This window comes from Talpa occidentalis, unplaced genomic scaffold, assembly GCF_014898055.3.
Source record: "Talpa occidentalis isolate TD23 unplaced genomic scaffold, MPIMG_talOcc4v2.1 talOcc4.16, whole genome shotgun sequence".
NCBI classification, from domain to species: Eukaryota; Metazoa; Chordata; class Mammalia; order Eulipotyphla; family Talpidae; genus Talpa; species Talpa occidentalis.
Window position 1 is genome coordinate 6,380,464 of NW_023601653.1, and position 69,341 is coordinate 6,449,804.

Genomic DNA, 69,341 nt, shown 5'->3' on the forward strand with positions numbered 1-69,341 from the left:
CCCAGCTCTTGTATGCATGGATAGATAAATCTTTTAAAAAAATAAATAAATGAAAGCTTTTCAGTCGAGTCAAGTAGCATCAGGATGAAGCAATATCATCTGGCGAGAAAGAACAGTGGTTCACCTGCCCTTACAGCCCAAGGGTGTCCTGTTAGGTGCCAACCTCAAGCCTCCCCTGGCTGAGGGGACGCTGGAGCAGAGGGACCCCATGCCCCAGATCTGCTCAGCCTGGTCCCAGGTTCCCAACCCCACTCCCAAGTGCACGCTCTGTCAGGAAGTGAGAACCCTGCGGACGTGAGCCTTGGTCTTCCACAGTCGCTGATATGATTCCACCCAGGCTGCCCCTAAACTCGAGGGGAATAAATGGATGTGGCAATTCAGGAATGTTTAGAGAACTGTCACTGTCTTCACAGCCGAAAATAAAAGCATCCATTTGATTTCTTCTCATTAGAGGCCCTCGTGGGGAGAAGCTGGTCTCCTGGGTTAGGGCCTCAAATCCCAGCTGAAAAGGCAGCTGGAGGGATGAGACAACAAGCAGAAAAAGAAGTGTTACTGAGGCAGTGATCAGGTAAATGCAGGTGCTAGGAGGGGTGGGGGGGGGAGGGAAAGGGAAGGAACCAAGGAGGGCTTCCTGTAAGTGGTGGCCCCCAGGCTGGGTCATGGAAGGTGAAGGGCCAGCAGATGGCCAGCAGGGTAAGAGGAGAAACCAGCATGAAAGCACATGGTACCAGGAGTGGCAAAGGGTTCTTGATGACTCCCCTCCCCCTTTAGTTCCTCCCTTTTCTTGTTTCTCTGAAAAGCGTTTGTCACTTTTCTAATACAATTTGTCCAAAGAAAGGTGGCGGCTCCTTCACATGAGAACAGGCGCAGTGTCTGTGTGGGATCCTGATCTCTGCGCGTCCAGCAGCCTCTCCCTGCCACTGGCGTTGCTTTGCTGGGGTTCCCAGAGCAGGGGCCACGGGTGGGGAGGGCGCTTAGAACTGTGTCTCCTCCCAGTTCTGGGGGCTCCCGTGGGCCTGTGCGTGGCTGTCCCCATGTCTCCAACGGTCCTTCTCTGCATGTCTGCGCCCTGCTTTCTGCTTGCAAGGACACCTGTCGTGCTGGCTTCCGGCCCAGCCCTAGTGACCTCATGTCCACTTAATCCCTCTGGACAGGCTCTCCAAATACAGTCGGATTCTGAGGGCCTGGATGTCAGGGCTTCAAAGTTGCATCTGGGGGGAGACACTCAGCCTGTACACTGGGGACAGACAAATGTGCATTTGTCTCCCCACTTCCCTAGGGGGAGTTGAGGGCATTAGTCCTCAACCTGATTTTGATGGTGATTCTGGACACTCGAGAGGACAGGTATTTGGCTAGAGGTCCTCAGCACCCCCACCCCGCCCCAGCCAAGCCAGTGCCTGCCAGACACCAGACACCCCCAGAGCCAGGTAAGAGCTCTCTGGGTGGGAGTCCCGTGAAAATACCTGGAAACTTATCAGCACCCCTGCACCCACACATGGGCACACTCAGACACACACGCTCCATTACACAATAGACACACACACACACACACACACACACACACACCCCTTCCAGTGCTCCAACTTTGTTAAAGGATGTGGCTGTCACTGCTGGGAGCGGGGAAGGGCTGGGTGGACGTGGAGAGAGGAATGGATGACAATGTGAGAAGCTGTTGCTTTATCATCTCGAACAGCCTTATCGATCCCAGCCGGCTCTGGACGGGTCGTCCCTCCCTGATGTCAGCAGCAGGCGTCTGGGCGCCAGGGATCTTAAAGATGCCGCGTCCAGTCTCTCCGCTTCTCCGCGCTCATGACCCTGCGCAGCCGGAGAAGGGGCAGCCCCAGAGATGCCCGTCACCCCATTCTACCCGCTCTTCCCATTTCCACAGCCATGAGCTTGGGGGGCCCTGTCCCCCTGTATAACTCTGAAGGGACCAAAGCCCCCCGGTGTCCTCTGAACACACTGAGACGGGGCGGACTTTCAAGGCAGGAATGTAAACTGAAGCAGACAAGAACACAATCTCCTCAGCGACACAGCCCTGCCCCACCCACTGTCCACCTAGCCCCCCACTCTCAGTGCCCCCACATTTCACACTCTGCAGGCTCCCCGTGTCCCTGTCACCTGTCACTCCTGACTTTCCCTGCAAGAACACTGAGTCCTGGTGGCAGAAACCTTTCCAGGAAGCCAGAGGTGGGCAGGGCCAGGCGCCTGTTCTCCACGTTTCTGTCCAGGAGGCCTGTCCAGGCCTCCCTCATTCAGGGCAGGGCAGGGTCAAGGGTAAGCTCCTCAAATGAAAAACACCCTGATCACCCCTTGTTAGGTGTTTGTACCCTGCAAACCCCTCACTCAGACGAGACCTCACATACTATTCACCAGGGCTTCCGCTGACTCCATTTTACAGATGAAAAAACTAAGGAGGGAGGCCAGGCCACTGGCTCAGGTCACAGGGTGGGCAGGGTCAGAGCCAGCCAGGGACCGGAGCTGTCGGCCAGCTGACCTTGCCACCCCAGACGCGTGCACCCTGGACCTCTCGCTCAGTGACAAGGTTGCCCTTAAACCCAGGGGAGGGGCAGAGGGGAACCGAGGCCACAGGCTCCAGCTTGGGCTCTCAGCAATGGGCCGAATTAAGACACATCACTCCCAGGGCTGACCTCATAAATATCATTAGCTCCTGCAGCGTCCACGCAGCCACCAGGGCCCTGGGCTGGGGAACTCTATCCTGTCCCCGGCCGCAGCAGGTGGAAATAGTGTGAACTAATGAAATAGCACCAGCGAAGCTAACAGCTGAGGGCTGTCTGCTGGCAGATGGCAGCCGGAGGCTGCTGACCGCACACCGGCTCCTCCCCTCCAGCAGCTGGGAGGCCAGCGGGGCTGAAGGCTGGAGGCTCTCGTCTGGGCTTGCTGTGTGACCCTGGGTGAGTACTTGACTTCTCTGAGCCTCAGTTTTTGTATCTGTAAAAAGGATAATTGGGATCCACTGGCGTTATGGTCATGTGGAATAGCTGGGCTGAAGGCCAGGCAGAGCAGTTAGACCCAGGGGCCAGAAGGGGGAGATCAGCATGGGGGTGTGGCATCCATCCATTGTTCAGAGGAAGAAACCCTGAAGTTAGGGGAAAGTCCTTGGGCATTTCTACCACTAAGCAGAGGTCCAGAGACCTTAAGAGGGACCGGCTGGGGGTCGTACATCACAAATCCAGGAAGGTCACTCTAGAGGGAATCATTCTCGAAAAATTTGCCGCATGCCACCGCCACACTCGGTCACAACTTAGGGCACATGCCTCCCTAGTGTCTGGCTCACTTGGGCACCCCCCAAAATTCCCCTCAATGAAGAGGTCATGTGCTTTGACCATCAAGCGACCCTCACCTCTCCATCCGGGAACAGTCTTGCTCCCCTGCTCTTCCGACGATTGACATTCCATTTCCCCAAAGCTTGAAAGTACCTTGTGACCAAGCCAGACCTGTGCTCCCTTCGCAGGGACAGTGACTGTTTCAGGGATGGTGTGTGACCAAATTGAGCTCATCAGAGTCCATGAAATTCAGCTTGGAGACTCTTGATTAAGTTTCTGGCAATTCCCTTTCCCCATGAGCCTGGGACCTGAAATTTGACAGCACTGCAGGGAACAGCCTCTTGTAACCCTCAGGGGTGGTCAGTCTGAGAAGGTGGCCAATGCAGCTCAAGGTGTGGCTGAGAAATAAGGAGGCTCGTTCAGTGTTTGAGGGCTCGATCAAGCCATACCTACCTGAACTCTCATTGACCTTTTAGTTGCATGAGTCAATAAATATCCCTCTTGTCTTCATCTGATCTGAGTCAGGCTTTCTGTCACTTACCATCAAAAAAGGCCTGGCTAATAAACTCATTTTCTGGCATTGAGGTCTTTGTAAAAACCAAATAAATAAAGTAATGATTGTTTGAATTAGCATAGATTCGGAGCAAAAGAATTAGGTAATGTTTCAGGATTGCCCTCTGTCCTACTCCACTACATGGTGGGTAGTGGGGGTACTTCAGAAGAGGAAAGACTTGAGTTTAAATCTCAGTTCTCTCATTTCCAGCTGTGTGGCCTGGGACAAGTCACCAAACATCTCCGGGACTTTCTTCAAACCTACAATGAAGGTAAAATGGAATAAAGCGCATATAAAGTGCACACCCCTGATCTGGTTCAACCCACCTAGATCTGCTTAGTTACAGGCACAAAAGATAATAGAGGGGGACAGAGAGGAAGGCCCTCCTGGTTCCCAATAAATCACTAGAAGTGGGCACTGCTCCCCAGCATGTCTTGTCAAGAAGCAGAGTACAGTAGAAAGGAGTCAGCACTTTAGAGTCAGGGAGGCCTGCGCTGTGACCTTAGGCAAGTCACACAACCTCTCTGAATCTTGTTCTCTCTTTAGTAATGTGGGGAAGGCAGTGCCTACCCACCAGGGGGTTTGAGGATGAAGGCATGATGCAGTGCACACTTCAGTGTTCAACACACGAGTGATTATTTGCCCAGGCATCTCCTTCAAGGCTGATCTTCAAGCGACCTCCCTGAGTTTGGTCACGCCCATGACATCAAGTCCTTGACCTCCCTGCTGGCCGCCGGAGCTCTGTGTCCTACCTGGAGACCTCTCTAGAGCTCAGACCTCCTAGGTATCTCTGCCAGAACTTCCCCAGGCAGTCCCAAGGTCCTGCTCCCAGTGATTCTCTATGTGATGTGGCCTTCACCATCTATAACACACATGAGCAGGTTGCAGTCAGCCACTGCAGATACCTTCCAGCCTCACACTCCACACCTGACACCTTCAACAATGGTGCCAGCGTTCTTCAACGAAATGACTTGGAAACTCAGAGTCAACCTGGGCTTCTCTACCTTGTTTATCTGTAGCCCCCAACACTGAGAATGTCTCCCCGCAAGATGCCGCCCTTCCTCTACATGTCTCCCTGTTGCCACCACCACATCCTAGTCCAGACCCCTACACTACACATTCAGGCTCTGCCCTGGTGTCTCCATCCCGTGCACCGCCCCACTTTCCACCTTCAGAGCCCACGGCCAGTGAGAGACAGTGCATCTTCCTTCCCAGCAGCCTCTGCATGGAGGCTGGACCTCCCATGATGTAAGACCTGGGCCCCCCTGGTGCCCTGGAGACTCTCCTTAATGTTGGGGATGAGGAGAGGAAGCTTACATGTTCATAGCAGAAACTCAATAAGTATTTTTGTTATTTTTTTTAAGATTTATTTATTTATTTATACAAGCACTGGGCACAGTCAGAAGCGCAGGAGGGTGAGAGAATTCACCAGAGTCAGAGGGGAGAGCAGAGCAGGCAGACTGACGAAGTACACCGCTGAGGGGAGCAGCGGGCAGCAGGAGAGGTCTGTGCACCATGTGGGACCCTCACCCAGTGGTCGGGGATTGAACCAGTGCTGCAGAGGCTGCGGGCAGCTTCACAACCCAGCGCTCAACCGCTGTGCCACTAGGGAGTCCCTCAATAAGTATTTTTGAATTCAATAATTCACCCATTCATTCATGCATGCATGCTTTCCCAAACACACCCCTTGCATGGTCATCTCCAGTCCAAGACAGATGGCAACAGTAATCCCTTTGTGAAGATCATGGAAATTAGGGGCTTTTACTTCACAAAAGCTCACCTGCACGTAACATTTTGCATATAATTTCAGGGACTTCATAGTCCCCCACAAAACCCATGGAGAGAGCAAAGTTTGCCCCATTTACAGGTGGAGACACTGAGGTACAAAACAGAAAGGGGCTTGTGAGGGGACAAGCAACGCATGTCTTCCTGCCAGGTCCTAGATCATTTTATGAAAGTTCTGGATTAGCCCCAGGGTCACGGCTTCAAGTAGGAAGTGACATAACAGCTAACATCTCTGCGCTGTCTTCTCATCTGTGCTGGCTGGCTCTGCCCCTCTGTGGTGAGAAGATGATGAGGGCCTAGGACCCTAGCTCACCCACGCCTGAAGACAGTTCTGGTTCCTGCCCTTGGCTTGCCTTTTCTTGCAGGATTCTGTAAGATGGAAATATTCCTGCCATTCAAAGTGGTCATGGAAGTCTTCCTGGAAGAGGAGAGACTTGCCTGAGCTTGAATTTTGGGTGCTAGAGGAAGGCAGGGGCCAAGGGTTATTAATAGGCCTGGCTTGATGGCCCTCAGTAGGTGAATGCGATACAGACACCCAGCACCACAGCTGGGGAGTATCTGACACCAGAGGGGGGGCCGGGGGCTGGAGGGAGCACCACCTCCCAAAATAGCCAGAGCAGCAGCCTATATAGGTGGCGATCCCACCAGCAGGCTCACTTCCCAACAGCACCTCCCACCAGCCCAGCCTCTCAGTGAAGGTTGCAGACCTCTACCCCAAGCCAAGGTGAGGAGCAGCTACTGAAGCTGGAGAAGGATGGAGGGATGCCGTGGGGAGGAGGCCAGCTGAGAGGGCCAGCCCCTTCTCCCTTCTCCCAGCAACACAAGGGCTGAAAGGTGGGGAACCCAGGGCAGAGAGCACAAACTCCTGGGTTCTCCATCCTGACTCCCGGTGGGGCCTGGGGCTGGGCCTTGGGTCCCCGCACCTGCAGAGGGAGGGGGCGGAGCCAGACATCTGTGAATGGTGATGTCATCAGGGGCCCCAGGAGGGAGAAGAGGGACATGGCGGGCTAAGCTGAAACTCTGGTGGGTAGACTCCGCCCCCAGAGCGTGTTAAATTGACAGGCGGCATCTGCAGCAGGAGAGATCGAGGATGGAGGGCAAAGGACAGGCCTCTGTGGAGGCTCCAGTCTTTGCAAGGGGTCAGAGTTTGTGGCTCTCCAGGAGCTAGCATGTGGCTGAAAAGTGTGGGACTTGATAAAGCCGGGTCCATTCGGGAAGTGGGAGGGTTACTGAACTCCAAGTTCTCTGCCACCGTCTCTCTGTGTATCCTTAGTCCATTTGCTGACTCCCTGGCCTCAGTTTCCCCACTGGTATAGCATATGGATTCTTCAGCTGGGAAAACAAACCAGGGCCTGGAGAGGACCCTCAGGCTGAAATAAGAGCATAGAAGGCCTGCACATCTGCATTAGCAGCTGGGTGGGGGCAGGGCAGCAGAGGCAGCGAAGGGGCCTGGGGAAGGTCTCCCGCCCAGAAGGATCAGCCCAGGAGCTGCAGCCTCCTCCGGTGCCTGGGAACCAAACTGGCGGGCCATGGCGCGAAGGCGCTGACTCACACAAAAGGGGGGCAGCCAGAGCCAGTGGTGTCCTAAGGTTTCCAGGAAGGGTAGCTGTCCAGGCCAAGCGAGGGAGACAGAGCTGACAGCCAGCACAGGAGAACTGCCGTCCCCAGCCCTCCCCTCACCAGGGCCGCCAGTCTCAGCCTCGGCCCACCTGCCTGCTCCTTGCATTGGGGTCTCAGGATCCTACCATATGGGGGGGACCACTAACACCATCAACACAGGGGAGGGGAACAGAGGGCCAAGGATGGGGCAGACCACAGGCCAAGGTCACACAGGGGCTCATGCAGCCCAGGACCTAGAACCCAGGCCTCCTGACTCCCTGTCCAGAAGTCTGCACCTGCAGCTGGTGGCAGCTGACCCCGGGAGACGGTGGGAAAAGAATGCACTGGGGTCTAGCTGCAGAAGGGTCCAGAAGTGTGACATTCTCCAGAGGGGACGTCCAGCCAGACCCATCTATGTTGCTTGGAAAGTGTGGTCTTGAAGGCGCCACCCTCCTCCTAACATACATTCAGCCTATCACCAAGTTGGGGTGGTGGGGGTGCCTAGAGAGTCCAAGCAGCCTCTCCCACCCGACCAGTCCCTGAAAGTTTGTGGGCACTGAAGGTGTGACCCCAGCACTGTTCTGTGGCCCAGAAGAACGGGGAGTTAGTCATCAGTGGGTATCTGACAAGGGTTCTTTGAAAGTCAGACTAGCAAAAAAAAAAAAACAAAAAGGAAGCAGGAGAAGAAAGAAAAGCTCAGATTTCAGAATGAGCATCCCTGGCCAGAGGCAGGATGGGATCCACAGAGGGTGAGCGGCACCGGCAGTCAGAGCTTCCGGTGGGTCAGGTTTCCAGACCTCAGCGCGCAGATTTCGCAGCATGAATTTGCATCCAGGACAGACAAGAGTCGAGGGTGAGGTAGGAGCAGCAGAGGGAGTGGGAGCGGGCCCGAGGGACTCCTGAGGGTGTGGGCCTGGCCCCAGAGTCCAGGACCTCCCTGCCCACCGCGGCAGGACATCCTTGGCGATGCCCGGGCCGAGACCTTGCGCGCGGCACCGGGGCCGGCGCGGGCTGTGCGCCCTTGGTGGCAGGTGAAGCCTCCAGACCCTGCCGAGGACGCGGAGGCCCCCTACATTCCAGGGGCCGTCCCTTCCCCCGCGCCCTGGCCGCAGCACTCCCGGCGGGGACAGTGCGGAGCCGCAGCCCTCGGAGCCCGGAGCCGCGCGCGCTCGGCCCGCGCAGCTCGGCGGCGCGGCTGGACTGAGCTGCTCTGGCTGCGCGCCCAGCCCCGCGCCCCCTGGCTCGGCGCCAGGTGGGGCGGGCGTGCGCCGGGCGCGCAGCACTGCAGCGCTGGTCATATGAGCAGAAATGATGAGAAAAGCACTTTTTAATCTTTTCGCACTTGCTCTGCCCGCTCAAACAGTTGCAGGATGTCGATGACAGACTTGCTCAGCGCTGAGGACATCAAGAAGGCTTTGGGGGCCTTTGCCGGTGAGCCCCTCGCTCCCCTCCTTATCCCTCTCCCCTCATCCACTCCCCTGGCCCCTGCACCCCTCAGGACCCAGCGACTGGAGGCGACTGGAGGTCTCTAGCTCTCTGCACCGGGTGCAGGTGGAGTTGGGTTGGGGGGGGAGGTCCTCAGTATTTCCCAAACTCCATCCAGGCGGGACTTGGCTCATGGAGCCCGGGCAGGCGGCGGGGGAGGCTGGGCACCCTGCCGGAGCAAACAAAACTTGCTGGTGCCAAAGGCCAGGTAGCCCGCAGCATGAACTAGGGTCCCACAACTGTGAGGACCCGGGTTGAAGGCAGGATCTCCGGGTCTCTGCGGGGGTGCTGGGAACTTCCCCTTTAAGGTGCAAGGAAGGGGCTGCAGGCATGCACCTTGCCTTGTTCCAAGGGATCCCTTTCTTTGACCTGCCGTGGTGACTGGGGCTGGCCCTCCCACAGTCCAAGCCCCTTTCTGGGCCCCCCTCCTCAGCAAACCATGAGGGGGGTGACCTTCCCCCAGCTGGCATTCTGTTCTCCCCAGCCCTGAGCCATCGTCCTCCTGCTTGCAACTTCCAGCCCCCTCGGGCAGCGGCCTGGCCTCTCCTAGCTGCCCTGGACGTGGGCACTTAACTGCCTATCTTCCTCCTCCCTCACATCGCCCGGATGGGGAAACTCAGGCTGGGAGAGAGCCAGAAACTTGCCCAAGGTCACGTAGGGTGGCAGAAGGGGGATGAGAACTGGGGTGGCCTTCGGGTCTTGGCCCCCATGCTAGTGTCAGAGGTGGACAAAAACTCCTTTTCCCTAGCCCAGGCGTGGGGTTTGGGGAGAGCATGACTCTCGACAGGGTCCCCACACAAGTTCCGGGGTCTAACATTGTACTCTTTCCCAGGTGTTCTTCAGAAAGGCCTCAGGACAAAATTGGGGGCTCCCATGTCCTTTTGGTCTGGTATCCACTCCCCTGGGTGTGAAGATGTTCCGTGAACCCCCCCCCACCCCCACCCCGGCTTCTGTGACACCCCCTCGCCCACTTCTCCTTGAGTCACCTTCTCCCTTGGAGAAGAAACTTCACTGGGAAATCCTGGGGAGCCTTCCAAAGGCTCCCCTCTCTCACTGAAACAGATTTCTACAACAAAGCCAAACTTTCTGGGGTCTCCCCTCTCCTCCCACACTGTGACCTTGAGAGAAACTTGTCCTCTGTGTCAAGATCCCCCCAACACACACACACCATGTTCACACCACCCCCAAGCCCAGCCCGCTCTCAAGGGGCCTTGTCCCAGAAGCTTCAAGCAAACCAGAAAGTCACCCCCTCCACGGGGGGATGGGGGGCCATGGAGGAGGGGCAAGCTTGGGAGGCAGAGAGGTTTGGGTGCGGGTCGACCCCTCCTCCAGCTGGGTGACCTTGGGCAGAGCCTCCTCTCCTACCCTGGACTCCCTCAGTCCTCCCAGGGAGGTGCAACCCCTAGTCCCCCCAGGACCACTCAGGAGTCCATCAGCCATGATGTCCCCTCCCCTCTTCCGCGCTGTTTTGTCCTCATGGTAACCTGCCCCTCCCCCACAGCTGTCGACTCCTTCGACCACAAAAAGTTCTTCCAAATGGTGGGCCTGAAGAAAAAGAGCGCGGACGACGTGAAGAAGGTGTTCCACATCCTGGATAAAGACAAGAGCGGCTTCATCGAGGAGGATGAGCTGGGGTAAACTGAGGCCCCGCCTGCTGGCCCTGCCTCAGGCTTGGGAGAGGGAGCGGGGCTGGGCCTCCTGCCTCCCCAGTTGCCGGCAGCTCTGCCCTCTCAGCACCCTTCACAGAAAGTACCCTGGCCTGGCCGCCCTTGCTTCCGGAAGAATAAAATCCGTGCAACTAACTAGGTTAAATTATAGCCACTTAATATTGCTAATGGAATGATGCTACTTAATAATTTAATACACATAAAGAGGCTGTTTTTCTCGCAGCCCCACACCACAGGCACGACAGAAAGAGCTCACTGGAGTATTTCATTGATTTTCAATTGTCTAGAAAGCACCTCCCACCTCCTGCGGACCCCCACCCTCCTGGGCTTCTGCAGCGAAAGTGGTTTCTGGAGGAGGCAGAGAGGCAGAGACAGCGGGAGCGGGAGTGGGGAGGAGTGTTCAGGAGTCCTGGGAATCAAGAGGAGGGGACCCAGGATAGGACTAGAAAAATGCAAACCTGCGTCAGCAAAAGGAACCTCTCTCCACACTCTCTGGGCCACCCCAGCGGGGCCTTGTGTCACTGGCTTAGAAGTTGGGACTTACCCATCCCCCAGATCGCCCCCAAAACCACTACAGGGTGCCCTTTGTCTGGAACCTTCTCCTTCCACCCACACATGCACATCCCCCTAACACACACACAGGCTGGCTTCTACCTGTCCTCCAGGCTTCATCTTCTCCGGGAAGCCTCCCCTGCCTCTGCCTCTCACCCCTGGAGAGAGGGATGCGTCCCGCACACACCCTTCTCTGCCCCTCCTCCATGGCCGCTGTCACACTTGGTGGTCTCTCTTGACCTCCTCATTTTTCCTGTGGGCTTCCTAAGACCGTCTCTGTGCTCCCAGTTTCCTGCATGACCCAGAGAGACACTGTTGTGTTGTGTCGGCTGAATAAATAAGTACAAGCAGGTGCTTCGCCTGGAGCGAGGCTGGCCGTCCGCTGAGGACAGCCTGTCCGCCCTGGACACGCACCCACCCGGCACGGTGCCAGGGGCTACCTGGCGGCCCCAGGGCAGGCACCTGCCGCCTGTCCCAGCTGCGCTTCCCGGCCCAGATGCCAGCCCACCTGCAGACAGTGGCCCTGCAAGGTGACCTTGGGCTGATACCCTCCCTGGCTTTCTCCATCCTCCCGCAGCTCCATCCTGAAGGGCTTCTCCGCGGACGCCAGAGACCTGTCTGCTAGAGAAACCAAGGCGCTGCTGGCCGCTGGAGACAAGGATGGGGACGGCAAGATTGGGGTCGAAGGTGAGCGGCTGGGGTGGCTCTCGGGGTATTCTTCTGCTCAAGGTCCGGAGCCATGTCTGTGGCCTGAAGGGGAGAACAGACGAGCCCTGTGCCCCCAGATCAGGAAAAGGTGGAGGATTAGTGAGGTGGCTGTGCAAGCCCACTGTCTGGCTGTTTGATGTGAAGGTTAGTTAAATCTAACTTTTTCAGTGTGTTTGATTGGTAAGACTAACTGGAGAAGATATTCAGGGGCCCATCGCCCCACACCCTTTGAGAGCAACTGCAGAAGGGAGGGAGAAAAGGGCACAGTGTGAGCAGCACAAGGGAATGCTTGCTTTTCCTCCAAATCTCCCTTCTCTGCTCCCACGCTCCCTCTGCTTCTTGGTCCACTGAAAACTTACACCTCTTTTCTCACTGCTGTGACCTTCAGTTTTATGTCTGGGCCAACTTTCTAGGCTTTGTTCTACTTTGCTTGGGAGGAGGTTATACCTGGGAGAGGAGCAATGCCTTGTCCTAAAAGCAGAATCCCAACGTCTTCCCTGGGGGAGTGCTCCCACTAGAAAATTTAGAATCCCAACTATTTGGGTCCCTCTCAGTTAATAACCAAATATTTTGGCTCAGACTAAGTCCAGATTTTCCCTATCCCCAAGTGATGCCCCAAATACCTGCTTTGCCTTCATTAAATATAAGTCTAGTTATTTATATCACCTGCTTACTACCCATAGGTCTAAATTACTAGGTAGCATGATTATATATATTATTAAATATGTATAAGATGGGGAAAAAAGGAAGGAAAAGTCAATCCTTGAGGTCTGAAAGCTTTATCGTATAAGCACCAGGCAAAGAGAAGCTCATTGATTTTTTTATTATAAGTTTGAACACCCCAAATGGAGCAGGCCTCGCCCACCCCTCACTGTGTAGTGAAATAAGGAGAATCAGGGATTTTCCCTGAACTTTGCCTGCACGTGTGCCTGGGTTCTCGTCCCTGCTCTGCCCTGACTAGCTGCATGACCTTGAGTGGTCACGCTCCTTCTCTGGGCCTCCTTCTCTGTAACCCAAGGAGATGAGGCTAGCGGATCCCCAAGGATCTGCTGGCTCTGACAGCTCAGATTCCAGGAATGGAAATTCCTTATCTCCCTCCTATCTCCTCGGCCTCTTATCTAGGTGTCCTGTAACTTTAAGTCTCAAAGCCTGCTTGGCTTCACCCAAGTAGACCTAGCTGTAGGGCAGCCAGAAAAAAACAGCCAGCCAGGAACCAGCTGGGAATTAGGAACAGGAGTACCTGGCCTGGCTTTGCTTCTCCATCTCTGCTTTCAGGCCAGGGCCAGGGCTGGTGCTCCCCCTTCTCCTTGCTCCCCCATTTGGATCGCACTAGCATTCCTGAGGCACATCCTAGCATCGTTACTTTTCTTAGCATCACAGCATCCTTGGGAAGTGTCTCCATTTTGCAGATGGGCAAACTGAGGTTGAGCCTATTCAGAGAGCTGGGGCATAGGCGGTGGCGCAGGGAGTGAGAACCAGGTCTGAGGACGTCTTTCCCCCGTGCTCTGCCTTCACCCCCCAGATGGCCCTCTCTGGCTGTCTGCCGGAAACCAGTATGTTCACGTGCTCTGCATCCAGATGGTCTGGTTTCAAGTCCTGGCCATGCTCTGCCACTTTCTAGCTATGTGACTTTGCACAACTCAAGGAACTACTCTGGGCCTCAGATTTTTCATCCCTGAACTGAGGATAATGATAATTCTGACCGGCTGATGTGAAGAGTGGCTGCATTGATGTTTAGGTGGTTAGAATGGTGCTTGGCACGGAACAGGAGCTGACGGCGTTGGTTAACTAAAGTGAGACAAGTTAGGGATGGGGAGTCTCCTTCCTTGTATCCCCAGCCTCTAGCCCATGCCCCACCCAAAGCAGTCACTTCATGAACATCTACTGCTGAGCGCCCCCCACACCCTACTTCCTCTCTGTCCTTCGCCAGCTGTGACCTTGACCACCTCCCCTCTCCACACCTAGGTTCCCGTGCCTGGCACTAGGGATGCCCAGCTCTGTCCTAACACTTCCTTGGACTCGTGAAAATTAAGTGACTTTCCACACAAAATTGCCTTGGGAAAGGATTCTGAACGTGGGTGCAGTTTATTAAAGTTTTATGCCAGAAACAAGAGAGACGCTAGCAAGGGCAGGTGCAGCCAGTCTCTTGGCCACTGACGCCATCTGCCCTTCTTGGAGCTGGAAGGGGGGAGCTGGTTTAAAGGAGCCAGCGTGGAGGGTGCTGGAGAGAAACTCGTGGTTGGTCTTGGTGACTCCACTGAGTGGCACATCTCTCCTGGCCCCCCCAACCCGAGCTGCTTATCAGCTAGTTTCACCCTGGGCCCCTCTTCCCGTGACCCCAATCCTGCCTCCCCTTTTTCTTTGCAGCCAATATGCCACAGCTCAGAAGCCCTAGGCAGGGTCTTCACGGCTGGCTGCTCACGAGCAACCTAAATGATGAAGGAAACCAGGCCAGCTGCCGGCCTCGGCCTCGCTCCTGCCCGCCCCCTCCAGCCCTGGCTCTGGACTCAGCCTTGAAAGCGCTAACTCAACTCTCCCAGCAGACCCAACAGCTGCTGGCTGAGTAGCAACCTGTGCCGGGCAGCGGAGGAGATAATGATGAATTAGGAGCGACTCCCAGAGCCACCAGGTCCCGGCGGGGTGCCTCTGAACCCCAGTGTCCTCATCTGTGAACTGGCACAGTGACAGGCACCTCGCAGGGACTGTGATGCGCGGGGGCATCTCGGGTGGTGCCCAGCACATAGTCAGTGCTCAGCAACGGAGGCAGCCAGACTAGTTCTCTTCTGTGCCATGTTGCTTAGGCCCTGCGTCTGTCTATGCCCACGGGCGGTAGTGCCAGGCGGAGGTCAAGAGGAGAAGGCGAGCTCGGCAGAGGCGAGAGGTGGCAGGCTCCCAGCAGGGTGGGGAGCACAGCAGGCCTGGAGGCCCGGAGGGAGGGCTGGGGAGGCAGGGGCAACAGCAAGGGCAGCAGGCTGGGAAATTTAGGGCCTGTTTAGGAAAGAAGCAAGGAGACACTTTGCTGGAGTCAGAGGGGAGAGAGAATGGCCACCAGGGTGTGCCTGTGTGCCCAGCCCAGGGCAGGGCCTGCACCAGGGTCCCCTCGTTTGACCTCAGTGACAGAGGACGCAGGTGTGGATGCAGGAAGCACCCAGGGAGCCCGCGGGACTCTGGTGTGGACCCGCCTGTCTGACAGCACAGGGCAGGCTCCGGCTGACCTGGTGAAAGTCTGGAGGTCAGGGGACAGGGCAAGACATGGAACGAGCAGTGAGAACAGAGTGCCCTGAGAGGGCACTTGACACCCTTGAGGTGGGAAGGTGCCGCTACCTCCCCTCCCTCCCATCCGCACAGTCCTTCTCATGGAAAGCGATGGAAGAAGGCGGGGTGATGAGATGGGAGGCAGATCCCCCCGGGTGGCTCTATTTCAGGAGCTCGCTTTGCTGCCTGCCCCTCTCAAGGCCAAAGGGCCAGAGCCCCACCCGTGAGCTGGGGGTTTCTCAGGGCGAGTCACAGAACTCCCTGAACTTCAGGTGCCTGCTCTGTAAAATCAGGGGGCCGATCTGGGACTCCACGGTGCCAGGTGAATAAAGCCGCAGGCGGGACCAGCTGCACTGGGCTCAGCGCAGCCCTTGCGGGTGAGGATGGCAGTGGCGTCTTCGAGCTCTGGCTCGTGCTCAGTTCACCTTCCAGTTGCCTGGAAGATGGATCCTGCGACGACCCCATTTTATAGATGAGGACACTGAGCCTCAGAGAGGCTGAGTTTGCTTGTGCGTGCCTGGGAAGAGGCTGAGTTCAGGTGTCTGGGGATCTCCACGCTGCCCACTTCCTTCACTCAGTTTCGTGAGCGGCTCCACAAGGTGATTTTGCTTTCTGGCGTATAGTTTGCTTCTGTTCCCCACTCTGGATCTCAGCCCCAGGAAACAGGAACTTTGTTTTGTTCAGTTGTGAGCCCAGTACCTTGAACAGGGCCCGGCACGTAGCAGAGGCACAAGAAGCGTTTACTGAGTGAGTGGCCGAGTGAGTGAATGTGTCCAGCTCTGGGCTCTCAGCATCAGGGAGCACGGCATGTGGGCAGGTGTGAGGACGACGGCTGGAGACCCCTGGGGCAGGGCACTCACCTGCAGCAGGTGCCAGGGGGTCTAGAGCCAGAACCACCTCCCTCTCCAGCTGTTGGCCCTTCTGAGGGCGCGTGATGCCACCAGGCGCTTGAGGACCCCAGGCTGAAGGGAGAGCGAAAGACAGCTTGACAGCAACCCTTTGCATTCCGGTCTCTGGGGCAACTTCTTCCAGGAAGCCCAGAGACTTTTATAGAGGCGGTTGATTGATTCCTGAAAGCTGCCCGGGAAAGGCCTGGGCAGAGCTGGTGAAGGGGGTTTAAGGCCGGAAAGGAAAGCGACACTGGGCAGAGAGGGCTGGTACCCGGAAGGCTTCTCACAACACAGCTGGCGGTGCCTCAGCCCTAGTGCCGATGCCTTAGTCTGCGGTGGGGCCCAAGTGTCTGCATTCTAACAGTTCCCAGGAGTGCGGGGGGCCAGGGACCACACTTTGAGAGCCACTCACTGCCTTCTGGTAATCCTAAAGAGTAGGGCCATGATGTTCCCCATTTTACTGAGAAGGAAGCTGAGGTACTGAGAGGTACCTCAGTTGTAAACCCAGCACTGCTCAGTAGTAGGGACGCCAGGACTAGGTGTCGCAGTCCAGCCGGGATCCCTCCCAACCCCCAGTCCCTGGGCTGCCCACACCCATGAGCCCGCGGGCACAGACGGCAGCAGGGAGCAGTGTCCCCACCCTGCAGCCCTTCCTGCATGCTGGGCACCGCCTGCAGACCTCACCTCTTTTATTTCATTCAGTCCTCATAACATTGATCCTGCCTGGACGGGCAGGGAAACAGCTGAGGCCCAGGCAAGTGGGGTGGCTGGGTGCAGAGCTCAGCAGACCTTGACACTGACTCCATCACACCGGAGGAAGATGGGCCTGCCCTGTGCCCATGAGTGCCCGCGAGCACCTGCCTGTGCACGCCTGTGCCTGCCTGTGCACGCAGGCTCGCCCCCACACACGCCCCAGCGGTGGTTTCCCTGAAACCCAACCCAGGTGGCGGGTCCAGTTTCTGACGCTTCAGACCTGGTCCAACTCCGGAGCCTGTGGTTTGCTTTTTGCGTCTGTGGCTGGAAAATTAAGTCACAATTATTACCAAGACTCCTTTGGTCTCCTCCACTCGCATGTCTGAAGGATTTGCCTTTGTTGCTTCCCTCTGGCAAAATCAGTTCACTTTTATCCCTCAGTAGCCCGTTTACCACGGAGGCAGCGGGGGCAGCCCAGGGCTGAGGCAGGCAGGAGGCAGTCAGGCGGGGGCCGGACATGCTGGGTGTGTCGAGCACCCAGCTCGGCCGGACTGGCCGAGCCCTGTCCCGTGTCGGGCACCACTTCCTCGTACCTAAGAGGAGTAAAAGCACCCGCCTCCCAGGACAGTGGCTGGCATGTAGCGAGTGTTCTGGAAAGATTCCTTTCTTCTTTATTTCACGTGTAAGCTTTCTCTTGTGCACTGCCTCAAGCCTTTGGAGGTTGGGAAACACCAGTCCTCAAGAAACAAAACTGGTTCTAAATGAGGGGATGGCACGAGGGGGGCTGGATGGGGCATCTCGCCTGTGTCCCTGGGATTCCAGCCCCGGTGGGGGTTGATTTCCAGCCAGGGGGACGTGCATGCTGGGGCCAGCCCCCGTCCCCGCGGCGGGTCACAGCCTGTGTCCGTTCTCGCCATGTCCTCACACCCACCCCATAACATCGGGGGTGCAGAGTCTGTACCCCCCTCGCCCCCCACTGAGCCACATGGAGACTCAGAACAGGTCGACACTAGTGTTCAAGACACAACACAAACCCTTGGCTGCTCTGGTCTCCTGGCCGCTCCCTCCGAGCGCGCTGAGATGCCGGAGTTATAAATGCTTCTGCGCTTCGCAGGGTGCTCGTTTCCATTCCCGAGTGGAGGTGCCCCGACTCCAGCCTTGTGCTGCGCGAGTGAAGATTTAGCCGGGGAAGGAGGCCGCTCTCTTATGTAACTGCCCTCCTGGGAAGAGCAGTAGTTAGGACAGAGAGGAGACATTCCTTCTCCCTGTCTCCCTCCCGCTGCTGGGGTCACAGCTGAGTCAGCCCCAGGCGCTTCCCCTCCAGCCTCTGAGAAAGAGACCCCCTGGCGGGAGTCCCGCCTGAGCCAGGACCTCCCTGGCTGCGTGACCCTCAGCCTCAGTTTCCCTGTAGGAACGATGGGACGAGAGGGTCCGCCAGGATGAAGTAGGATAATGCCAGGGCAGTGCCTGGCACCCAGGGAGCCCCCAGAACTTCCAGCCTTCCAGCCCCCAGCCTTCCAGCCATCTGGCCTGACCCCGGATGACCCTGCCTCCCGTTCTGTTCTCCGGGCTGGGAAAGTGATCCCTGTTTGCAATACCAATTTATAAGAACCCGAGCCCGGGAGCTATTTAGAGGCAAGGCGATAAACCAGGAGGCCGGTGCCTTCATCCTGGTCAGCACAGCAGCGGGGAGGGACGCGCCTTCGAGGCGCTGACTCAGTGTCCGGCTCAGTTTCACTTCAGGCGATCAGCAGGTGCTGGTTCACCTGTCAATAGCTTCTAAATTTGTCCAATCCCCAAGGCATGGGGACCGGGACAGACCTAATTAGGCTAATTTCAGTTTCCTGAGGGAAAGGACTGAGCCTCCCATCCTGTGACCCTCCATCCGCTGCTCCTCCCAGCCCCCAGCCCTCCTTCCTGCCTCTCTCCCATTGGCCTGCGATAGACCAGGGAGCTGCCCCGGGTCTGCTGCCCGCACAGACTCCCAGGAGGGCCACGCGCCTTCCGTAGGAGAAGGACCCCCACTTCCCTCTAAAGGGACACTGTCCCTCCTGCCGGGGCAACAAGAATGGACGCACCTCTGTAACAGGCACCATCGTCCGGGCACTCCTCGTCCGTGATCCTATAAGGCCCTGACCTCGACCCATCTCACAGATTCCGATGCCGAGAGCCGCAACAGCTCAGATGGGCGTGCTGAGGAGGGTCCTAACTCAGATGGGATAGGCCGTGCCCAACCCTGGGTCAGGCCAGCTGCTTGCTGTTTAGGCTTCTGTGTCTACCTCGGGATTTCTCTAGTCATTGTTGTTATTTCCAAGCACCAGAGGACATCCAAGAAGGGTGGAACTAACATTTGCAGGCCACCTCCCGGGTGCCAGGCACCTTTAGTACTTGCTCATCTGGCTTCCCAACACCTTGCAAGGAAGCATCATCCGAAGCCACTTTACAAACAGGAAAACTGAGGCTCAGAGAGATGGTGACCTAAGGTCCCCCAGCCAGGAAGTGATGTAATAATATCTAGATTTGGCTGGAAGGTTGAAGAAGGTACAGGACAGAGACAGGAAATGGTGTGGGGTAACAACAGGAAGTGGTGGGGTAGTGACAGGAAGTGGTGAGGAATAGTAACGGAAGTGATGGGAATAACAACAGGAAGTGGTGGGGGATCCAAAGGAAGTGGTGTGGGAATAACAATGCCAAGAAATAAATGAGCTGGTGCCTTTTTCAGAGTCCTTGCTCGCTAGGGAGCGGCCAGGTGTTTCACTGGCTTGCTTTTAAAGTGGCTGCGGAAGCATCTTGCTATCAACAGCTACCAAATACTGAGGACTATGTATCAGGCTGTGGCCAAGAGTTCAGTTCCTCTGAACAACCCAAGGACATTGGCACTCTCATGAGTTCCACTGTCCAGGGAAGGAAACTGAGGTACAGTGAGGTGAAGTATGCAGCCCAAGGTCACAGAAGCAAGAAATGAGGGTTGGGAATTGACACCAGCCCTCTTGCTGGTGGGAGAGCTGGAGAAGCATCTTCCAGATCCGACACTGCACAGAGAACCAGGACCTGGCAGGGTGTGGTGCCTTGTGCGGGGCATGAGTGAATGGCAGGACAAGGCTGGAAGCCCAGCCTCCGAGGCCCCCTTTCTTGCCAGCATCCTATGCCAAATCAGTTGGCCCAGACTCCACAGGGTCTTTGTGTATTTGCATGTTTGTTTTTCTTTGTGGAGAAACCTGGGTATTTTAGACAAGACACTTTTTGGGTACAAGGGCTGTTGGTTCATTGGTTCCTAAGAACTCTGACCTGAGGGAAATACAAAAAGCACAAAGAGGTGACCCCTGACCCCATTTGTCTACTGAGTGGCCTGCTCAAGGTCCTGGGAGGATAAAATTAGAGTCTTGTGTTCTCTGCAGAAGCCAGGGCCTTCCGCTGCTGTGACTTCCTGCCTGCTTCCCAGGGGTGCCTGGAGGGAGGGCGGGGCCTGCTTTAAAAGGCTTTTGCAAACCCTGGCAACCCAAATACCTCCCACAGGCAGGCTCCAGAGTGCCTGACTCTCCACGGATGGGGTCCCTTGGCAAGTATTCCTTGGTCCCCAAATGCAGTCTAGTAAAAAGGTGCTACATGGGCTTCTTGGGGTGAGCAGCCGAAGAGCCCCTCATGTCTAGAGTGAGGGCCTGGGAGGTCGATGCAGGTTAGGAAACAGCAAGGACCAACAATTTCTCCATGAGCTCAGGTTGCCAGGTAGACGCGTGTCTCCTTTATCCCGGACAGAGTAGCTCATGCCCAGTGACAGGGATGCTGTCTCCGGCCAGTTTTCCACATTTAGTGGCAGGTTAAAGCTGGAGAGAGCTCATGTTTCCTGCCAGGACAGCCTCTCCACATGCATGAGGGGTGTTCCTGAGACCACAGCCAAGTGCTGCCCCTCCTCTGATTTTCCTCATGACCCTGACACTGTAACCCTCTGAGCCTCCATTTCCCCATCTGTAAAATGGGGATCATCCTACTTTCCTCCAGGGCTGTCATAAGCTGGTATTTGCTGACCCCTAGGGAGGACTCATGAGCCATCCCAACCATCCATCCGTCCGTCATCAGCCTCTCCATCCATCCATCCACCTGGCATTCTTTTATCACAGCTGCTTGTGTCCAGTCTGCTAGAAGGGTGATGAGCAAGACAGCCTCCCTGCCCTCCTGGAGTTTACATTCTAGCAGCGGGAGACTGACAAAAATAAGAACACAAATAAGATCAGAGCAGAGAGTGCTAAGGACCACGAAGTAAATAAAAAGGGCTAGTGTGACAGAGTTGCGGGGGTGGCGACATTTGAGCCGGGATGTGTCACTCTAGACCTAGGTCAAAGCAGGTCAGGAGCCTCGGGGGTGAAAAAGGAAGCCGAAGAACATGAATCGTGTCTGTGTGACCTTGGCCAGGCTTCCTGATTCTCGGGCCTCACTTTCCCCACCTGAAACATGCGGCGCAGGTGTCCCTCCAGGAGAGGCATGAGAACTGAATGAGCTAATACGGGCAAAGAAAGAAAAACCAACCAAGCCAATGCGAGGGGTCGTGGGGGACACAACCTGTGGGCAGTCGTCAATGCCAATCACAAACTATGAAACTGGACATTATTAATCAAAGTATTGACCATGAAAAAACACCTCAAAAGAACCACCTGCCCCAGTGGGGTGCTGGAGCATCTCAGGGGTTCGCAGCTGGGGACCCAGATGCCTGGACGCCGGCCCATGGGAGGAATTTTTTGCTTGGTGTTGGGGCACCGTCTCTGCCCCTCACTGTTATTGCTTGGGGGACCCTCCTCTGCCTACATGGAGTCAAAACCCTGGTCCCCACATCCCTGTCGCTTGCCCTTCCAGTCTCGGGCCAGCCTGTCATCGATGGTGTGTTTCCCAGGTCACGCCCCGGAAAGGTGAGGGGCCCCGCCCGCGCGGCTCCCCTGGTGGGGTCAGTGCCAGGGTGCTTCCCCCACGACCCCTCGCATTGGCTTGGTTGGTTTTCCTTTCTTTCCTTTTGTATTTTGAGGGTGTGAGCTTGCTGCAGAATGCGCTGTCCCTCCACCCGGCCACCGGAGCAACGTGCACATGACAGCACAAGATGAAACAGAGACCTGACAGCAAGTTGGCGGGGAGGGGCCCGGACTCCAGCGCTTGAATTTGGGCTCAGCCTAGAGGCTCTGAACCTCAGTTTTCCCTTCTGTGAAACAAGGAGAATTAAGTCCCAGTTTCCTGTGCAGATTAAATGAGCCAGAGCTCTGCTCATCATGAGCCCTGTGCACAGCCGCCCCTCTGAGCTGCACAGAGACAGCCACTCAGGGCTCCAGGATCCTGCTCGGCCCCCCTGAGGAGGGAGAGCTCAGCACTTCCGGAAACTGACTACTCGCCAGAACCACCCTTAACAAGCCCCCCCAGACCTCCTAAGTGAGGAACAGGGCCTGGAAACCCATGTCCTTTCCACCCCACTAGGAAGCCTGATGGGCAGTCTGGACATGTGGCCAAAACAGAGCTCAGGGGCCAGAGTCAGGCAGACCGGGCCCCGCATCCAGGCTCTGCCTCTCTTTTACTATCCATGTGACCTTGTCAAAACTGCTGGATGGGAAGCCTCAGTTTCCCCACATGTAGAACGGGAATAATGATACCATGTGGATCGTCATCAGGGGCAAATACTGTGCTTGGAAGGGTGACTGGCATCTGATAAACATTCAGAAGGTTGTTGCTATTAATGTTGCTATTACTGCAGCTAGATTCATAATCATCAGTGAGCGGCATGGCTCACCACTTCCCATCATGCATTCATTCAGTCCTGCACTCACTCATTCCGTCACTCCAGGCCTTCTGCACAGATGTGAGAGCCGAGAGACAGCATCACACAGAGGGCTAGTGGTCCAGCGATGGCCAGTCCCTCCGACACTCTCCCCCTCCGACTCAGCTCTTGTGTCGTTTTCTCTTGCAGAATTCTCCGCTCTGGTGGCTGAAAGCTAAGGGCTCTGCTGCCCCGGACTTCCACCTCTCTCCCCAGACACCGATCTCAGCCCCTCCTGCCACCCTCCTGAGTTTCTGTTCAGTTTATTTATGTTATTTTTTACTCCTCCCATCCCCTGCGGCCCTTGAATGACACCTTTCTTCTGGAAAATGCTGGAGAAACAATAAAGGCTGTACCAACCAGATTCTGCTGCCCAGGAGGTCCCAGGCCTGGTAGGGTGGGGAGCCTGGCGTGGCCTGCGCGACACCTGCACAGGTGGCAGGATTTAGACAGAAAAGATGGGTTGGAAGGGACATTTGCTGAGCTCCCCCTCTGCATTTGGTACTGAGTATGGTGCCTACCCGGGCCACCCATTCATCCTGGACACACGCCCACAGGTAGGTGATGAAACTCCCATTCTACAGATGTAGAAACTAAGTCTTGGACAGGGAAGTGATGTGGCTAAGCCGCAAGAGCTAGGACTTGTGGGTGGGAGGGCGGGTGGATGATTGGATGGGTGGGTGGGTGGGTGGATGGACAGATGCACGAACAAATGGATAGATAGATGGACACCCATGAAACTCTTTTTGCTACAAATCACAGAAAGCCAATTCAAAGTAACCTAAGACCAAAAAAAGGAAGAAGCAGAAGAAGAAGAAGAAGAAGAAGAAGAAGAAGAAGAAACAGACTTGTTCGGGCAGCAGCCAGGGGGCAGGTCTTCAGGAGCCCCTGGGGCAGGGGCTGAGTGGCCACCAGGACTAGGACTGCTTCTCTCTGCAGGACGGGGTGTCTCACAGCCTCACCCTGCGGTGGTAAGATTCCCCCCAGAGCTCCAGGATGCAGTCCGCAATACCAGTTAAAAAAACACCCTTTTCTTTCCCAGCCACTCCATCACAAGGCCCCAAGTTCAGGCCCTCAGCACCCGTGGCTAACGTTTGTGGAGAACTCCCGTGCTGGCCTCTATACGAGTCCGCCTGCACACATACCGGCGCCGCAGGCGCTGTGACCAGGCGCGCACAGACCGTGGCACAGACAAGGGGGAGCACGGAGGCATTGAGTGTGGGCCCCAGAAGAGTAAGTGGTGGGGCCAGGACCCCAGCCTCTTCCAGACCCCACGTCCCTCCCACAACCGGTCACAGTGGCCAGAAGTTGGGGCCCTGATGAGCTCCCTCCATGGGGCCCGTCTGTGGGGACACGTGGTGAGTCGCACAGAAAGCTCTTGGTCTGAGAGCGGGGAGAGGTGCCCCAGGGAAATCACAAGTAGGGACGAAAGCTGGGGGTGCGCAGGGCAGCAGCCCTACAGAGAGTGTCTGCTCTTTCCCAGGAGAGCCTGGGGTGGGGTGTCCTCCACAGGGGGGGTGCTAGAGGGTCTCTTTACATGTTGGGGTTTCATGTCCAGCAGTTCCACCTGACACTTCCCTGGGTCCTGAGCTGCCCCTGGGGCAGGGCTGTCGGGGGGCTCCAGCGAGGTCGGGCCAGGACCAGCACCCCCGTCAGGATGCAGGCTGCGAGGCAGGGTGGAGAAGCCATGCCCAGATGGGAGCCTGACAGAGTGAGCAGGACCAGGCCTGGGAGGGGCCTCAGGGGGTCAAAGCAGCAGCTTGTCCTGCAGGCCCCCTGCAGTGGGCTCAGCCAGGGCCTGGAACTTGAGGGTGGGGGGCCCGGCTGTGGACTGGGCAGCAGGTGGGCCAGAGATGGTGCAGGAGGAAGGGGACTGGGTGAAGGGGTGAGCCTGGGCAGGCAGGCAGGCAGGGGTGCAGGCACACACGTGCCACTGGCAGCAGTGAGGACCAGGGCAGACCCAGGGGGTCCAAGGAGCCCAGCCTTGAACATGGAGGGCCGGGGGTGCTAGGAAGAAGGCGGGGTCCCCTGTGGAAAGCAGGGGGAGGGGCCGGGACTGGGGAGCCCAGCATCTTCCTGAAACCAACTCAGGGCCCTGTGAGGAAGACAGGCAGGTCAGAGCAACAGTGACAGCTGCCACTGCCTGCCGCCCAGGGCGGCCTTCAGCATCTCCTGCCCACCCCCAGTGACAGCCCTCACGTGGCAGTTCAGACTCGGGGCGGGCAGCACGTGGCTGTTCGACCTCAGAAGGGACACAGAACATTGGCTCCAGGGCCCTGTCACAGAAGGACCTGCCTGGAGCCCGGTGAGGACAAGGTCAGGACAAGGTGGGGGCCACGGGGGGAGGCGTGATGACAAGGACAGGAGATGGACTGTCACTTGCCGAGCACCCCGCCTCTTGCCTTTACGTCGCTCTCCATCAGGCCCCGCCACCCTATCGTCACCCCATCGCCCACTGGGGAATCCAGGCCTGAGCCCGGGTCAGGGGAGGGGCGACTCTCCGGCTGGTGAAGCGCCTCAACTGGGACTTTGGGCCTCTTTGCCCATGAGGCCACCCCTCAGCCCCCATTTGTAGCTCAGATGTGGCATGTTATACAGTGACTGTAGCGCCAGCAAGGCACGGAGCGGGACCTCTATGATCCTGGAGCCCTCGGAGGCTTTTCAGGCTTTTATTGAGCGTGTTACATCACATGTAGCGCGGCAGCCAGGTGCACGGCGGGCAGGGAACCCGGGGGGCCAGGAGGCTGGTGGGTCTCCCAGTCCCCGGCGAATCTTCACTCTTCCTGGGCTCTCCGGCGTTCTCTCGGGGTCTCTGCTGCTCTGCTTCTCCTTTGCTGCTCTGCTGGTTCTGCTCTCGGTCTGTTGCTGTTTTCTCCTGGCGTCCCCATGACACTGCCCTTGTAGGCCCAGTCTCTCAGCCCAGGGGTGCCCACCTGTGCACGCCCACGCCCTACTCCAGGTGTCCGCCATCAAGCACACGCATAGGACCGCAGGGGCCTGTCATTAAAGCTAATGGCGGGAGGGCGGAAAATCCTGATAATTCTCATTCACCCTACACTGACCTTTTGGGAGGAACCTGGATTCAACCAGGCTCTGAGATGCTGGTAGGAGCTGCCCCAACCAGTGGCCCAGCTACTGGTCTCTCTTTCCACCCCCAGAGCTCTTTCCAAAACAGATCAGACCCCCTTGTTCTGCCTAAAGCTGCTCATGACCGTCCCATGCAGAGTGAACCCCAGGCCCAATGCAGCCTACTTTGCCCAGCAGGAAGGCCTCATCGCCCCTCACCCTCCTCCACTCTGCCCTGCTCCCTCCCTCATCTCTCCGTCCAGTTTCCTCAGCTGCACCACCCTGCCCTGCCCACCCCTGGTTCAGTCCTGTTAGCCTCAGGAAAACCGCCTGGATGGACACCCCCACCTGGATTCCCTCTGCAAGTGCTTAATCACAAGTGAAATGGAGAACAAGTTGTTGGCCTAATTCAAAACCCTGTTGCCCAGAGACCCTGAGGTGCCTGAGGGCACTTCTGTGAGGCCCCTGCTGGATCCCAGGCCTGGCATACCGAAAGGTTTCATGATGGAGAGGTGGCTGGGGACCCAAGTGGCCAGTGAGTCACTCAAGGCTATGCATGGGGATGCACTATCCAGGATGTAAACTAGGGTGGAGTGACCAGGAGCTATTTCCTGGGGGGCTCCATTGTTCCCAGTGGTCAAAGCACATAATCTCTATTCTATAGTCTGCCTGCTCTTTTCAGTATGTTCCTCATACTAGGACTTTTACCCTTGGTGAGAGGCCCCCTGCATGACCCTACACCTGTTACAGGACCAGCAAAGGGGCACCCCCAGAACCCCCAAACCTGCCCACTCTAAATAGGCCGTCCGCCACATCATTATACTCTATGTGTAAGACCTTTAATGGCAAGGAACTTTAATACAATTAGTGTGCAACAAAGAATATAGGTTCCAAATCAAGCACCCCAAGTTACCCATCCCCTTGTGAGTAAATGTCCAGCCAAATAGTGTTGGCCCAAAGCAGGGCCACCGAGGCCCGAAAGCTTGCCACAAGTCCAAAGCACCTTCCATGGAGACCCATAGAAAAGGGCCCAGAAATAGCCAGACAAGTCTGGAGGGAAAAGAGCAAAATCAAAATTGAGATAAAAGCTGCCATCGTTGACCTCCCCACGTCCGTTCCAACTAGTCCAAAGCCAAGAAGCAAGTGCAGCTTCTCCACATCTCCCTCTGCTCCGTCCCTCCTCCAGTCTCCTGGCCCCCCTCCTCCCTCCTTCCTTCTCCACTCTCCTCTCCAGAGTCTCCTCCTCCCTGCTCAGCCCCACCTTTCCTTGGGTGGGGCAGGGAACCAGGAACCTCCCCTTTTCCTGGGGACCACCTTGTGACAATGCCAGCACTGGGATTTGAACCACAGGGGTCTGGCCTCAGAGCTGGCCTTCCCCACAGCGCTGCACTGCCAGTCACTGCCGACATGGGTCACTGCTGTGTGGCGTGGACAGGACAATGGAGCAGGCGACGTGTGAGCTGAGAAAAGCATGATAGCAGTGAACGAGGTGCCGGGTAAATGAAACAGTCCAGCTCTCACGCCACTGGCCTCTGTGGCCATCACCTGCGGCCCTGAAGGCGCTTGGGAGTGTGGGCTCGGGGCATGCGGGCCTGATGGCAGACTCCCGGGGCATGGTGTGGGCATGCGTAAGTGTGCACACCTGAGCCTAGAGGCGGAGGCTATAAGGGGCGGCCTCACTCAGAGGCAGACACTGCTACAGCGGGAAGGCTGCGAGAGGGCGAGGGACGGCTGTGAGAGGAAGAGAGTGTTAAGAATTGCCAGGGACTGGGAGGCCTGCCAGCCTCCTGGCCCCCCGGCCTCCTTGCCTTGCCAGCCTGCAGGCTTGCCCCACAACAACCGGCATAGAAAGAGCATCAAAGCCTGAAAAAGCCACTGAGAGCTCAGGACTCTCCTTCAGCTGCCTGACTCGATAGAGAAAGTGCCCTGTGCTTTGCTTGGGCTACACTAGGCTCGGAGGGGACCGCAGAGGCAAAGGCCCTGAGGCAGGCAAGGCTGGTCAAACCTGCGCGTGGAGACAGCTCTCCACCCTGGGCACAGGAAGTGAGAAGCTAGAGAGAGGCTGTGGCAGCATGGGAGCTGGACTTGGTGATAATTAAAAAAAAATAGTGGAGTTCCGGCACGCTGGGTGCCGACATGGAACCTCTCCCAAGTATACTGCTAGATGGAAAAAGCAAAGCCCAGAACAGTACGCGAGACGGTGTCTGGGGAGGGAATGCGCATCTGCTGGGATGTGTGTCGAGCATGTCCGAAGGTTGTCATGACACTAGAGCTCCGGGGATGAGAGTTGCAGGCCTGTGGTCCGGGGGGAAGGGCGTCTGCATAGTCTTCTCTAGCATCTAAATTTTAAACCTAGGGAAGAGATTGTCCAGGATTTTAAAGATGACACTGGTTGTTGGGTGGCAAGTACATGGGGGGTGGGGAGCGGGGCCAGTGTCCAGAATAAATTCAGGGAAATTATGAAAGAATGATGCTAAGTTTGTTTCAGGAGGACAAGTTAAAATAGGAAAGTTCTGGCTGGGAAGGGTGCTGTGTCACTCGACAAGGGGCAGGAGGGTGTGATGAGTGGAAGGGGGTAAGGAACTCAGAACAATGGCGTTGAGCTTAATTTTGCCCACAGCAGAATTTGTCCTGCGTTCAGACTGGCCAGACATGGACAGACATGCTAGGGGGAATGTTCTAGAAAAGCAAAGCCTGGCTCTTGCAGATGAACTAGCACTCAGGTAGCTGCAGCCTCAGGTAGCTCTGGGAGAATGATTTGCTCAACTCGAAATACACGCAGCAGCTAAGTAAATCAAAACGCCGCCAGCTCTGGGCACTTGCCTGCAGCAGGCATTTTCCAGCTGCTGCTGCCCTCTGCTGACGGAATTGGAGCATCTCAGCCTCCGTGCTGTTGCGAGGCTTGGCCTCCCGGCTCCACTTTGCATTCCGGGCGCGCAGAAGGTGAGTCAGTCACATTTCCCCTGCCCTTTATGGAGATGGCCACCGCCAAGCACTGCATCAGTGGAGGCATAAACAACCAGACCCACATGAACAGTAGAAAACCGAACAGCAAAGGTCATTACTCTGCGACGGCAGTGTACAGCGGGCAGATGGACACAGTGCATTAGAGGAAAGTGTGAAACAGCTCTCACTGCAGCATTATAGATCACCCTCGGGGACCCATCAGCATCCCAATGGCTGTTAATAAGAGCTGGTGTTGACTGAGTCTCACTGCCCCTCAGGCGCTTGTTCTAGACCCTTTACATGAGTTAATTCATCTGATCCTCCTATACCCACGGGAGCAGGGATGAGGAAACAGGCACGAGGAGCTTATGAGGCAAAGCAGGATTCAAATCCATATAGTCTAAGTCCCAGTCCTTGGCATTCTCAATTTTAAAATCAATCTTCTCTAATCATTGAGTTCACACATCTTTGGTCTTCATCCCAGTACAGTTCTGTGCTCTTCCCAGCCCCGGGACCTTTGGTAATACTGCAGGTTGTCACTAGGGTCAAGATTCTGACATCTAGTAGGTAGAGACCAGGGATCCTGCCAATTATCCTATAATGCACAGAACTGTCCGCTCCCTCCCCCAACAGAGAATCATACAGCTCAAAATGTGAATAGAGCCGAGGTGAGAAGCCCTGATCCACGGACATGAAATCTCTTAAATTCACTGGCCCTCTTTTGCTTTGCCCTTTAACATGAGGGCCTACTTACATATGAAACATATTCTTGAAAATTCATACCAAGTAATTCTCAAGAGGCTTCCCCCTGAATCCCCCTTAATGCCTCTTATTGATCCAAGGGGTAAATAAGTTTGTCTTCCAGTGGAAGGGCAGATAGTATCAAATAACTATGGAGCATCATACCTGGTAGTGATGAGTGCTATGAAGAAAGTAAAGCCAAGCAAGGAGACTGAGGCTGACAGATTGGGGGAGATTCTTTAAATCGGGTGCTTGGGAGGGTCTCTCCCAGGAGATGACATTTGAACAGAGATCTGTGGGGCATGAAGGAAAGAGTCCTCTGCACAGCCATGCAGCAAACAGTTAAGGGCACAGGTCCTGAGTAGGAATGGTCTTGGGGAGTTTGAGAAATAGCGAAATGACCAGAGAAAGTGAATAAAGGTGGGTCCTGGTCTTACCAACGAGCAGTGCTGCTCAAATGTGGGCTGCCCCTGAATCACCAAAAAGTATTCGGAAAAGATAAGAGCATGGTCCCACCCTCCAGTGTTCAGCTGTTCTGAAGTGGGGCCTGGGAATCTACATTTCTAACAAGTGTGTGTGGTGCCGAAGCTGCTGTCGAGGGGCCACAGTGCAGGGTCTTTCTTCCTTGAGGCAACAAGTCTTTTTCTATTCCACACCGCCCACAAGCATAGAGAACCATGGCTTCATCACCTGCCTCTTTTTTTTCATAGTATTTTTTTGGATTATTTTATTTTATATTTTGCAATTTTTTTTTCCATAGTACTTTGGGGGGGGTATTTTTTATTGCAAAATATAAAATCAAAAATAAAAAAAAATACTATGGAAAAAAATTACAAAATGTAAAATTTTTAAAAATCCAAAAAAATGCTATAAAAATTGCAAAATATAAAATAAACAAATCACCTGCCTCTTTACAGCTCTGGCTGTTCCCTGAGAATGGAGCGACAGTGGTTCTGTCCATGGTGCTGAGAAGGCACTCAAAAAAAATTTGTTGACTGAATTCCTCAAAGGTGGCCTCCTTTTCTTTTGCCATTCTGCTGTAACGCTGGCTCCAAGCAAATGCTTAGGTCAGGGCTACCTTGGCCAGACTTATCTGTGATGAGACCCCCCACTCCAGAGATCCCCCATACCAGATGCTGGCTCCACTCCACATCTCCATGTTTACCCGTGATGTCCTTTCTCCCGTGTCCACCTTGTAAATTCCTACCCATTCTTCGAGGCTCTCCTTCCAGAATATTCTTCCGAATGTCGCTCCAGCTATCCAGAGTTAGGGGTGTTCCTCGGGTCCTGCATCCACAAGTCCAAGGATTTGTCTTCCTTCCTCCACTGGAGTCACAAGCAGGCAGCTCCCAGATTGAACCAGTCAACAGAGAGGTGTTCTACTGCGGTTGTCATGACCTAAAATTTAAGTTCATTGCCAAAATTTGAGCATCCGATGATTTCACACAAAAATCCCAATTCCAGACTCCTCTGGAAAAGTCAGACCCAGGCACAGCCGTGAGCTGCCAGAGCTGCCTGGGAGTCTGGCACGTCCACCTCGTGGTCCCAGCATCCGGCAGCACCAACCTGGCCCAGGGTGGACACTCAAGAAAAATTCATGAATGAAACCAGAAAGACTACACCAGGTAATGGCGGGGGGGGACCACACTCTCCCAAGAACAGAAGACCTGAGGGGGTTCCGATTCTAGCTGACTTGTCGTCCAACCTTGGGCTCTCTTTGGACCTCAGTTTCCTTGCCTGTTAAACTGAAGTAGTGATAATTTCCACTTCCCGGAGCTGTTACCTCAAAGCAGACAGAGGGCGGGAAGTGCTGCCTGGCATACAACGCTCACCTGGTGTGAGGAACCCGGGAAATACTCGCTCTCTGGGCGACGACGCACGAGAGGGATTGGTGGCCCTGTGGGGCCAGTGGGTGGACACAGCCCCGCGTCCAATCCCCGTCCTGCTGGGCACTAACTCCGTGGCCTTGGGCATCCACCTGACTCCACTTCCCCTGGGAAGATGTCGGGTTGGGAGGTGCGGTGTGGACCCCAGGGCGAGAGGGGCCTCGCGGAGAAGCCAGCGCTGCGGGGGACTCGGTTTCGTCCACACGAGTGTGTGACACACTCTCCACCGCACGGGAGGCAAGAACTCCAACTCCCCAACCCACCGCTCATCCTCCAAGTTTAATCCCCTTTTTTCACAGACATCACTTTTTTTTAAGGTTTATTTATTTATGCATACAAGAACTGGGGTACAGGCCAGAGATGGGGGGGGTGAGAGGATTCAACAGAGACAGAGTGGGGAGCAGAACAGATGGACTGAAATACACTGCTGAGAGGAGCAGCGGGCGAGACAGGCGAGGTCTGCCGCGCCATGTGGGTAGCTCCCTGGCCGGCCGGGGATCGAACCCGCGCTGCAGAGGCTGCGGATTGCTTCACTGTGCAGTGCTCAACCCCTTGCACCACCAGGGAGGCCCCACAGACATCACTTTAAACACACATATTTTATATTTTAAAGCGCATAACCTCTCTGGTCTTTAAAAATGAGGTTTCCCTGCGGGACTTGGCGCAAGGACCGAACTCGGGGCCCGGGCGGACGCTCCACTCCCGCGGCTGCGGCCTCGTCGACTGCGCAGGCGCAGCCCCAGATTCCAGCGGGCCCGAGCGGCCCCTCGTGGACGAGCCCATTTCCTGAAGGAGCGGGGGGTGCGGCGAATCCCCATTCCTCGCAAGATGGTCCAAGCCAGCCTCTAGCCAATCAGAAGGAGTCTTTTATCGCCGCTTCTCGCTACAAGGGATGGGCGCTCCTTGTCGTTGGTGCGATGATTGGCATTTTGTGCAGCCGTTCGCCAAGCGGAAAAGCTTGAAGAGCAAATATCACTGCGAATAGTCTCCCAAGAAAGAGGCATTAGCCACGCCCCCTCCTGCCACTGGTCCCGGCAGCCTTCGGGGCGGGAGCTGGTGCTGGCAGCCAATCGCGGACCAGCGAGGGCCGGGGGCGGGGCCGGCGGGGGCGGGGCTGGCGGGCGCTGGTTGCCTTGCGCACGCGTCTGGCTCGGTGCTCGGGCCGGGGCGCTGCTGGTGGCTCTTCCGGGTCCCCGCGACCGGGGGGGCTGCACGGAGAGGCTGGACGGGGGCGGGAGTCACGTTGTCCCCCGAGTGCCCTTCCAGGCTGCCTTCTGGGCCTTGAGCCGGGCCCCATCAGGGGTTGCCCTGCGCCCCCGCCCCAGCCCTAGCGCGCGCCGTCCGCCCCCAGCGCACCCCCGAGGGTCCCCACCGCGGCCGAGGCCCCTGGGGTGTCAGGCCCCCACCCCCCCACCCCGCCCCCGGCAGGCCACGCACGACTCGGGCCGCGGCGCTTCCCCTCTCTGGGCCGTGGAAGTGGTTGGTTACCATGGTGAAGCTGGCAGCCAAATGCATCCTGGCAGGTGAGTCTGAGCACTGGACACCGGCTTCCAGGCCCAGAGGCCTCGAAGTCATCGAGAGCTTTGTTCACGGAAACTGTCCGCCCGCCTTCCCCTTCTCGCTCCCCAAGGCCAGTTCATGCAATTGCTGATGGAGTAAATTCCATTAGGCATGGAAGAATTAGCTTCCAGAGCACATTTGTAGCTTCAGCCGATTCCCCCCTCTTGCCGTGCTCAGAGGCCCCTGCACAGGGCAGCCTGCTCGGGTGTCCACGCCTGCAAAAGCCAGGCTCGCACACCAGGCGTGCTCCAGGTCAACCCCGTGTGGAGCCCAGAGTTAGGCACCAGTGACTGGTAGTGTTTATTTAAGGGATTTCCCCCCCTGAAAACAGGAATAGGAGCTCGTAATGTCCAGTTGGCCAGCGTTCGCAGGCGGCCGGGGTGGTTGTCTTTACACAGACCCAGAGTTACAGTGCTCAGGAGGAGGGAGCATGAGACCCCCGAAGGCAGGAATCTTTGATACATGAGAACTTCGTGGGTGCTCAATAAATATTTGCTGAGTGAATGAATGTGTGACCTTTACATTTGCGGGGCCTCTTTCTATCAGTTTGTACATTTAAAATGACTTTTGCCTGGATTGTAGACCTGGGGCCACAGAAGACGTGCATATTGAGTACACTGAGCCCTCCCTGCGTGCCAGGCACATGTATGTCATTGAATCAGGTCACGGAGCACACTGGGGGAGGTGCTGTATGCTCTGATCGCCCAGAAGCACTGCGAGGTGAAGTCCATCCGCGTAGGAAGGTCACCAACAGGAATTTAACCCCCGGGTCTGTCCATCTCTAGAGCCACTTGTGTCACTGTTGAAACCTGTGACCTGCCCTGGGTTCCCTAACCAGCTCAGAGGAGAAGCAGTAAGAGATTACATAAAGGGAAAAGATTTTTTTTTCTTTTTTCTTTTTTTTTTTTTTGATTCCTCTCTTCCAGACTGAAAATAGATATATTTTTAATGACTTTTTTAATTTGGAAATAAAAGGGTCACAGAGAAAGGAGACTGGGATAAGACTATCAAATCCTACTGGAGCAAAAGAAATTAGTGGTTCTCAGGAGAGGTCTGCAGTTCCCAGAATGCCAGGGGAGGCAGCATTGTGTAAGGGAAGTGATTCTGGCAGGTCTCAGTGACTGTCACCTTGGGTCATCTGAGCCTCAGTTTCCTCGGATGGGGGGGGTACAAATTTTATTTTCTGAAACTGGAATTTTTTTATTGTTAACCAGCTTCTCTCTCTGACTGTTCTTTCTCTTGTTTTTTAATTTAACTTCCATCGTGGAAAAGGTGTGTTACACCCCCAGCACAGCTCTCGCTGAATTCTCACAGCAGCCCTGTGGGGGTGGGGGTGGTATTACTGTCATCGTCTACAGCCAGGGCAGCCGAGGCCCAGAGAGGTTGGGACCGTGCCCTCACCACAACGTGAAGGAATGTGGCGGGGCTGAGACCCAGGCCCAGGAGATCTGATTTCTAGAGCTTTGTTGCTGGACCCATGCTGGACTCCAAATCTTTGCCTTTCTTTCCACCCATCCCATCAGGTACTTGTTCTACCTGATTTCAGCCACTGTCTGGGGAAGTGATTCCTGATGTACAGCAGAGCTCTCAGCCCGTACCCCCTTTAGGCCTCAAGTGTATCTCCTCCTCTTAGAGTTTCCAGGGACCCAGAGACCTCAGCCCAGTGAATCAAGCTCCCGGCTACCACCCAGTAGCACATTCTCGTCCTCCCACCCCTCACCTTTCTCCTCACAGGCCTACTGTTGACAGCAAATTAATCTTTTTTTTTTTTCTATACACATAACTGGTCATTGAGGTCATTCTATACACATAACTGGTCATAACTGGTCATCAGCCCAAGTGTTTATTCACTAAGTGGATGCTTGTTGGGCACCAGGCAGGTGCTCAGAGGTGAATTGGGCAGGCCCTCCACCCAGGGAAGTGCTACCATGCATATCGCAGTCATCAGGCTGCAGCTGCAAATTAAACGCCCTTCATGCACCAAACACCAGAGCAGTTCCTCCAAGCTCAGCTGCCAGTCCTGGCCAAGATGAAGCGAGGAAATAGCGCTGGACATGCATCTCCATTTTATTTACTTAAATATTACTTTACACATGCCAGGCACTGTATGTATTAATGCCTTAAATCCTCTTAGCTCTTAGCGGTGGCTGCTGTTTTTGTGCCCATTTTGCAGATGTGGCTGCTGAGGCCTGAGACATGAACTGACCTTTAGTCACGCAGCTAGTTAGAATGAGCTGTCCCTCAGGAACCCTGACACACTGCCTCCTGGAGGGTTGCTCTGACATCTAGTCTTGTCCCACCAGCCAAGGGCCATGCTAGCCACACAGGTAGATGAAGGAGGGAGAGAGGTCACCTTCAGAGGCCACTGAGCTTTGCCCTTTAGGGAACAGGCAGATTTGCATTGGGAAAACCCAACAGAAGGTTATCTTCGAGGAATTTGAGGGGATCACAATAATAGGAGCCCCGATTTTTGTGCACAGGGTAGTAGAGTCGGGAGGTGAGTTGGGGCTGACTGCGGAGGCTAAGGCAGTGGGGGGAGTCCTTGGGAAGGGTTTTCAATCAAAACAAAAAACTAGGCATTTCAACTTAGAAATGTTAATCTACAGAATTGGTTGGTCTCTTCCTATGGATGGAGAACCCACAAAGCAAGAAAACACAGAGGTGACAGACATGCAGAGAGTCAGGGTTGTCGGGAAGCTTGAAGAACACCACGGAGCTGGGACCCAGGCTCTGAGCAGACAAGCCGAGATTGGGTGGCGGCTCTTGGTCCAGTGCTGGGTTGTTGAAAATGAAGATGGCTTAGGCAAGCGACCCTGGCATGAGAAATGGCAGCCAAGGTGATGAGAGTACATTTTCGAGGACAGGCCCACAGGGGTGCCCACGTGGGAGGCAGAGCAGGCAGGGGGCTCAGGAAGGAGGGGCTGCTACCGGCCTGCTCACCTTGTGCCCAGACCTGAGCAGGGACCCGTGGACTTCGCACTGGGAGGCCGTGGGTGACCTTGCATGGGCCTCTGCAGACGTCACCCTCTGTCAAGCAGTGCCCCTCCCATCGTCTCTCCCAGGTCAGCCTCGCCTCTAGGGAAGTCAGCCCACGGGTAAAGCTGCTGGCTCCTTCTTCCCTCCACGCGCCCTTCCTCCATGCTTCCGTTCTCAGTTTGCACTATTTGAACTTGCACTTGGCATCTTGCTGCTCTGCTAATGTGTTTATCAGCTATTTCCCTCCCTGTGCTCAGATCCCTCCACAGCCAACACAGGAGGCTTTCCGTAAGTGTGGGTGCCTCTGACTGACATTAGGAGCAAAGATTTATGAAATTAACCAGAACAAATCTGTGGGGAATTTCGCAAGCGGGAGAGCCAATTTCCAACTGGATTCAGAAGCAAAATTGGAGTCGGGAGGGCGGATCGGTCACAGCACAGGAGGGGACGTGCAGTGGCCTGTTTGTTCCCAGCCGGGTGGGTCCCCAGAGACCGTCCACCCCTGGCTGCCCCCGAGGTCACGGAGCCCGCAGGAACAGTGCTGGAAGTGGGTCAGGAACAGTCCCGAGCTCGGGGAGCGCAGCGGGTCCGGTGGAGCGCGGGCGGTGTTGGCATCCCAGCCAGGTGACCCAGCTTCTCAGCCTCGGTCTCTCCTGTCACATGAGGTTAATGGTGGTCGTGGGGATTGGGAGGGAGGGAGGGCGAGTGGATGAATGGGCCCTCTGGGGAACACATTGGCTCCCTTCTGAGAAGTGGTGGCAAATAAAGAGCCAGACCTGAATAGCTCACTCAAACCTGGAGGAGTTAACGTGAAATTAAATGCCACAAGTAGTCAAATAATTGTTTCACAAGAGAAAATAATAGGTGGGAAAAGTCAAAACTGAAAAGCGAACAGAGCAGCAGGCAATCAAAAGTCAAGGCAAGAGAAGCACCGAAGCTGACGGTAGAATAGGTGGCAAAGGCAGAGATTGTAGTAAAGGCAGCGCGTTGGAAGGAGGCGAGTTGGGTGGTGGTGGCTAAGGATGCAGAGGGCAGAGAAGCAGAAAGCAGGCTCTTCTGGGGGCACAGGGCCACTGGCAAGAGGGGAGGGCTCAGGGGGGTTAAGGATGGGCACCCAGCACCTCCAGCACCCTCTGGGGCACAGGAGGAACCCCAAATTAAATTGCTCCCAACTATCTGGTGAACGTTGCACATCTCAGATCAAAACTGACATAAACCTTTAGTTTCCAGGGACCCACGTCGTGGGCTGTCACTAACAAAAAGCAAAGCCCTGCTGGGTAATCCAGTTGGTACAAGCTGAGCTTGGACAGCACAACTGCTACTGCAGATAGAATTGGGAAGGATGCAGTGGTCTCCCATGGGCACCCCAAGGTGAAGGTGGAGTAGATCACTTGGGAATGGATTTCAGGATGGCGAGTGTAGCAATGGACTTCTTGTTCCCCATACATGCAGAACCTTCCCCCCATCCCTCAGTACCCCCCTAAAAAACATGCTGGGTCCTCAGTGGAAGTGCTGTACTCAGAATGGCTTGGTTAAATGAGTCACAAGTCTGCCTGGCCTGACCTGACCTTCCAGACGTCAGAGTAAGTTCCAGTATGAAAGTGACGGTTTTCCCATCGGCGTTTCATTGCGGGAGTGTCAGTCCTATTTCCAGGGCTCTAACCCCCCCTTAAGCTCTGTTACCTTCGGGGTCAATTCTTCTGGATGGAAAGATTAGCCCTGCAGATATGGGGCTCTGGCCCTGATGGGGATTGGAGATTGGGCTTCTCAACCCATCGCCCTGCCTGCGACCTCAGAGCATGTGCCCGGGGAAGTCCAGTTTCTCTGAAAACATTGAGGTGTTCGCTTTCCTAGACTGGTGTCCCAGAGAGGGGGAGCATCAGGCTGGATCGGGGTGGAGGTGGTGTTTGTCCTGATGTTTGTCCTGCTCTGGCCCCGCAGGCGACCCCGCTGTGGGCAAGACCGCCCTTGCGCAGAGCTTCCGCACCGACGGAGCCCACTTCCAGAAGAACTACACCCTGGTGAGATGGGTTAGATAACCCCAGGGGAGTGGCTCTCCAGAAGGGGCTGCTGGAATGGGCAGCGGGTGATGTTTTCCCCACAAGCACAGGGCCTGGGGGCCCGTGGAGCAGACTGGCCAGTAGGCAACTTGGTCACCACACACAGTGTCCACATGGGTGGGGGGCGGACGGGCCAAGTGGTCCCCTCTGGCTTTGCACGACAGTGAGTCCAGAATCCAGACACTTAGGCTGGAGGCGCTCAGGTGCCTCCCGGACACCCGGGCTCATCTCTTCCCACGTAATGCACCCTGGGGCCCCTGACACGACCATTCTTGGTTTTTCTCAACAGACAACAGGCGTGGATTTGGTGGTAAAGACAGTTCCAGTCCCTGACACGGGGGACAGTGTGGTAAGTGGGGCCCTTGACTCGAGGGCAAGCGTGTCTGGTCCCCATGAGAGACGCAGTGGCAGAGCTTCCCCTCGATTCGGTCGTGGACCATCCCAGGGAGGGGCTGAGGAAGGAGGCCTGGGATATGGCCCCTGTCCTCCCAGAACTTACCTAATCCCCAGGAGATCCATGACTCTGGATATTGAATTATAAGATACTGTATTTTTTTTTTTTTTTGGTACTTCCCCAGAAAAATGGTTAAAGAATCACCAGATTCTGAAAAAGAGTTCCCTGGGCCGAAAACAACTTAAAGTGCCCCCAGTGTGGTGAGCAGGAAGGCGGCTCGTGTGCAGACTCCCCCACGCAGACCAGACTGTGGTGCCGCCGCAGGCCCAGCCAGCACCTAGCGAGGGGGCAGGGCCGGGGCTCCTGTGGGCTGGCCGGGGCTGGCCAGGGCCCGAAAGGGTCGGAGTCACACCTTAGCGGTGGCAAAGCCATCCCTGACTGGCCTACTTTAACGCCTTCCCTGGGCCTGCTCCGTGACCTCCTTTAAAAAGAATTGTTTTAAGATTTGAAAATCAATTTGGTTAACAAAGTGCAGAATGACCTTTCAGAAACCCGAGTGTGCTTGTCAGCCTGTTTAGCATTCTGTTCTGCCAGGTGGGAAGGCGGCCTGTTCCTGGTAGTCCTGCTCCGGGGTTCGGGAAGGGGAGGCCTGCTGCCGACCCCGTGCCGCGGGGCAGGCAGCGTGTGCGTGAACGCGCGTGTGGGCCCACCTCGGCGCCGGGCGGTCTGCAGTGAGGACTGGCGGGGCGGCCCTGGCCTCCCCCCACGCCGATTCTTGGGACTTGCCTCTCTGATTCTAGGAGCTCTTCATTTTCGACTCTGCTGGCAAGGAGCTGTTTTCTGAAATGCTGGATAAACTGGCAAGTAGCGTGGGATCTTATCCTAACCACCAGCCCTCACCGCCCTCCTCCTGCCAAAACGTTTGCCCCCTTGCAGTGTTCTCACAGAAATTTCACTGCAGTCTGGCCACCAAGAGAAACCCCGTCAGCCAGGGGTCTCTGAGGGGCGTTGCTCCCAGCTGTGGGCCTCGTGGCCTCTGTGGGCAGGCAGGGGTGGCGCCTCTGGATGGGCCAGGGTCCAGATGTGCCAGAGCTGTGGGCCTCTGTCCCTGCAGCCCCCCCCCCCCACTCTCGGTGCCCCTTCTTTGGAGCCACTCCCTCCTGATGGTGGTCTTTCAGCAGCGCTCCTCAACCTCTGGGACAGGAGCAAGCATTTCCCTCTCTAGAGAGAGCCCAGAGGCCCCGTAGTAAGACTCCCCTTCCCAGCCCCCTGGTCCCACCAAGGTTTGCTTGGATCCTGCTGCTGCCCAGAATCCAGTTTGCTGTCCCTTCCAGGGTAGCAGCTCCGCTAATCGGGGCCAGTGAGCTAATTAGAAGGCTGGAGCTCTCCAGAGCCTTCCCTGCGCTTCCAAGATCAGCCACGTGTAATAGAAGCGGTTTGCTGCCCCTTCTTCGTTGTCTAAGAGAAATAGATCCAGTGGCGGTCATTTCACACAGGGTTGGCTCCCACGCGGCCTCTTGGTGTTTGCCAGGTGCCTACTGTGCGCACAGCCTGCCCCGCAGAAGGGGACGCGTGTTTGGGCCACGTGGTGGTTGGTCGCACCATCCCCCCAGCCAGCCCTGACTCTGTGCCCTCGCTGCGGGGCCCAGCTCCTTCTGGCCGGGTCTGCCTGAGGCCTGGAGCAAGGCGGTGTCTCCCGCAGGCACAGAGGGGGTGGTGTGGTTCCGGAGTTCTAAGTCTGCGGGGTCCACAGTTCAGCTCAGCTCTCTGCACTCAATTTCTTCACTGATACCTAAGGATATTCAGACCAGCCCCAAAAGTTGGGCTGTTTCCTGGTGATGCACAGAGCGCATGCAGGAGCCCAGCGCAGGTGTGAGCCTGCCCCCCACCTCGCCCTGCCCACCCCTGAGTCCAGTCGCCCATTCCTTTGGGGGAGCTGTTTGCCTCTGTGGGTGCAGCTCAGCTCTCTGACTCGCGTCCCCTGTGGAGTGTTCCCTTCCCCTGGCTCGACCCTTCCCGGGAGGCCCGGTCTTTCACACCTGTGGGCAGCACTCACTGGCCCTCTTGCGCAGTGGGAGAGCCCGGACGTCTTGTGCCTCGTCTACGACGTGACCAGCGAGCAGTCCTTCCACAGTTGCAGCAAGTGGCTGCAGAAGGCTCAGTCCCAGGCCCCCGGCACCGCCCTCCCAGGTAGGCGCCGCAGGCATTCCAGGTTCCTGATCACACCTCCGAGGTCAGGAGTGCAAGGCCACCGCAGGGTGGCTGCCGGCGCCAAATGGGGGTGCCCTGGGCTTCCAAGGTGACCCTGGCTGGTAGCCGCCATGGGCGCCTCTGTGAGTGGGTGAAATGGGCACGAGGACACCCTCCTGCAGGGCTGTGGGGAGGCTCCAGACAAAGGGGGGAGGTGCTGTCACGTGACTGTGAGCTATTCTTTCCAGAAAGCCGACCCCAGGGAAGAGTTCCTCATTTTCTCCCATATGCAGGGCACAAGTAAACATTCGGGTCCTGTTGTCACTTCTGAATGCTTTAAATCAGTTTATTTTTCATCCCTATGTGAGATCGACAAATTCTCCTCATTATGGACCAGGGAAAGCGATCTCCAGAGACAGGCTCAGAAATTAGCTGCAGCTGATGCAGCTGGGAACCGAACTAAATTACCTCTGAATCCCTGACTCTGAGCCCAGTCCTTAGATTAGTATTAATGACCATTTTTAAAGTTTGCTCCATGTGCTAGGAATTAGCGCAAATGCCCTCGCCTTCACGGCTCCAGGAGCCCAGGCAGGCAGACAGATAAGCCGAGCGTGGAAAGCAAGGCCTCCCGCTCTGCTGTGAGCCTCAGGGGCACCCTGGAGCCCCGCACCCCAGCCAAACTCACCGCCTGGAACCAGCAGCCTCATGTAGCACGTCTTACACCCCTCGAAACTCATGGGCTTGCTCTTTTGTCTCCCCAGCTGTCCTCCCAGCCTGCCACAGTTAATGCGATGCTTTCTTTTGAGTAGGTGTGTTAGTGGGAAATAAGACAGACCTGGTTGGCAGACGTGCGGTGGAGTCAACACAGGCCCGGGAGTGGGCCCTGGGCCAAGGCCTGGAATGTTTCGAAACATCCGTGGTAAGTGCGCAGCGGGCCCGTGCCGCAGCGTCCTCTCCCATGACCTCGCGCACCGAGTGGTTGTTCCACCATATGCAACGTCTAATTTGGAACTGATGTTTACATTCTTAGCCCAAGAGCTGTTCTCAGCATAGCAAGAGTCACTCGGGCATTACAATAAAGCCGATCAGCCAGCCCGCCCTGGGAAAAGTTGTATCTGCACCAGTGAGGAATACGAGTGTGTTGTGTGATTACAGGGACCCCATGGGTGACGGTGTCAGGGCGTTCTTTCTGAGACCCATGCCATCTGTCCTGGGCCCACCTCCATGTTGAGCTGGTGAAGGACTTGCCCAGGGTCACATGGCAAGTAAAGGGTGGAGCCAGGACCAGCATTGCGGTTCGAGGTCCCTCCAGTGCTCCTATCCTTATCTCCGCTGCCCCCGGGGCTTCCAGGCCCCAGAGCGCCCTCCAGTCAAGTCAGGACCCTTGTCCATAGGGACCAAGAGTGACTTGTTGCCAGCACTTAAGTGCACTAGATCCTAATTTGGGGCATCCGGCGCTGGCAAATCCCCTTCCTAGTGGGGAGTTGTGAGGTCCCACCTTCCCAGCCGCCAGGGCGCAAGCAGGGTGTGAGCCAGGCTGCACAATCTCTGCTTGAACTTCGAGACGGAGGTCAAGTCTCTGTCAGGAGGCCCAGACTCATTTCAGAGCTCACAGGACCATCGCCCTGGCTGCGGCACATCTCTCCACGGTTGTGGGGAGACATGCCAGGCCCACGCGTCCTGAGGCAACTGTAGTCGTACTTGGGCCTCACTGTGGGGCTTGTTGTCTCTGGACCTGATGCTTCGGCCTCCAGAAGAGTCACAGGGCTAGTGAATAAATAATAAACTCAGACTCCACTTAAGCTTCAGGCACGTCTGTTGTTGCCCATCCAAAATCTGACAAAGACTGCTGTTCAGGCCCCCCCCAAAACATACACACACTGCAGGGTGCTTTAGGAAGATGTAGGGAGTGAAGACAGCAGGTGTTAGGACCTCTCCGTGAGGCGCAGAGCTGGCTGTGGGGTCTCCACAGCCGTGCTCCTCCCTGTCTTACTGGAGACTCAGCCGCTGCACCTGTGAAATGGGGAACGTCCCCTCACAGGGCACTAAACGTGAGGATTAAGTCAGATGGCGAATATCAAAGCTCTTAGTGCCAGGCCTGGTGCAGTGAACACTCGGTAAACGTTGGCTGTTTTAGTACAGCGTATTCCCCCTCGGAATCTTGTTTGTACTGTCATCACTTAATTCTCATATTCCGAGACCATACAAAGATAAATGTCACTCCTGCCTCTGGCCCAATTATCACCAATGCTAAATTAATGAAGGCCAAATTAATGAGTTTTTGCTGGGTAAAGGCTTTCGTCTTCAAGGCAGCGTGCCTTTGAGCAGTCAGCCACGGCCCACGGGAGAAGGTCTCCCACGCCCCCTCGGCCCCCCTCATGTTGAGAAAGTGCCTCCTCACCCCAGCACCCCATAGTCCCCAGAATTAACACCCTCCCCAACGTGTCAGTCTCCGCAGGCCGCTGGCCGCCTGTCCCTGCTCCGCTCAGGTGTCTGTCGCTGCACTTTCCAAACGGGTGGGTATAAATCATGCTTGAGGAGGCTGCGCTTAAGCACTTGGTATTAACTGTGCAAGTTAACTAGTCCCCCCTGAGTTGATGCAACAGAAGCACCACTGGCAGCCCAGTTAAGAAAGCTGTTAATTAAAAAGGAAATATAACCAAATGCTGTTTGAGACGCCGCCAAGGCTTGACACCAAACCCATCCCTTCCTCCTCCTGACGGCAGCAGCGGTCACTCTGCAGACCGGAAGGAGGGCCCGACTGGTCACTTGGCTTTCCTTTGATCAGCTTGGATTCTGTCCCCAGAACTCATTCATCCTAAAACAGCAAATTTGGGCCCCTTGATGGCCTCCTCCTACTCCCCTACCCACCTCCCCAGCGACCACCAATCTGATCTCGTTCTGCATCCAGCCCAGGTCCTGCATCTAGGGCAGTGGCGCAGCAATTGCCTGCCTTCCTTGGCCTCGTCACTGGGCACAATGCCCTCATTTTCTTCGTGGCTGGGGGAGGGCCCATGGCTCATGTCGTCATGTGCCCCTTGACATCTCCCCCACCCAGGGTGGGCTGCAGCGGCCCCCAGAAGCTCTGCCGTGTGGCCCGGGTGCTGCCCCCCCATCGCAGTCGCAGGGTCCGCACAGCAGTGAGCCCCCTAACCTCAGGCCGCGTCTCCATCCTTAAGTGGCCGTCGTTGCACGTCTCAGCCACCGATGCCGCCGGGAACTTGAAGGTGCAGGTGTCTCCTCAAGATAGCGGGTTCATTTCCTTGGCTCTGTCCCCAGAGGCAGGGAGACGGGGCCACGTGGCAGTTCCGTTTTCAGTTTTTTTGAGGAGCCGCCATGCTGTTCTCCACAGTGGCTGCTCCGGTGACGTGCCCGCCGGCCCAGGTCCCTTCCGCCACACCCTCACCAGCGCTGTTCTCACTGCTCTTTTGAACCCTAACCATCCTCGTAGGCGCGAGGTGGTCATTCCCGGGGTGATCAGTGATGTCGAGCGCCCCCCCACCCCGGGCCCACTGGCCACTTGACCGTCCGATTGGCCCATCGAGGCGCACGCAGGTCAGACCCGGGCCCAATGCCAGCGAGTTAGGCTCTCAGCGAGTCACCGTTCGCTCCGAGTCCCCGGCTCCTCCGGGCCCAGCGAGGGTTGCTGTGGCACAGGGCAAAGTGTGTGCCCACGTGAGGTCAGCGCTGAGCGGGTGCTGCTCTCAGCTGATGAGTATAAAAATGTTGAACCGGTTCTGTGAACTTGCCTCTGCAGAAGGAGATGGAAAACTATGAAGCCCCCTTCCACTGCCTGGCCAAGCAGTTCCACCACCTGTACCGGGAGAAGGTGGAGACCTTCCAGGCGCTGGTGTGAGGGCGGGCGGCCTGCTGGCGGCAGCCAGGCGGAGCTGCAGGAAGCTGCAGTGCCTCCGTCTCCCCAGAAGGCGAGAGAAGATGAAAGTGCCTTGGGGCCTCCGGTGTATCCTGACAGCTTCAAATAAAATAGGAGACAATGCAGAAGCAACAGCCCCTTCATTCCTGGCCAGGGTGGGCCCTGGATCAGCCACCCGGGGAGCACCGTGTGTTGGGCCCTGTTGGTATACAGCCTGGCTGGGCAGCATGGGTGGCCCTGCCCTCCAGAGGGCCTTCCACTGAGAGCAGACCCTGCTGTGGTACCTGAATTTGTTCACAACTGGCTACAGCCGGATGCCCAGCTGGCAGCATAGCACTGGCTGAGGGGGCCGACTGCCGCCCCTCCTGACAGGCTGGGCTCCAGGGGCCCCTTGAGGTGCCCACTGTCACCGGCAACATAGTGCCCTCTGCCGGCCGCCCGCCGGAGCTGCCTCAGGCAGGCCCAGCCCCTCCCGCTGCCGGGAACCCTGCTGCCAGGGAGCCAAGAACCAGGCCACTGGGCTTCGGTGACCCGCCTTTCCGTGAGCGGGCGGCCGGCACCATTCCTCGCACTGAGCCTGACTGTTTTCCATCCTGTCTCTGCTGCCAGATTCATCTTCCTAAAACACCACTTCCATCCTTCACTCCCCTGATTAAAGACCCACAGAGCTTCCTCTTTGCATTCCTCTTCAGGGCAGCGTGCCAGCTCTGGCCGCCCTCTGACTGTCCCTGGAGCCCGGAGGGTCTCGGCTTCTTCCCAGCCCAGCACCTCAGGGGCGCCATCAGCCGCCCTCGGGCCCCCACCTGCTGGGCGGCAGTGGGGGGCATGGTGCAGAGAGCCCTTGGGGCAGATGGGTGATGGCAGACGGGTGGTGACGGTCATGGCCCTTGCTCTGGTCGCTGCTGACCGTCTGCCATGTCCCCCTACCAGCTGAGCAGTCACATACACTGGCTCTTTCACTCTCGCCGCCGCCTCACCACCCCACTTGTGCAGGTGAGCAGCCAGAGTCAGAAGTCACTTGGCCAAGGGGTGCCGAGGCAGGACCACGGCGCGGCGCCCGGCTCTGGCTCCGGTGCTGCCTCTCCTGCGCCCTCCCCGAGGCGGGTGGGGGTGTCTGCGCCTGGAGAGGGTGGGCTGCCCTGAGGGCAATGTGAGAAGGGAAACCTCCCATCCCCTTGCTCTTCAGGCACTCAGCGTGAGGCCGCGAGGCCATCCTGAGTCATCCTTGCAGAAGACGGGGGCCTGGACCTGCGCGGTGCCGGGCGCATTTCCCGCTCCCCACTCGCAGGTCATGCGTGCCGGGGGGAAGGCCAGAGCAGCCGGGGACGCGCAGAGGAGACGCTTGCAGTCAGCCTGGAATTACTGGAACCTGCAGGTGGGGACAGTGCTCAGGAGCCCGCTTCCTGAAGAGATCGCAAGAGGCCGGGCCAGACACCGTCCCCCGGCCTGACAGAAGGCCCGGCGGCGGGAGCCGCCCTCGTCCTCAGCTCCCGGCTCCTCCCCATTGAGATGAGAGGAGGGGTGTGGTAGGTAGGTCGGGTGTTGGCCAGTGTGGCCACCCTCCCTGCCCTGCTTCACCCCCGGAGCAGGCAAAGGGACCCCACGGGAATCCTGAGACTGAGGATGCCGGCGGAGAGGAAGTGGGCCCCGCCCTCCCCAGCTGGATGCTGGCAGAGCTGTGCCAGGGCAGGGTGCCAGGGCGTACTCGGGGCGCTTGACCAGTGTCCCCCGACGGTACCTGCCGAGAAGAGAACTACCACCGGCAGAGAGAGTAGTCGTCCCCCTCCGTCCCGCGTGAGCCTCAGGCGTCTGATGTCAGGATCCACAAAAGGAGGTGATTGGCTCCCCGGACAGGTGCTGGGCAAAGGAAGCTGCTGCCTCCCACCTGGAAAAGTGGGGGCCTGTCCTGCTGGTAGGGCTAAAGGGGGATATGACTACCCCTGCAGAGGTGACACCAGCGTCAGAGAAGACAGCCCCCCCCAATCGCCAGGCACCCCTTCTCCACAGGGATGGAGCAGGTGGACACAAACCACGAGCAGAGCTACCAGGGGCACAGAAGAAGTGCACCCCACTCTCCTCCCTCTGCTCCAGGGCTCTCCAGAGGGAGGAAGAGCGAGAGCTCTTGCTCCCTGCCTCCCATCCCTTCGGGAGAGGCTCTCGGAACCAAGGCTTGGAGTCTTGCACAGGCCTGGCCTGAGGTCCGGTAACTAAGAGTGTCTGGAATGTGTCAGGATCTGCTTCCCACAGGCCTGGCAGGATGGGATGAAGCTATGAGGGAGAGCTGATGGTTTAGGTTCAGAGCCCACTGAGTGGAGACTCCCCATTGAACTGGTCCAAGTAAGTGAATGATTGCAGTAACTCCAATGCCAAATGCGGTGTAGACAATAAAATGGAGTTGTGACATGTGGTGGTTTGTGGTATAACTGTGTAGGATTGGCAGAACTTTCTCGGAGGAGAAGCAACGTTTGAGCTGAGGTCTGACAGCCATGTGACCAGAGGGGGCAAGAGCCAGCCGGACAGCAAGGAAAGCAGGTGCAAAGGCCCTGGGACAGGAAGCCTGGAGCATCAAGGAACTCGAGGCAGTGATGGGCATGGTCTGGGATGTGCCAGGAAAGCAGATGGAGGTGAGGCAGGCAGGGACCTGGCTGGGAGGAACTTGGGTTTTATTGCAACAGCACCAGAAGCCAGTGGAGGACACACATCAAGCTTTTATACCGTGTAGCGTGCAGCACTGTTTTGGGGACCTAGCAAGTGGCTGTGAGGTACTTGACTTCCCTGAGGACCCCCTTCTCAATGAGCAAGCATTCACACGCAGTCTGCTCTGCAGATTTATTCGTTCACCATCTGCTGAGCACTCGTGAACTGTCCCCGCTCTCAGAGCTGGAGACTCGTGGGTAAAACAAAAGTGCCTGCCCTCAGGGAGCTTACATTCTAGTGGGGTCAGGAGCTAACCAGGGATACTACACAGCCTGACAGCTGGCAGCAGAGCGGGGAGCACCAAGGGTGTGCAGGGAGGGGGTGGCAATATGAAGAAGGGAGTTCTGGAAGCCTCCCTGAGAGGCTGACAGGCAAGGTTTGCAGGGGGCAGAGCGATCCCTGGGCATGGTTGGCTCGTTGGCCGCCAGAGGTGGGGACAGCCATGGCCCAGCTCCCGTTGTCTCCCCCCAGTGCCCACATGGGCACTTGATGAGCACGTGGGAGGGCGAGCTGACGGGGAGCCCAGTCCTGCCCTGGGAGTATCTGCAGGCCGCAGAGGAGAGAGAAGAGCCAACGCCTGCCTTCTAAACCTGGGGTCCCAGCTGCGCGGAGGGCATAGGAGCCGCCATTTCTCCCCTGCCTCCTTGGGGGCTGCAAAGGGGGGGTCTGCCCATACCCTCCAGTTTCTGTCCTGCGAGGATATTGCGGGCGGGCCTGGCCTCCTGAGTTCTCGCCCTGGCTTGGTGACGCATCTGCCTTCACTTTTGCTGGCCCCTGGCAGAGCTTGGGTTCACCCACCAAGGGGGCCAGGAAGCCCAGGCGAGCAGGAGGGTGGGAGGCCCAACCGGTTCCCCACTTCACACACGAGGCCTCCCTGACACGGGCACTTTCCTTGCCGAGTTCCTTGCCGGCAGCTCTCCACGGAAGGGTTCCCTGTTCAGAGGCGCCATCCCTGGACCAAAGGGTTCACCCTGACACTGCTCCCCCACAAGAGCTGGCCCTGGGGTGGCTGGGGAGGCGTGTTGATGAGATCACCTCCAGTGGGGAGACAGGCAGGTGGTCTACATAAAACCCATCCACTGTGGAGCAAAAATTTCTTTTTAAAAATGGAATAGTGAACACTAAGCATTTCCGAACCCAAACTGGGATGGCACAAAGCAAAATTCAATGGCACCCAGAATGGCAACTGAGAACTGCAGTAGCCCAAGGCTCTGGGAGGAAGGGAGAGCCCATCCTGGAGAGAGAAGCCGTTGCCCACACACCCTGTTCCTGAGTCCGTCTCCATGCAGGGGTCCCTGCTGCAGTTGGGGATGACCATGGCGACGGCCTGAAGGGACTCCAGCCTGACAGGCAGGGAGGGTTTCCAGGGACCTGATGCTAGACAGGGAAGGGTGTTCCAGACAAGGGAACCGCACGTGCAAAGGCCCTGAGGCATGAAACTGGAAGCCCTCTTGGGGAGTCGTGTCTACAGTGTAGAATGAGGAGGGGGGTGGTTCATGGGCCCTTCAGAGGTGAAGACAGCTCCCACTTTCCTCCCCCAGCAGGGTGCAGAGGCGAGAGGCTGGAGAGAAGGGCAAAGCCAGAGTGTGGAGCTTTTTGTACACAGAGCAGAGGAGCTGGATTTCTTCCAGGAGGCGTGGGAAGCGATGAAAAGGTTTTAGCAGAAGTGAGTCACCTGGATTCCTGCCTTAGCAGCGCCTCGGAGGGTGCAGTGAGAGCGGAAGGTGAGCAGACCAGGTAAGCCATGTCACGCTGATGGGAGATGGGTGAATCCTGTGGCGGGGCGGTGGGGGTGGGGTGTGTTTGAGGGGGAAGCTGTACCTGCCCAGCACTAGCAAAACCTGGAGAATGTTTCCAGCCCAACTCCAAGTTGTCTGCTCTCCCTCCCACCGAGAACACCGGCCGCCTTGTTTTAATGTGTTTTCCTTTATTTACTTAAGACAGAGACCACAGCGCGAGGGGGGACTTGTTGTGCTTGCAAGTTGTTAGTGGCGGGGCCCGGGCTGAGCACTGTGGGGTTTATATCCACGTACACCGCGCTTCCTGCTGCGGGACAGAGCTGATAAATGTGCAGAGGGCGGCAGCGGGCGCTTGTTTCCTTCCCGGAGAGGCGAGGAGACTGGGAAAGCTCATTAGGAGAAAATATCGACCAGTTTCACCTGTGACGCGAGGGGAACGTGCATTTTTCTCAGTCATTGCATACTGGGTCCTGGGCAGAAGGGGGTGACTCCAGAGTGGAGCCTGGCGGTGGGCACAAGACCAGGGAGGGGCCAGAGACGGTGTCGGCTCCTGGGGGAGAGGGACCCCATCTGAGCCTCTCGAAGCAGCCAAAGCAGCCGAGGTTTAGTAGGGACAGCACTGGCTTCCCAGTGAAGGAGTGGCATGGAGTAGCTGCTGTGTGCCCATCGGCAAGGCACACACCTCTCTGGTCGCCAGGACCCCCATTTACCACTGCGCTCGCCCACCCCATTCTTGTGTGTGCAGGGTGACACGGAAACGCCTGTACCGGGCGTGGTCTGCAGTCAGGGCTCAGTGCTTGGGAGGAGCTTTCCAAATGTTCTCTAGGAACGCTGCCTTTTTTAATGAGCATAAGAATCATGTATGCTCAGCGCAAGAAAGTCAGGAACTACTGAAAAGTACAAGAAAGAAGGTGGAAATTATTCAAATCCTACCTCCCAGAAATAGCCTCCACTGACATCCCCGTGTGAGTAACTCCACCCTCTTTCTTCTGCATATAAAAATACGCGTCTGTCTTTTATTTTTTTAATATTTCATGCCTGTCTTTTAAATCAAAACTGTGATAATGCCATAGGAACACTGTGGAATTTTTCTCTTTTCACTTAGCAATGTCTTATGGACAAAAACTTCAGGTTGAGAAATATAGTTTGCTGGCCATTTTCTTTTTTAAATTTTATTTATGCATACAAGAACTGGGGTACAGGCCAGAAGTGCGGGGGATGGGAGGTTTCACCAGAGACAGAGTGGGGAGCAGAACAGGCAGATTGAGCAGGAGACAAGTCAGGAGAGGTCTGCTGCGCCATGTGGGTAGCTCCCTGGCCAGGGATAGAACTCGTGCTGCAGAGGCTGTGTATTGCTTCATAGGCTGCACCAGGGAGGCCCCACTTTCTTTTTACATCATGAAAATCTTAAAATCTACACAAAAATAGAACAGCACTGTGGACCCTTATTTACCCATCAACCAGTTTCAGAACTTTCAAGAACTGGCCAACCCGGCTTCAACCTATTCCCCCTTCCTTTATTGTTTCTCTTACAATCATCTAAGCCAAATACCAGCCCTCCTGGCAGGTACCTCTCAACCAATCGCCAGGCTGTTATCACACCTGATAAAATTAACAGTAATTCCTTAGGAGCATCTAATTCCAGTCAAGATTCAAGTTTCCCCAGTTAGCTCCAAAGAGCCCTTTTCCGGTTGGTCGGTCATGTGATCATTTCTCCTGCCCCCACCCCCCCAGCAGATGGCTCCAGGTTTCCACGCGGCCACTTGTGGAAAGCAGGAAGGCAGCGTCCTTTTGCATGGACCTGTGGACCCCTGTCCAATTATTTCCACGGGATGAATTCCTAGAAGGGGACTTTCCAGGTCAAAGCCTATGCACTTTTTTGAGGCTTTTAATAGCATTTGACAAATTGCCCTCCAGAGAGATTGTACCAATTTACACTCCCACCAGCAGGTACTGGCACCCTGGATAGCCTTGGGTTGTTAATGAAAGGAAATCAAAGGGAGGAAAAAGCAGCTGGGGAGAAAAAGGAAGAGAGGCCTGGGGTGGGAGTAGAAGCAAAGCAGAAGCAGAGGGGCCCTCGCTAAGCTCTGGGTGTCCCCCAGGAGCCAGAGACGCCCCAAGAGTCCCGGGGCCCAGCCCACCAGCGACTGCACCAGATTAAATCCTAAAGCAACGATTCAGTCGAGACTGAGAACAAAGCTGGAGCAAAGACTCTTCGATCCATCCTAATTAGGAGCTGCCTTTCCAGAGAAATCAGGAGCAGACTGCCACGGCTGGAGGCAAAAAAAAAAGAAGGGGAAAAAAACCTCCACAGCCCAGCTGTGCTGGAAGTGTGTCTGTTTTCCTAAAATCTCAAGAAAGAGCTCCAGCCTCTGTGCTCACACTCCAAGAGGCCCTGTTCTGAAGGGTCCAGAATCAGACTTGGGGCTCAGGGCTCCACCCCAAAGCCATTCGTTCTGCGCTTGGACTTGTTCAGGGCAGGGAGGAGGCCCGGAGCAGCCCATGGGAAGTGTGGGAGGCACAGACCTGGCGGGAGGGGCGTGGGTTTTGCTATAAGCTTTAAAACTAAGATTTATTTCAGGCTCGAGAAAAGTCAATAAAATGAAGACCCACTTGGGGCCTGGCTTTGTAGACTAACATGAAGAACAGCCTGGCTGTGGCTCCGACCCCGCCGCCTGGGTGGGAGGGGTCGCGGGGTTCACTGCTCTTGACCCCCACCTGCCAGTTCGCACCGTGATATTTGATGAGGATCAAAGGCACCCGCTCCCCGTGGACAGCTTCCCTCCCGTAAGCACCGGCGCCGGCCCCTGAGGACCCGGGAGTCCGCAAGCAGAGCGCAGGACTTGCCCGCACCGGGGCTGGGGCGAGGTGGTGTTGACACCGAGAGCCTGCAGGTCCAGGTGGTGATGGACGGACAGGAAGTTTTTCAGCGAAGCTCACCCAGTCTCACCCTATTAGTAAAGATGTATCAGCAATTCACACATCGCGTCTCCCTTTTGTTTTATGTGGCAGCTCTTGAAAGTGGGCGGTTTGCACCCAACTTCACAAAAGAGGCAAACTGACTCCTAGAAGGTCCTGACTTGCCTGGTCAGGAGCAGTCAGACTTGAACCTGGTTCCTTCCCACCCAGGTCTCCCCTGACCTCAGCGGCCCTCTTGGCACCTGTGAATGTGTCCCACTCCCTTTGCCTCACTGAGATTCCAGAAGAGGGTCCCTTTCCCAGGGGTGCTGGGGCTCAGGAGCTGAGTGGAGGGCCCAGCAGGGAGACTTAGCCCCAGCGAGCTCCCCTGGGGGCCAAGATCTCCCCTGGGGGGCAGGGGAGGGGCAGGCTTTCAGCCCAGGAAATTTCCTCCGTAGGAGCCAGCTTCTGCAGGCTGGACACACCTGCATTGGGGGCAGGAACCCCATCCAGCCTTCAGAGGCTTGTCCAGTAGCCACCGTAGGTCCCGAGCTACCCTGAGATCGGCCTAAAACTGCTTTGTGTCTTGCCAATCAACACTTCCTTCCTGTCTCTCCAACCCATGGTGTTTAATGCTCGGGCACTGTTCCAGTTGCTGTGTCCATCTCAGCAGCCCACTCCCGTTTTCCACGTGGTCCGTTCCCCATGCTGTTTCCTCCCGGTCGCCCCCTTTCACTGACTTTCTTGCAGGACTTTCTTCTCCCCTCGCATCCACTTAGAGTGATCCTAAGTCTTCCCTTTGTTCTTTTCAGAACTGTGGTTCCACTAACCCCATTACCGCACCCGGGTCTTTTGCTACATATTTTTTTTTATCTCCTTTTCCTTGCCTCTTTCTCCCTCAACTTTCCCATCTCTTTCCCTTCAAATTCTTAAGCCTCACTCCCTTCCCCGCCCAACCCCTCCCTGCATTCTCTCTTCCTCCTCAAATTGGGCTGTGAATCCTGCCTCAGAGCAGGACATACTGTAAAACCGAGGTCCCGGAGGCCCGGGTTATGATCATTTTATTTTTACAACGTCCTTGGATGGCGAGGGGTGTTTGTGCGGGGTGGGGTGGCGTGCTGGGTGGGAGGGACCAAGACGACGAATAGCACTTGCGGTTAATATAGGTCAGTTGCCGAGCAGCGTCCCAGTGGTCCTGGTGAGAGAAGAACCTTGTCATCTGGGCCTGGCTCTGCAGAGGTGCCATCTTCATGGAGCTCAGAAGGGGACAGGCATCAAAACAAAACCACACACACAAGTAAATGTGCAGAGAAAAGCTACTTTAGATAGAGGAGACAGAAAAGAATATCCTTGACAAAGTAAAGCTTCAGTTGCCATCTGGAGGAGGAGCAGGTGTCTCCCTGGTGGGGAGCAGGGGAAAAGCATGATTCAGGTAGAGGGTTGAGCATGTGCAAAGGCCCCGGGGCAGGAAAGAGCGCAGTGTGCTAAAGGAATTGAAATGTGGCCGGGGTTCTAGAAAGAGCTGGGGGCGGGGCAGGAACAAGAGGTGACCCCTGTTCAGGCAGGCAGAGCCAGGTCACTCAGGGGACATGTGAGGCATGTGGAGCCATTTAAAGGTTTTAAGCAAGGAAGTGCCATGAACTGATTTCAGCTTTCAAAAATCCCTCTGGCTATTGTGCAGAAAAAAAATAGGTTGCAGAGGAAGGAGCAAAAGTAAACAGACGACCCCTAGGAAGCCTCTGAAATCAAGAAGCTGAAATCAAGGAGGCTCAGGTCTTTACCGGCTGCAACGGTCTCTCTCTGGGCCAGAGAGATCAGCATGATTGTGCCCGCTTGACAGATGAGAGGTAAAGGGTTTACACTGGATTGATCGACACAACACGTCTAGTAAGGGCTGGGCGCTGCCTCTCAAGCCCAGGTGCTCCTGCTTCCCATCTCTGCCTCTTTGCTTTCTATCTTACGGCTCTATTGGAGTTACAGATGTGGGTGAAGTGAGAGTTGAAAAATAAACTGTTGGGTCTCTGAAGGGCAGCCTCCCTGTCTGGGTGATTTTATTGAAATTTCCCAACGTTAAACCTCCTCGATCTTGGTTTCTTAATACGTGAGCTGGGGGTGGTGCCCTGGCAACCCTTCCAGGGCTATTGGGAAAATAGGATGGTCTCAGATGTCAAACACTTAAGAGGATATCTGGCACACAGTAGGTACTCAATCAATGTCAGTTCTCCTTTGAAGAGACCGACAGTCCAGCCTGTCTGGCTTCCAGAACTGGTGACATATGCCTCCTGTCATGCCTTTGACCGTGGGTGATGGATTTGACAATCAGCCCAGCAGAGGCTTTGAGCACCAGCCGGAAGGCTGAGTCAGTTCTCTGGGTGAGTCCCCACACTCTGGCCATGGATTTATAGCGGAGGAGCCAGTCACACAGCTGCCCTCTGGCAGGGTGGTAGGGACCACCCTGCACTGCACTGTCCCCTGCGCAGCAAGCTCCCTGGGAACATAGCTGATTCTCCTTCCAAATGCATGCCCAGCTCCTGGGCTAAGTCACCTGGCAGCTCTTTCCCGGTCTCCAGAAATGTGAGTGTGTAACGCAGAAGGCGTGTGCCTGCCCCCAGGGAACTTCCTGCTCAGCCAGGAGGAGCCCACGCCCCAGAGAGCCTCCCAACAGAGCCAAAGGTGGGTGGCGTGTTCTCCCGAGAGCTGGGGAAAGGAGAGGTGAGGTGAGGCCACTGTCTCCCAGGGACGGGACGGGGGCAAGCTGGATCGGGGACTCAGAGCCCCTGGACAAAACTGTGCTCAAGAAGAGGAGAGTGGTTCAAGGGTCGGGGCTACACAGAGTTTAAGCAGCGTCAGCCTGGAAGTGTCCGCCATATTTATGCCCAGCTGAGACAGGTTAGCGGAGACACGAGAAGCTGGGTCTGAGAGAGTGTCGGCAAAGTCCTGGCTGGAAGGCCCAACTGTTGGGGTGCTGCTGTCCAGAGAACAGAGGCTGGGATGCATCTATACCCCAGGAAGAGGTGAAGAAGAGCCAGTAGTAGAAGGAAAGAGGCATTCAATACTCAGGGTTTTGTTGTTGCCATCTGTGTACCTTTCATCAAGGCTGCCTCAAATCCTGTTTGAAAATAGAGTATAAATAAATGATCAAATAATAAGACATTTCACGCCCCGCCAGCCGGTCACCTTGAAAGGGTCTTCCGAACAGTCTTTGTTCTCTCCTGTTGGTGTCAGATCTGCTCCACTGTCTACAACAAACGCTGGCAGGGCAACTGCCACCTGTCAGGCCCCAGGCCAGCTCGGAACAGGGGCTGTTTCCACCCTCAAGGAGCTCACAGTCTAATGGCCCAGTGGGTGGAAAACGATCCCCAGTGAGATAAAGGGACCTGAGAACCCGGAAACACAAGGTACAGAAGCCTCTCAGAGAAAGGAAAAAGACTCTCAGGACTGAGGAGGGTGAGAAATCATGGTGGACTTCAAGGAGGAGGCAATCCCCTAACCAGGGCTTGGAATGACACCCAGGAGTTCATCAGCCGAGAAGCACTGCACCTGCAAAGACCCTCCTAGCGCCTTGACATTAGCCTAACCAGTGAGAACAAGATCAGAATGAGATGAACCTGGAAGTGAGGGGGGAGCGGCAGGCCAGCAACCAGCCCTGCAGGATCACATAGTCCCCTGGAGATTTTAACGTTTGCTAAGATGAACTGATGTGGAGTGAACTGGTGAGGCTCTCCTGCCCCCAGTTTCAGGGTGGAAGTCAAGGATCAGCAGAAAGCTCTTGGGGATTCATCCACAGGGCATCCACTGTGTGCCTGGCTGTGCTGCAGAGGTAGGTAATGTGTGGGTGAGAAAACAGCAAAGAGCCTCCCCCTGAAGTGTCAGGGATCGGGCGATAAACAGCAATCTCAGACAATCCTATATGATGCTAGAATGCTTGAAAGTAATTACTTGCTACGAAACACAGATAAAGCAGGAAAAGGAGTCTGGGGTGTGGATGAGGCATTCTTAGTGTGGCCAGGGTGGGAGGACCCTGTTGAGTGGAGCCTCAAGGAGGTGAGGGAGTGAGCTCTGTGTCAATCAGGGGCAAGAAGGAGCAGCAGGTGCAAAGGTCCTGAGGCAGGCATGTATCTGGTGTTCTGAGGGACAGGAGACCGGCCAGGGTGCTGAGGACAGTAGGCAGAGGAGGGCTGTGGGATGGCAGGCCAAGTCAGGGAGGGCCCTGGAGGCCACTTTCAACCACTGACTTTTACGCAGAGTGAAACAGGGAGTCACCACCAGCCTCAGGCAGAGAGCTGCCATGGGCTGACTGATGTCTTAAGAGATCTTTCCAGTTGCTGCACTGGGAATGGATGGGGGTGAAGCCAGGATAGTAGCCTGGAGACCAATTAGGAAGCTAATGGGATAATCCATGTAGGAGAGGATGGTGGTTCGAAGCAGATGAAAGTGGATAGAAATGATCGATTCTGAATATAGGATTTCCGAATGGATCAGACGTGTGTGGGGTGGGAGAGAGAGGAGCCCACAAAGCCTCCGGGGCTCTGGGACTGTGCACCAGAAGGACAGAGTGGCCAGAAATCCAGGTGGAGGAGGAAGCTGCAGGAGCAGGGGGTCGGGCTGGAGGACACCAAAGGTCCAGAGGTCTGGAGTCGGAGGTCCCCGGGCCCACGCAGAGACGAGGGGGTCGCTGGAGGTGAGCGCAGAGCACAGCAGAGGCAGACGCCGGGGCGGGGTTGGTGTTCTAGGGTCACATGGGTTACCCGCCAGCATCATCGGGCATGGGAGTGGGGAGGCGACTTCACAGAGAGGCGGGTCCACGCCATAGGTTGGGGTGCGTATTTCTCATGCTGCTCAAAATTCCGTCTCGGAAGAATCAAGGATCTCTGTTTGCCTTGATGTGAACCAGGAGAAGCAGAGACACGGAAGGAGAGACTGGCGTGGGCCGCAAGCGTCTCCTGCTTCCCCAGCCAAGTCCCTCGGCCTCAACTTCCTCAGCCTCAAAGTGGGCGGCAGCCCTCCCAGCCCCCTGCCCCCCGCCAAGTGCTGGGAACAGCTGCCATGACCACATGTCGCTGTCACTTTTATGATTAGCCTGTATTCCCACCTCAGCGCTTGGCACGGTGTTGTGCTCAGAACGATTGTCACTCTTCACAACAATGCTGAGGGTGACGAAGAGCCGTGGCACCGCCTTCCGCACAGAGGCCCTCCCGCCTGTCCTGCAGAATGCGGGACCAGCCACCGGCCCCCAGCCAGGGCCCCTGGGGTGCAGCACAGGCAGCAGCCTGGCTTCCCCAGACACCACCCACCCGCCGGCTGACGGAGCCGCTGCCCCACCGTAACACGGACCATTAGTGCCAGCTGTGGCGAGTGCCATCTGACGCGACACGAGCATCTGGCAGGGAGGAACTGAACCAAGACCTGCCAGCTCCGGCTGTGTGAGGACCAGCAACAGCCTGAGGCCTGGGAGGACTGGGCACAGCCACACATGCCCCCCAATCCTGATGCCAACCAGAGTCCGTGGGGAAAACAGTCAGGACAGAGATCAGGGTCATTTGTTGAACACCCACCTGTGCCAGGCCTGGTTCTGAGTGCTGCTGTTGCTCATAATTCATTGAGACAGAAAATAGGGGGGTCCCCATTGGGCAAAGCAAAGGACCCCCAACAGCGTGCTTAGGGTCCAGACAGGATTATGTTCTTGCCAACAATGGAAACCAACAGTGGCTGCCTGGAGCAAATGAAATGGGCGGGTGGGTGGCTGGGAGGGCAGATTCAGTGGAGGGGTGCTGGCTAATCTGCTAACTGGTAGGGGAGCTGCAGAACTCGGTTCTAGAAAGGGGAGAACCACAGCAGCTTCACGTCTGGGAAGCGGAGAGACTCACAGGCTCAGGAGGTGGCGCTGGCGGGGGTCCCTGAGCATGGTGAAGGTTTCTGCTCTGGGGGAGGTGCTGGGGGCTGTTTGTCACTGTGTCTTTCTGTCCTAGACCCGAGGTCCAGGACGGAGGGCCCAACACGTTGGCTTTGGGTCATGTGTTTAAGGGACAGCAGGGCTCCCAGCTTAACAGCACCCCCCAAATTTTAATCAACAGATTAAACTACCCAAAAGAAATCAGGCGGTCGTGACCGGAGAGTGGGGATGGTTCTGGGCAGCCCCGAACAACACGTCTGTCACTTCTGGGCTGTGAAGACAGGTGGACCTGGGTTCAAAGCTGGGTTCTCCCTGTGCCACCCTGTGCACGTCATCCTGTGTCTCCTCACCTGTACAATGGCAGTAACTAAACCCACCGTGGGGATGTGCAAGCATCTGCAGACAATGTTCACAGGGTGTCTGACCGCGCCCGGCATAGTCTGGGTGCTCCGTAAGCAGGGCTGTGTGCAGCGGGGAGCTGGGATGTCCTGGGGCTTTTCACTCCCAATGGGCCCCAAAGGTTCACTGTGGTCAGCAAAGTCACTCCAGGGCCATCTCAAAGAAGGTCTGATCCTTGGAGTCCTAGGACTTCCCAGAGCCCCAGAGCCAAGACACACCTCCTGGTAGCTCAGCGCTTACCAGTGAGAGTCTCAAGAGAAGCTGTGAGGTCAGCAGCGTCCGAGTTCGGTCCTGCCCCGGGACCCTTGACCAGGAGCGGCCTAAGCCAGCTCGGCTGTCTCCCCTTCCCAGCGAGCAAGTCCCTCCGGCCATTCTGAACTGCTGGGCCTGCTCTGCAGCTGTGGTGCTGGGTTGCCGATCCAGGGCGCATGCAGGGAGGCACGGAGTGATGGCAGGGCAGAGCGGAGGGTGCCACTGCCCAGTGTGGCAGGGTCCTGCGGGTTTTCCGTGACTTGGGCAGATGTCAGAGCAGGCAGCGAAGGCTTGTCAGCGAACATCCTGGCCCACTCCCAGGACCAGGGGAGCTGGGGTCAAAGCTGTGAAGTGGACCCCCACTTGTCCTGAGAGGAAGAAGAGGAGGGAATCTGGGCCTGAGCTGCATGGACTAGCACCTCCTCCCTGGAGAGCTGCACTTGGCACTTCCTCCCACGGGAGCCAACAGTCACTGTGTTGGGCAGAAATGCAGCAAACCGTGGGGACAGTGTGCGGCAAACTCACCCTCCTGCTCAGAGGTCTGAGCACCCTGGAGTGCGGCCCACTCTCTGGAGACAGTCCAGGATGCCACTTTCTCCCAAGTCCAGAGGACACACACCACAAACATATGTGCATGTGCCCACACACAGACATGTGTGTGGGCACATGCACACATGCTCAAGCGCATGGACACACATGCCCGCTGAGTCTACACATGAACACATGAGCACACACATGCACACTGCACCTGCCTGTGTATGAACACATGGACACATCCACACACATGAACGTGTGTGTGGCCACAGGGTACACGGTGCTCTAGCATGCAAACATACATGTGTGTACCCCACATGCGTGCACATGGGCACACATGACTGTGTGTGCATTACATGCTTGTGTGTGTGGACACACATTCACACTACATCTGCACATGAACACCTGTGCACACGCATGCACACTGCACTCACACTCACGTACTCGGTGCACACACACACACACACATGCACACACGCAATCCCATCGCTTCAAATTTCACAAGATTGACATTTTAAAATGAACGGGATCGAGTCTTCATAACCAAAATGAAATTGTTCTTTTTAATAACAAAAAATGATTAGAAAGTTATGGCAGCAGCCTGGGGTGTCCTGAAGGAAGCCAGCTACCCAGCGAGGAAGGCGAAGCTCAGCATTTCCCAGAGCCCCAAGAGCACGGCGGGAGCAGCCATCAGCATATCCACAGAACAGCGCCCTTTCCTGTTTACCTCTCCGCGCTTGGGCCAGATTCCCCCGTTACTGCTATTGCCATCCCCCCGGGGCAGAGGACGCCACTATTAATTTGGGAAACTGGTGTGTGAACCAAAAATTTGGTGAGGTGGAGTCTTTCTTGGTGCAGCCAGCTTGCTTTCCTACCAGAGTGTGTCTGCAGACCAGGCCAGGCCCCGGAAGACCCTGGAGAAGTGTCTGCAAAGATTCAAGCTACAAAAATGCTCTCCTTTTCTACACTCCAGTGCCTTGTCTCCCCTGGTCTGGGCTTGCGGTTCCAAATCCAGGCGGAGTGTGAGAGGAGCTGGGGATTGGAGACAGGAGGACCAGTTCCACGGGCTGTGGCACCCGGGACACATCACTGCCCCTGTCTGCTCTCCTGGCCTGCGCGGTGCTCGCAGAGCCCAGCTCCCTGAGCCCGTAGGCCGGGCAGACCAGAGACTGTGTGGAAAAGCCCCCCGGTGCTGTAACCCGCTAGATACATAGGTTATTACCTTTAGAAATATGCTCATGACCCCAGCCTCTTACCTCCCAGCCCCCCAAAATCAGACCTGCTGCTGTAGAAACGAACTTACCTGTTCATTCAAGACCAGCGAAGGCAGCTGAGAGATTGAATGCCCAGCTTCTAAAAAGACAGCAAATTCCCTCCTCTCTGCCCTCATAAAAGAAGCTTCCAGGTGTTTGTATTGTGTGAACCCCTGTTTTGCTCCTACCAGCCTTTTACGCTCCCTTTTGGGGAGCCCTGCGGTAATGCTCCCAGCCCCACCTCACGGATGAGGCGCTGCTCCAGCATCTGGGCAGGAATCTGTCTGCCCTGAGGCTGGGCACCGCTTGCCTCCCCTGTTGGCCCCACGTGCTAAGGGGCAGGCGCGGGGCTCCAGGTTCGCACCACTTCTCTGAGGGGACTCTGCGTGGAGATCCTCCTGCCCGTGAGTTGAAGCTTGACTCATCCCCTCTGCTCCCAGCCCTGAGTCCGCATCAGCGCAGTGAGCAGTGGCACGGCAGGAGCCTCCATCTTCTGAGGGCACAGGGGAGGGCAAGGAGGCAGGGCCCGGGCTGAGGTAGAGTCATGGGGCCACTCTCCCAGGGGGCTGCTCTCCCCTCTGCGCCGGGGCCTTGGGGGCTCGTTCTCCTCTGGAGGGCCAGGGTCAGCCTCCCTGAAGCCCAGCAGATGTTTGTGATGTAGAAACTGGAAAGTGCTGGAGGTGTGTGTGGAGGCGGCGGTTGTGCACCGTGTGAGCTGTGGCTGCCACACCCACGCAGGGGTGCACTTGCACACACGGCGCTGTGCCCTGTGAGTCATGAGAAGGTCCCCACCTCCCCCACCCTGAGTGCAGCGGGACACGGGGCCAGTGTGGGCAAGATGAGCTGACTGTGCTCCTCTGGGCCCAGGGGCACCGCAGGGCTTTGGGGGGCACTTGGATCCCCAGTGCTCGGGTTGTCATGAAAGGAGAGGATGACCACTGCGGTCACCACTGCTCTGCTCATGCCTCCCATGCTTGTCTCTCTGCAGCCAGCCCCGTGATGGCGCCCCGAGGACTAGCCCATCATCTATCCATTTGGCAGATGAGCAAACTGAGCCTGGTAAGGGACACGCTTTGCCAAAATCACACAGCTGGGTGTGGGGATCCGGGTTGGCCAGCAGGGGGAGCCCTCCCAACCTCCAGTTGGTGGGGAGGAGCCCGCAGCAGGCCACCCCGGGGAGCACCCCAACACACGTCCTCTCTATGCTTTCCACATATGTGTGGGTGGTAGCGTGCGACTCCAGAGAGGGACATGAGTTTTCAATCACGTACTCTGCTTCCCCTGGGGTGGACCAAAGTCCAGAAATGGGGTTCTGGCTGCCAGCAAACAGGGTGCTGGTGGGGTGAACAGAAATTGCCCACTTGGGAGAATAACAGGTCAGGCGCCCCAACCTAGAGTTCTCTGCTCCAGGAGGCCACACCGGCACCCACACCCCTCTCTCCTCAGTGAGCCTCAAGGCTCTGGCAAGGGCAGGGCAGAAGCTTGTTGAGTGTTCTGTAAAGCAGTTTCTCAAACTTGATTTGTTGCAGAACCCTCATATTGCCATTTTAATTTCGACACCCTAGTTAACATGTAGTGAGACAAATGTTCCATAGAATTTCCTGTGAGCAAGTGAACTGTGGGGATGGCCAGAGTGAGCATGTGGTTCCGTCATATGGGCTGGCACATAGTAGGAGCTTGATGAATGTGGGATAGACCAATGGTCACAGGAAGTCAGCGACCGCCTGCTGGTCAGTCCAGGCTCTATGGGAGGCTCTGCCACCCCCCATCCAATCCAAACCTTTCCCACTGTAGGCACTTACCAGCCTTCCTCTGTGCCAGCCACTTTCTTACACGCTTTATGTAGATTTTCTTTTCACATTCACATACCAACCCTAGTATGTGGTCACACTGAAAAAAGGAGCTGGTGTTTTAATCCATGTCTGACTAATTCCAGTATTGTCTTTCTGACCCACTTAGATTTACTGATTCTCAAAACTCCACTCTCATACATTCACTCCTTTGACTTAAATATTTGCTGTTAAAGAGAAATGTTGGAGGACTTTATTATACTATCTTATCAGACATTTACACTCTAGTATGACGGCATCTGAGATGCACATATACTAACAGAACCCAGTAACCATAGCATGCACACATTGATTGTAGCATAATCTATAATGATGAAAGTAACAGCATGCTCAATGCCAACCACTTCACTGCAAGCACAAACAGCCTAGATTTGAGGTTCATTAAACTTTCTGCTTTTGGAAGAGTCCTTACTGTTTGAAGCCATCATGACTTTTCACATACGGTTCCCTCCACCATTTCTGTCTCAACTTCCTCTTCCCCTTCAACACAGCTCAAAATTGCCCAGAGAGATGAGCAGTCCATCTTGGTGTGCCCAGCAGCTTGCTGAGGCCTGGCACACAGAACTACTACTCACCAGCATACTGAAGCAATGATGAACATGTAGGTCTCTTTGTGGAACTATGTATTTCTTCTGATCTTTGTACCTAACACTTAAAACCAAAAGAGAAAGTCTAAAATCTACATTGTATGTATCATTTGCGTGAACTTTCACAAATCTTTGGCCAGTCTGCCCATCCGGGCGCCTACCATGACTTTGCTCCCTGCAGCCTTATTGAAGCTGTGAGCCATGTGTAGTAATAGTCAAGAAATCACAAGTCAGCAACCAAAAAACTCAAGATAACTCCACCTCCTTAATAGTGTTTATCAAACACCATCAAGGAGCACACAACCCTCAGCATATTTCTTAAAATGCACCTTTCTCTCCCACCTGCCTCCCTGGTATCCCTGCTAGTCCTTCAACATGTCTTCTTCTGACACCCTGGAAAATCCTTCCTAGCCCCTCACTGGAAGTCTTCTTGTCCATTACCTTCTTTTCCCTTCCTCTTGGCTCTGTACTCCAGAGCTTACCAAAATAAAACTACTAAGAATCAGCAAAATCTCGTGCGCTAACAGCAAGAAAGGAAAGCCATGAATATTGACTCATCTTCATCAGTAAATGTGTCCTTGTTAATGGCTTCCTCTTACCTAAAGACTAACTTTTACTTACTGGCCTCTCCTTTTAGTCCACTCAATGTTCTGTCCTCATCCTCTTTTCTCCCAACTAGTCACTTCCCGGGTAATTCTACCATAAAGTAAATGAAACAACCGCCTGTGCCCCAGTCCTCACCCATCCCTAACGGACACTCTCCAGGTTCAATTCAAAGTGGCAGAAGGGCCTACTGGCCTGCACATGCGGCTTCCCACTTTACCCAAATCAGTGCAGTTTGCGTGAAGGCTACACTACAAATATGTGTGTCTTGCTAGCTGCTTTTTCAAAGGAGACATTGTGCTTGGTGACATTTTGTCTACAGAAGCCATTGAACTTGACACTGTCAGCTACTTACTTAGAACAAACACAAACTAGCAGGGACAGTGTGAAATATTAAGCACACACAACAGGAGTTTGATGCAAACAGTTACCAGCACCTGCGCCCTTAAAAATCGGCTTGGCTGACATTTGCAATGTTTGACCACAGGTACATTTAGCTCATCAGATGTCCGCCGTGTCTGCTGCCCCATCTGTCCCACATAGTTCTCCGTCTACACTGGCTCTTAGAACTCACTGGCCACTTGCTTCTGGGTTTCCAGTTGATTTGGCATTTTATAAGCAGCATAGATCAGTGAGGAAAGGGAATTATCCCCTGCTTAGTGACTAATAATAAGATAATGACATTATAACCACACACCCCCCCAAAAAAAGGAGTGTAGGAGCTGGAGAAAATGTAGCAACAGCAGAAAAATTGAATTAAGTTATGCAAAAAAAATCAAAAGAGGGTGACTTTGTGAGGAGGCAAAGAGCAGTTAATTTGGCTTCAGAATTAAATTATTCCTCGGTTATAGATGAATTTAGCATGGCAAAATGCAGGGAAATGTATTTAAATGATCATTGAGCCAATAAATCCAACACGTTGTTACAATCTTACCTAGCTCTGTGAGTTGCTTTTTTTGAGCCTACAAATACCTTCCCTGGGTGTGCAGAGAGCTCTGGCCCCAGGGCTTGGCTTGCTCCGCCCTCTATGACCACCGCCCCACCTTCCTGTCTCAGGCTCAGTCCTCTTACTTGCCAGTGCCTCTGCCGGACCATCTCCCCGGGATCTCCGTGCGGCCTCCCATCCACACTGAGGTCCAGCTCCCAGAACTCCCAGGACTTCTCTGGGTTTCCTTGCTGAAGGGGGACCCCAGCCCTGCAGCCCCACCTCTCCCATCACCAGTTTTCTTTCTCTCTCCCATAATCCTACTTTATATCTTTCATAGCCCTTCCTGAGAGATGAAATAATTATATATATATTCATATATGACAATGGTATTGTGTTCATTGAAAGTGTAAATTGTACATGAATACAAGCTATGGTCTACGTGAATGCATATCAGGACACACACACACACACACACATATATATAACCTATATATAGCTCTTCATTCACATGGCCATTGGCATGAGCAGTAGGTGTAAAAAGTGGAGAAGTCGGACACAGTGTTAAGAGCAGGGCTGTGGCACACAGCACTGCTTCTTACTAGCTGTGATCCTGGGAAAGTTACTGAATCTTGGAGCCTCCTTTTTCTCATCTGGATGATAACATTCACCCCATAGGGCTTATTATGGACTGAATTGTACCCCCTGTTTACACATTGAAGCACTAACCCCAAATGTAATAGTATTTAAGTGGGGCCTTTGGAAGGGGACCTCGTGATGGAATCACTACTCATAAAAAGAGATCAGAGAGTTTGCTCGCTGCAAGGCAGGATGGCCCTCACCAGCATCCAAATCTGCCGCCACCTTGATCTTGAACTTTTCAGCCTCCAGAACTGTGAGAAATAAATGTCTATTGCCTCAGTCTATGGTATTTTGTTAGAGCAGCCTGAGCTAAGACAGAGCTATTTTGAGGATTTGATGAATTAATGGATGCAAGGCAATTAGAACAAGCCTGAAACATAGTAAGCTCTGTATGCATTTTAAAAACTTTTTTATTATGGAATATATCAATATAGACAAAAGTGGAGAGAATAGTATAATAAGTTCCTATTGAACCATTGCTGAGCTTCCATAATTATCAATTCATGGCCAATCTTGTTTTATCTATACTTCTAGCCATGTCTTCCTATTCTAATTTGTTGAGAAACACATGCCAGACTTCATATAATAGTATGTGTAACGATTTCAGCATGTATCACTAAAAGACGGACTCTTTATTTTAAACATAACCACAATATCATTAGCACACCAAAAAACAATTAACACAATACCATCATCAGACCTTAAAAATCAAACTTCTGTCTGCCTTGGCCACCACTATAACCCCAGACCTAGAATAAATTCTACATATAGTAGGTGTTCAATAAAGAAGCACTGGAAAAATAAATGCCTAACTCATTGCTTCCAGGGTCTAAAATAGGATAACCCCCCAAGGTTCTCCAAAGTTCAAATCTTTCTCTGTTTAACTAGATTTGTCTGCTTGGCACACATTTTTGTGTTAACTAAGTTTGGTTTGAACATTGCTATTTGCTATTTTTTATCGTTCTGGAAGTGGAGGGATAGGACACTTTGAGGACAACTATCAACAAATATTCCCTACTCCCCTGCTGAATGGTTGACCCCATATTAGGTACTGGGACCCAGCAGTGACCAAGACACAATTAAATAAAATAATCTCAAAGTCAGGGCCCTCCCTGGTAGTCTAGGGATTAAGTCTCAGCACTATCACCACTAGGGCCTGAGTTCGATCAGCCAGGGAGCTGACCTACATGGCACAGCAGACCTCTCCTGTCAGCCCATTGCTCCCCTCAGCAGTGTATTTCAGTAGATCTGCCTGATCTGTTCCCCACTCTGTCTCTGGGGAATCCTTTCACCCACCGCATCTCTGGCCTACACCCCAGTTCTTTTACACAAAAATTAAAAAAATAAATAATAAAAAAGAAAGAAATTTCTTAAAAATAATAATAATCTTAAAGTCCATGTGGGACAGTGAAGGCCCAGCAATAACAGAACCTATGAAAGGGGAAGCTCGACTTAGCAGAGACCAGAACACAGCAAGGCCCCTGTAATCAATCCAAGTGGTGCTGGTTGGAAGCTCTACAGAGTGAGAGGAACAGAACAAAGGTCAGAGCCATATCAAAGTAGTCATGAGAATCCAACACGTGACAGAGGTAGTATTTCAATTCAGTTAAGGAGAAGTTATTTAATGATATTGACAAAGCCTGCTATTTTTATAAGCAAGTTGAAACCTCAATTTATCTCATACAAATAAATAATGGATTAAAGAGTCAACAACCAAAAATTAATAATAATAATAATAATGATAAATATCTTGGAAGAAAATGTAGATAATGACAAGGGTAGCCTTGGGCATCAAACAATAAGAAAGTCATATTTAAAAAGAACGACATTTTACTATACAAAATTGCTTTTGTGGCGACAGATATCATTCACAAAGTCAATATAAAAAAAAGAAATTAGAATATATAAAACAATTTTCAACATAGATCCCAAATAAAAGGTCAATCTCTAATATGCAAAGAGCCCTTATTACCTGCTGAGAAATAAATGAGGACAGAGGATTAGATGAAACCAAGGCAAAGCACGGAGCAAATCCAAAGGGTCTACAAACATACAGAAAACTCCAGAAGTTCACTAGTGTTGCAGGAAATTCAGATTATAGTTACTTAGACTTTGTTTCCATCAGGCTGGCAAAAATTAAAAATTATACTAACACGGTGGGGAAAGAATAGACTCATGAACTATCGGGGGAAGTGGGATGTGTTTCAGTTTTTCTGGAAAGTCATCTAGAAACAAGCACTGAAATAAAAAATAATATACCCTTTAATTTGCCCTTCTGTTGGGCAATCCCACTCCTGGGGGGTCCACTCCACTAACGCAGAAGGCCCTGTGGTGGGGGGACACTGACCACAGTACTGTACATGGTGGGGAGCCGGGAGCCCGGGGAGGTCCCGGCAGAAAAAAATGATGACCCTTCCTCACCATGAAATATTATACCACCAAGAAATGAATGAATGCAGGCTGCTGTGGCTGACGCGGACAGAGTCCCACGAACATTGCTGCTTGAATGATAAAGCGAGATGTAGAAAAGATACCTGGACTGACCCTGTTTTGTGAAACGAGGGCCAACCCCACAAATGAGAGTACCTGTAAGTAGGCCCAGGGATGCGTGTAGCAGCAACTATCGCCTGCCTGTACATTTGTTTGTGATTATATGAACATCTGGAATTATAGGGTTGTTAGCATGGGGGGAGAAGGGGAAGGGAGAGTAATGTTGGGGGGCAGTAGGGAGACATGCAAAAGAGAAAAAGGGGCTGGGTGTGTGCTGCTGTCCGCTTATGGCCCTGTGGGTGGTCTCCATGCACGACAGAGCGAGACCAGAAGTGCGAGCGGGTGGAGGGCAGGGGTGAGCCTGGAAGCGAGGCAGCGGGTCTTACAAACTGCCTGAGACCCCAGGAGTGATTCCAAGCAGGAGGCGCTCCCACCTCGCCCCTTGTGGAGTCCCTCTTTGTGCCCCACCATGCTAGGCGCTTGAGAGAAACTCATCTCGGCTACAAGAGTGGAAACTAGATTTTTGGTGGCAAGTGTAATGTGGCACACACAGATGTTGGTTTATGATGCTGTGCCCTTGAAACCTGGAGAACCACACAAGCCAATGCTTCATCATTTAAAGAAATTGTTTAAAGAAAGAAGTGGATCCACGCTCTACTGAGAGTCATCGAGAGAGGGCTGGAAGCACCTTCCCCTGGTTCCCGGGGCTCTGACTCCTGGCCCCCTGTCTTCCCACTGCCCGCTCAGTTGGGCCTCCACGGCGGCATATTATCCGCTGAGAGACTCAGTGGGTGCTTGTGGCTGAGGGCTGGGGACGCAGAGGGGGCAGCTGACAGGAGAGGTTCCCCTTCTCTGGGGACCTGTTTACCTCCCAGCTGGGACTTTGAGGCAAGCGGAGCTTTCTGCATAGCATGGATCTGCCCGTTGCTAGCTGTTTGCCCAGTACGCTCACCTCCCGAAGCCTCAGTTTCCCCACTGCTTCTGCAGCACTAAAGGAGAGAGAGCCTGGCACAGGCAGACAGACCCACAAACACGCACCCCCACACTGTGAGCACTTCAGGCTGGAATCTTGGCTCTATCACTGATTAGCTGTGTTACCTCGTCCACAGTGCTTAGCCTCTCTGTGCTTTGGGCTTCCCATCTGTAACGTGAGGGCCACGGCAAAAGCCCTCAAGGGCTTGTTGTGAGGACTACCAAGATGGCCCCACGCGCAGTCCTCAGCAAATGCGGAGGGAACAGCCAGGACACAGGATCCAGGGTCAGCAAAGAAAACACAGATTCTCACTCTCGCCCTCGTCACTCCGGCACCCTCCCCCACCCCTGTATCAAGGGGCATGCAGTGAGCTCAAGGTCCGCACCAGACTCTGCCAGATGCAAGGCCGCGGTGCTGGGCCCGAGGGACATGGAAGCAGCTCTGAGAACATGGATGACAAGAACAGCATTGAGAGCAAAGCAGGTGAGCCCCCGGGGCCCTCTGAGAACAGCAGGACTGACTCCGGAGCAGGCCCGGGACTGGGTGGGTGCTAATGCAGGGTGACTACGAGACCCCACAGGTACCCAAGGGCACTGGGCGTCAGAGGAGTGGCGCCCCTGAGAAATTCATGAGGAGGCAGTGGACAAGGTCGGGTTCACCCTCCAGCATTCTCCTCGTCAGGCTTGGCCTGAGCAGGACCAGGCCCTGTGCCAGGCAGGCAGGCTCTGGCTGCCCTCCCTTCCCAGCACAGAGCGGCCTTAGCTGTGAGGGGCCTGGTCAGCCACGTTCCTAGGGTTGGTGGGACACATAAGAGCAATTCATTGGTAAAGAAAAAGAGACCCCCACGCACCCCCAAAATGACAACCATCCCATGAAGCCACCACTGAGTTCAGAGGAGAAATAGAGGCAGAGCGATCAGGACCATCCCACACTCACAGCATTAACTCTGTAGTGTCTACAAACGCACCTCGCCCTTCCCCTGATTGCAATTAAACCAGCAGCTGTGTGATCAAGGACTTAGTGTGGGCTCCTTGGGCATGTGTGATCCTGGAGGTAGAGACTACCCTCGTCTTGTTCAAGGATGTGCCTTGAGCACATAGTAGGTGCTTGATAAACTTTTTGAGTGAATGTTTCACATCCCCTATCTTTGAACCCACTATTGCCTCTGCCTAGAAAACCCTTCCCTGACCCTCTCTGCTCTTTGTCGTCCACTCATCCTTCAACACCTAGCTCAGCTGGCCCCAACCCGGAAGCCCCAGCTAAATACCCAGGTGGGCTCACCTGCCCTCTCCCTGGTGCACCGCCCCCCTCCGCCCTGCACCCAGTTATTTGGAGCTCCACTTTTGAGTCTCTGCATTGTGATGGCTTCAGGGCAGGAACCACATCTTCTCATTTTTGTGTTTGATTCAGAGCACATAACAAACACCCTGTTGTGGGGCAGCACAGGGAAGTCGAGCCAGGGTTTCCCTGCCCATGTCTGGCTCTGAACTGTCTGAGCCCTGTTCACCCACCCCACCCCTCCGTGCTCTCAGAGCATCCCAGGGGTCTCTCACCTTTCCCATCCTCTCCCCCTACCTGCCAAGGGTCAGGGGCCCCTAGAGGCCTGCTCCTGCTCTTGTCCAAATGCTTCTATCCACCTCTCTGTGTT

At 55.2% G+C, this 69,341-nt stretch overlaps 2 protein-coding genes across 4 annotated transcripts; both read left to right on the forward strand.

Moving 5' to 3' along the window:
• The first annotated feature begins 2,883 nt into the window (after positions 1–2,883).
• Positions 2,884–22,658, forward strand: PVALB (parvalbumin). 3 transcript variants are annotated; one of them, XM_037513638.2, is made up of 6 exons: positions 2,884–2,915; positions 4,051–4,111; positions 8,588–8,655; positions 10,211–10,343; positions 11,506–11,615; positions 22,416–22,658. In XM_037513638.2, exons 3-6 carry the CDS (start codon positions 8,595–8,597, stop codon positions 22,442–22,444), a joined length of 333 nt encoding a protein of 110 aa, XP_037369535.1. In that variant the 5' UTR covers positions 2,884–2,915; positions 4,051–4,111; positions 8,588–8,594; the 3' UTR covers positions 22,445–22,658. The 3 variants fall into 3 exon arrangements, with proteins under 3 accessions (XP_037369535.1, XP_037369536.1, XP_054552033.1); XM_037513639.2 differs by lacking the exons at positions 2,884–2,915; positions 4,051–4,111 and adding an exon at positions 7,986–8,082; XM_054696058.1 differs by lacking the exons at positions 2,884–2,915; positions 4,051–4,111 and adding an exon at positions 7,986–8,077.
• Positions 22,659–32,295: 9,637 nt separating this feature from the next.
• Positions 32,296–44,111, forward strand: IFT27 (intraflagellar transport 27). Its single transcript, XM_037513640.2, has 7 exons — positions 32,296–32,427; positions 37,382–37,461; positions 37,790–37,849; positions 38,695–38,754; positions 39,967–40,084; positions 40,894–41,003; positions 43,842–44,111. The coding sequence occupies exons 1-7, from the start codon at positions 32,394–32,396 to the stop codon at positions 43,938–43,940; spliced, it is 561 nt and encodes a 186-aa protein (XP_037369537.1). The 5' UTR covers positions 32,296–32,393; the 3' UTR covers positions 43,941–44,111.
• The last annotated feature ends 25,230 nt before the right edge of the window (positions 44,112–69,341 follow it).

Excerpts from the sequence above, each read along its gene's own strand:
- PVALB (XM_037513638.2), top strand. The coding sequence starts at position 8,595 with ATGTCGATGACAGACTTGCTCAGCGCTGAGGACATCAAGAAGGCTTTG. Across the intron at positions 8,656-10,210 it reads GGCTTTGGGGGCCTTTGCCG|CTGTCGACTCCTTCGACCAC; the intron begins GTGAGCCCCTCG and ends CCTCCCCCACAG. Across the intron at positions 11,616-22,415 it reads CGGCAAGATTGGGGTCGAAG|AATTCTCCGCTCTGGTGGCT; the intron begins GTGAGCGGCTGG and ends TTTCTCTTGCAG.
- IFT27 (XM_037513640.2), top strand. The coding sequence starts at position 32,394 with ATGGTGAAGCTGGCAGCCAAATGCATCCTGGCAG. Across the intron at positions 38,755-39,966 it reads CTGAAATGCTGGATAAACTG|TGGGAGAGCCCGGACGTCTT; the intron begins GCAAGTAGCGTG and ends CCTCTTGCGCAG. Across the intron at positions 41,004-43,841 it reads AATGTTTCGAAACATCCGTG|AAGGAGATGGAAAACTATGA; the intron begins GTAAGTGCGCAG and ends TTGCCTCTGCAG.